At 31.5% G+C, this 70,395-nt stretch overlaps 6 protein-coding genes across 7 annotated transcripts; 3 read left to right on the forward strand and 3 right to left on the reverse strand.

The window, feature by feature from the left end:
* Window positions 1-4,742: 4,742 nt before the first annotated feature.
* Window positions 4,743-8,996, reverse strand: LOC133673448 (malate dehydrogenase, glyoxysomal-like). Its single transcript, XM_062094258.1, has 9 exons — window positions 8,673-8,996; window positions 8,342-8,560; window positions 7,715-8,029; window positions 6,944-7,033; window positions 6,771-6,854; window positions 5,562-5,597; window positions 5,369-5,458; window positions 5,158-5,252; window positions 4,743-5,063 (listed from the first exon to the last, which is right to left on the reverse strand). Exons 1-9 carry the CDS (start codon window positions 8,733-8,735, stop codon window positions 4,991-4,993), a joined length of 1,065 nt encoding a protein of 354 aa, XP_061950242.1. The 5' UTR covers window positions 8,736-8,996; the 3' UTR covers window positions 4,743-4,990.
* Window positions 8,997-16,108: 7,112 nt separating this feature from the next.
* LOC133672268 (uncharacterized) lies at window positions 16,109-17,749 on the forward strand. The gene has a single exon (XM_062092640.1). The coding sequence runs from the start codon at window positions 16,550-16,552 to the stop codon at window positions 17,606-17,608; it is 1,059 nt and encodes a 352-aa protein (XP_061948624.1). The 5' UTR covers window positions 16,109-16,549; the 3' UTR covers window positions 17,609-17,749.
* A 3,280-nt stretch (window positions 17,750-21,029) lies between these two features.
* Window positions 21,030-24,130, forward strand: LOC133672897 (cytochrome c oxidase subunit 6a, mitochondrial). Its single transcript, XM_062093454.1, has 4 exons — window positions 21,030-21,218; window positions 21,309-21,415; window positions 21,516-21,558; window positions 23,874-24,130. Exons 1-4 carry the CDS (start codon window positions 21,104-21,106, stop codon window positions 23,912-23,914), a joined length of 306 nt encoding a protein of 101 aa, XP_061949438.1. The 5' UTR covers window positions 21,030-21,103; the 3' UTR covers window positions 23,915-24,130.
* Window positions 24,131-25,178: 1,048 nt separating this feature from the next.
* Window positions 25,179-28,794, reverse strand: LOC133672896 (uncharacterized). 2 transcript variants are annotated; one of them, XM_062093452.1, is made up of 2 exons: window positions 28,491-28,794; window positions 25,179-27,832 (listed from the first exon to the last, which is right to left on the reverse strand). In XM_062093452.1, exon 2 carries the CDS (start codon window positions 27,786-27,788, stop codon window positions 25,371-25,373), a length of 2,418 nt encoding a protein of 805 aa, XP_061949436.1. In that variant the 5' UTR covers window positions 27,789-27,832; window positions 28,491-28,794; the 3' UTR covers window positions 25,179-25,370. The 2 variants fall into 2 exon arrangements, with proteins under 2 accessions (XP_061949436.1, XP_061949437.1); XM_062093453.1 differs by having other exon boundaries at window positions 25,179-27,835.
* A 13,203-nt stretch (window positions 28,795-41,997) lies between these two features.
* On the forward strand, window positions 41,998-43,662 carry LOC133673130 (probable xyloglucan endotransglucosylase/hydrolase protein 6). The gene is made up of 4 exons (XM_062093786.1): window positions 41,998-42,262; window positions 42,370-42,470; window positions 42,571-42,767; window positions 42,952-43,662. The coding sequence occupies exons 1-4, from the start codon at window positions 42,061-42,063 to the stop codon at window positions 43,340-43,342; spliced, it is 891 nt and encodes a 296-aa protein (XP_061949770.1). The 5' UTR covers window positions 41,998-42,060; the 3' UTR covers window positions 43,343-43,662.
* A 1,035-nt stretch (window positions 43,663-44,697) lies between these two features.
* On the reverse strand, window positions 44,698-52,101 carry LOC133673131 (uncharacterized). Its single transcript, XM_062093788.1, has 11 exons — window positions 51,945-52,101; window positions 51,764-51,835; window positions 51,585-51,655; window positions 51,378-51,456; window positions 51,224-51,298; window positions 50,961-51,075; window positions 50,710-50,767; window positions 50,556-50,627; window positions 50,129-50,259; window positions 49,929-50,052; window positions 44,698-45,035 (listed from the first exon to the last, which is right to left on the reverse strand). Exons 1-11 carry the CDS (start codon window positions 51,945-51,947, stop codon window positions 44,951-44,953), a joined length of 885 nt encoding a protein of 294 aa, XP_061949772.1. The 5' UTR covers window positions 51,948-52,101; the 3' UTR covers window positions 44,698-44,950.
* Between the last annotated feature and the right edge of the window lie 18,294 nt (window positions 52,102-70,395).

Genomic DNA, 70,395 nt, shown 5'->3' on the forward strand with positions numbered 1-70,395 from the left:
GTGCCGGTCATTTTCTCCAATCTTTTAGCCCATTTCCCCTCCTTGAAGATTAAGATCTTGATTCTGCGAGGCTTCCTCTTGCAAAAGCTTGATGAAGATGTGGAATGCAATTCACGATGATCTGTGACAATAAACTAGTGTCAAAATTGAATTAGAAAGCGGGATGGACGCTGGCATAAAGGATCAATCAATTATCTTGCTTTTAAAAGTGATTGATTAAAGCACTATTAACGCAATATGGAGAAGGGGGGCAGTTGAGATGATGTTGGAAAAGCAAAAGGAGACATGACAATGGCTTTCATGTTCATCTCTTTTGAAAATTCAATACAACAAAGTGGTAGGGCACTGGAGAGAAAAGGCTCTGTAAAAGACGGCAAAATTTTTGCACTAAGTTGGACTTTTTGGCCCTTTGTTGTCTGGTAATCTTTGGCATAAAGTAGAGCATGTGTGATGAGAAGAAAAATGTGGGGATAAAGCAATTTTATCTCATACATAAATAATAATTAATTTGGACGCCAACAATCATATTCTATTAAAGCAACCTTTAACCTAATTCCACTCCCACGTCTTAATTTTTGTTTTTATATCATCTGTGTTCCACTCCCATGTATCTCTATAATATATGTATATATCATCTACGTCAATAATTTATGAAAAAGACAAGGGATATCATAAGTTTATTTCTAGAATTCATCCATTCGGGTTACACAAATATCAGGGTTACTAGAAGTTTATATGGTTATTAATTTCAAAACCTGTAAAATTAGTCAAGATGCGTGCAAGCTGGTCCAGACATCCGTGTTAATAAAAAAATAAAAAAAGACAAGAAGTGTTAACTCATAGTAGTTTATGCATGCTGCCCTTTTCTTGTAAGAAGATCATGGTAATGGCATATAAATAATAATTAAAATGATCCTTTACACACCAAAAAGTTTACAGATTTTATTGTTGTGTTGCCAATAAAATCTTATTTTTTTAGTAATTGAAAGTGAACCGTAAGAAAAGACAAATTACTCTTCAGTGGAGCAAGACGTGCTTGCAACGGCAGCTGAACTATGAGCAAATATATAGCAAGGTTTTCTAGCCAGAAGCATAATAAACTACAAGAGTTTATATATAGTAGAGAGTAACTATAGAAAATTAAGAAAATATTAAAGCTGAGAAAAGAAGCAGTAAATAAAGTTATAAATAAAGCATTAAATAAATATGAAATAAAATTGCTAAGAAATCTAGCACAAAAAACTCTGAAATAAGTTAAAACGTTGAGCTCGTGAGAAAATTGTTTTACATTGAAACCTTAGCTGGGCAATTGATGATAGCTAGCTTCTGTTTTTAGAAATATAATTGTTTTGAAAAAAGTAAAAAATAAATTAATATGTTTTTTTTATGATTTTAATATATTAATGTAAAATATAATAATTAAAAAAAATCCTGAAAATCACTTTACGCTGTAACTACAAAAATGCACTCAATCATTCACGAGTCTCCGTGAGTCAGTCCTGGTAAAAGATTCTAAAATAGACTATAACCGAAAGGTAGATTACTAGAGTAGAAACCTCGGACATGCTTGATTTTGCGGTGTTTCATGCTTGTCTAACACCCAATAAAACAGTTGTTGTACCTTATACTTCGAAAAAAAAAAAATCTATTATGGAGCTTCATTGTTTAAATAAACATTGAAGCTCATCTTTTTTTTTTATCTTTTTCTTTTCGAGTCCATCATTTTTTCCATCCATTCTTTTTTTTTATTAATTTTATCCTTAAATTTTTTTAATAATTATTTGAGTTGCTTTTGAATTGGCTAAGTCAACTGGATCACATCAAGACAACTCCTACATGATTTAATTTCAAACCTGCGCTAAGTAAGGAGATGGATCGAGAGGTTTTTTTCCTGTCAATTTAATCCTTTTTCATATGTCAACCAGGTTGTTTTTGAATTGATCATGTCAAGACAACTCTCACACAATCTGATTTTAAACCCTCATCAAACAAGAAGTTGCGCTGAGAGATTTTTTCATGAAAATTTCATTATTTGTTTTTAATTTTATCCTCAGATCTTTTTTACTGGTTGGCCGTGATTTTTTGAACCGGTCAAGTTGACTAAGTCATATCAAGACAATCATTACACGGTTTGATTTTAAATTCTAATTAGTCAAGAAGTCAAATAAAATTTTTTTTAGACTAACTCATTAAATCAGATTTAATAAAAATATCTAACAATTTTATACAGCCTAAATATTTCTTGTTAGATTAAAAAATAACTCAATATGCAGCGCAGCGGTAAGATGTAAATTCGATATTTGCTGGAATAACTTCAACCAATTAGCTTCTCTTGAAGTCGTTCAATGCCTCATGGTCTCCAAAGAAGTCGTTCAATTACATACATACATACATTGATACATACATTGATACATACATACATACATATTAAAAAAATATAGTCGTCTTGCATATAAGCCGTTGGATATTGGACTGTATTTGTAAGATTTCATAGTGAAGGAATTATGTCAAGAACATGAAGGAAACAAACACAGAGCTTGTGGAGCCTCGAGAGAAAGGCAGGCCTGGCCTGGCCTGGAAATGGAAGGATAAGAAAAGAATGCAGCAGCAGCAGCAGCTGCTTCTTTAATTATGAAATGTTTCACAGGCTCTCTCCCTCTTCATCATTGCTCAACCCATTTAACCTTTGCATGCTTGATTCTGTAGTGTTTTTGCCTGTGAACATGATGAGTTGAGAGTAAAAGTAAAACTTTCATTTGTGATTGATAATGTAATTAATTTTTTTTATTCATCTATAGAAATATTAAATTAATACTCTAATATCAAAAGTGAGAATCTTACACCAAAAAAAAATACCATTTCGATCCAAACATAATTTTAAAAAACATTAAAATTGCAATACTTCAAGTATAATAATTGAAATAATAGTTATTAAAGCCAATCCGGGATCAATTTAGTTCAAGGGTCAGGTGGTCGGATAAGTTAACCCGAGTTAATTCAAAAATATTTTTTTAAAAAGTCAAATATACATGAATTTTTATGTTATGATTCATTGAATTTTTTGTATGGTTTTATGCATAGGTTTAGAGTTGATTTATTTTATGCTTTTATGATTCATGTATAGGGATACAATTTCTTTAATATTAAATTTGTTTTTTTATTTAAAAAATAATTTAAAACAACAAAGAATTTAGATCAAGTTGGGTATTTTCTGAGTAAAAAAAAAATCCTCTACTCTACTCGACTCGACGGAATCGAACCGGTCAAAGACAAGTAATAGATTTGGATAGAGATGCAGGTGAAGCAGAGTTTGGCTTAATATGAGATCCCTACTATGATTTGAAATCCATCTATAACTTAATTATTTCGTCCATTCCTTTTCTTTATTTCTTTTTCTCAATGGTATTTTTTAAAATAAAATACTAATCGATTAACCATGATGTCAAATAACTGTTTAATGATTTTTTATACCACGAGAATTGATTAATTTTTTTGAATAAACTAAAGGACTGAGTTATAATTAACTCTTAACATATGAGATTAACATTACTCTTCTGGATAAAGCTGGTAAAGACAATCTCAGACAATAAGATCTCCAAGGATTTAGAAATGTTTGGTATCTATTTGGTATTTCAACGGTAGTGATTTTAAAAAATAAATTTTTAAAAAATATTTTTAGATATGTCTGATTAAAATTATTATGGGAAGAATATTTATAAGAAAAATAGATAAAAAACAAGTTTATAATTTAAAAACAAATTATTGTAGCTCCTATCAAGCAATGTGACTGAGCAAACGAAAGTTTTTCTGTAAGTTGAACAAAAACAAAAAATGTTTCCGAGCAGAATCAATCATTCAGACCCGATTCACAAAGCCAGTGGGAGGAAGGAAGAAACAGTTCAGGTGACCGGCGAAGAATGAATCTCGGAAGCTATCTAGCTGGATGCCACGAAGAGGAACTGACATGGCATCCAAGAGGTTTTTCAATGCAGCACGCTTGTTGGCACATCTGACAGACTATCCTGTTCAGTTCTGTCTTTGTGTATCACTTCTCCTATTTCTATGTTTGTCCCTTCAATTATTTCTGCACTCACTCAGACAGTCACTACTAATAGCGTGACTCTTCATCTTTTTTTTTTTTATAAAAAAAGTATATTAAGTAATATATTTTTTATTTTTTAGATTTTATTTTTAAAATCAATACATAAAAATAATTCAAAAGTATTAAAAAAATTCAATTTATTTTAAAAATACAATTAAATTGTAAAAACAAACACAACCTATATTATTTTTAAAAATAAACTGGATCAATCCAAAACTTAATCTATGTTAGGGTAAAATAAAAACAAATAAAAATTAATTCAATCGAACTAATATGAATCATCAACCCAGTTATATGCCTTCTAAAAAAAAATTAAGACAACATTTAGTTTTAAAAAAACAATTTTTATTGAAGTAAGTCAACCCATTAACCCATTATCCAAAATATTTTTTTAAAAAAATATATATCAAAATAATTTTTTAATTTTTTTTTAATATGAACATGTTAAAACAATATCAAATTACTAAAAAAATTAATTTAAAATAAAAAAATAAAAAAATTTAAATTTTTTAAAATTACTTTTAAAACAGAAAAATAAATAGGCTCTTGAATCAGATCATGGAGTGAGCTGGGCTGGGCTGCGTTTAGCATCTTTAGAATTATGTCCTTGAAAAAGAAATCAAACCTTTGCACTAGCAAGTAGCAAGTATTCTCTGGAATAGTTCAGAGGTTATAATTATTATTATTTTTCTATCTATTCATTACATGAATCTCACCAGAGCCCTGTTTAAGAAACCTCATTTTTATTGTAAGATTCGAACTCTCTTACTCCCAGCTAAAACAAAGAATTAAAACTTATTTCAAGGAACAGGAATCTTGAGGAAACACGGTACTAAAAAGAACCACAAATGGCAGAAAACCATCACCGAAATATATCAATGGCATAACTCATTTCTTTACAAAGGAAACCCCCTTCTGAATGCTTCCTGCTAGCTCTTTCTTTGCTTTCTCCAAACCAGCCCTGTTGATAAACAGATATGATTCTGTTCTCTTAAATTTGTAATGAATTTAACCAGGTTTTTCATCAAGAGAGTATAAAGCAAATAGTTATAGACCTTTCATACTCATTGAGAGGTCCAAGAGGGTAAATTTCCTCTACTCCGTTACGGCCGAGCCGTACCTTGGATGCAAAGAAAGGCAGTTCGGTCACCTATAAAATGTAGCATGTGAGTTTCATACAAGCCCCCTAGACTCGCTAAATGCTCAAATGTAGAAAAACAAATGATTTAAAAGATGGTTCACTAAAAAAGGACATCGGAAGCAAACCTCAGAAGCCACATATGCACAATGAACAACAGCAGGGTCTCCTCTCAAGGCCTGGAGGCAAGCATCTGCAAATTTAACAGCAGCATATGCCTGCAAATATTGTTTTATATCTTTAGTCACATTACTTCGACCAGTCAAATTGACGAGTAGAACAGTAAGGATTAAAATAATTGTAAGAGTAAATGTAACCAACCATTGATAGTGTGGCAGAACCAGCTCCAGCCTTTGCCTGCAAAATGCATCCAAATGCTGACTCAAACATAATTGAAGAACACAACACCATGGCAATAGAATGGCACTACATCTAATGGGAGGTGTCAGCAAAATAATCAATATGTATACTTCAAGCCAACAGTTGCAACAACTTGGCAATTGATATCAAATCCTTGTCAATAATTTCTACAGCTAATGCAGTGGCAGTTGGGTACTACAATAAAGAGGACAATTCCTTCGTCAAAAAGCTGAACTGAAGTTGAACTCGGCCAAAAATCAGAAAATTATAGTAGCAGCAGAACAGAGATCCAGGAATCATACAGGCCTTGTAAAGTCCTTAAGGGTTCAGGAAGCTATCTACTAAAGTAACACATTCCTTCCAAGGAGAAATTGTTTTCTCGAGGTAAGCAATTTTCATTATGTCCCTCCTGCATACTTACTCCCACGCGCACTATATCAGCCAAAGCAGCTTGGTCTTCTGCCATTTGTAACAGTTGTTGGAAAAACTTACACAGCTCTGTTTTTCTCTCTTTCTTTGTTTTTTCTTTCAATCAGTCTACATATATGATTCCAATGTATTTGATTTTTTTAGAAGGAAACAAAGTTGACATCGAAGAAAATTATTCTGATATTTGTATGACAAAAACCATAACTTGACATCATTCTTTCGGGATACATTATATATATGTAGTGGTGACATTCAGGGACTCTTTCTTACAAGACAGAGAATAACAAAAACAATGAAACACATCCCAAGGTTTGAAAAGGTAGATTTATGATATCTTCTATAAGCAACATCATGCAAATAACAAGTATTAAAAATTTTAAAACCTTGTGTCCCTAGATGTTACAAAAAGATTTATCATGATGTATCGTTTGTTATTAATAGCAATCTTTGGATGTGTTATAAACATGCAATTCTGGATGGGCTTTGCAGCATTGAATTGCCAGTCATATCTTTACTACAATGATCCCCGTGCAACAAATTAAGCATATGGACCATCAGAAAACATTTATTAAGAGAGCCAAAAAGAATGACATCAACTTAAGCAAGACTCGAATGGCCATCAGATGAGGCTACAGGATACCGCAAGCATGAAGTTTAACATGATCCCAATTAACCCCTCCAAAAAAACAGTTGTTTTTGTTCGAAAATACAATGAAAAAACATGGCGAAAGTATCTCTTACCTCAACAACTTCTGTTCCGCCATTTTGAATACGATCTGTCAAGTAGTCTATTTCTTTTTGTGTGAATGAGCATGAAGGTTTTACCTAAACAACGGAGAACAGAGGACAGAATAAGTGATACAAGAACTACAATACAACATACATACACTTCCCAAGTTTAAATGAAGTTAAACCTGTGATAGAAGAGGTAATATAGTAACCCCAGCATGACCCCCGACAACTGGAACATCAACCTCCCTAGGATCAAGACCCATAATTTCTGCCTGTGGTGTAAACAGAATTAGGAAAATAACACATACATTAATTCCAGAATGGAAGTGAATGATAGTAAAAACACTAAAATAGAACAAGAAGTTACAAGAAGCAAACAATTGTATAAAACAAGGAGCACTGAGCTAAGCAATTTATATTCTCTATGCCATGGTGGATTAAAAGCAACATAAGCAATTAACAGTCTATAAATACTGGCATCATAGTTTATGTAACATCAATTATTGAATCACATTGCTTGTCTCGAAAATTCATAAAACTAGCAATATCTTCCTTGTAGCAAATAATTTCCAGGCTCAATTTATTGCAAAAGAAGCCATCAGCCTCACAACAGCTTTACTGAATATCGTTTCAGTCAGTAACAAATATGGGATGCATTTGATTTTTCTTTCTATCATGAATGAAAATGAGGGAAACAGGTTCCAACAATTAACAAAGACTCAAACTTCCAACAAGAAGATCATATCCTTCACCTGTACATTGTCACGACCAATGCATTGATCCATCATAATTGACTTCAAAGCATATAATAAAGTGGTAAAGGAGTGGAAAAGATGCAAGCAATTTGGTCATTTAACAGCAGATAGCCAGCCATTAGCAACTCATTGATATATCAGCAGTAGAAAGAAGCAAAGATTATCCCAAATGAGTCAACAGTGGTTCGTAGTTCTTACCACAAAAGTATTGGCTCTGACAACATCAAGCATCGTGACTCCCAAAACTCGTTTTGGATCAAAGACACCAGATTTCTTGAAGACTTCAGCTGCAATTGGAACTGTGGAATTAACAGGATTGCTAATTATGTTGACAATAGCTTTTGGGCAGCATTTAGCAATTGCTTCACAAAGAGTCTTAACAATTCCAGCATTGATGTTGAAGAGATCATCCCTCGTCATTCCTGGTTTTCTAGGAACACCAGCGGGAATGATTACAAGATCCATCCCTATAAGAGCATCCTCTAATTGCTGCTGCCCCAAGAACCCACGAACCTACAAATCACAAAATATCATAAGTTCTTTTGCACAAATTCAGAAAACTGCTTACTTAGTCTCAAAGGATTTGAGCAATCACTAATCTAAAAAAAACCCTTCATCCAATCATCAAATCAGATAAATAGCTCCAGATTTTGAAACCCCAAACGCCACAAAACACATCATAACATAGCCAACCAAACCCAGATTCCAAATTACCATAAAACAGATATTAAACCAAAAGGGAAATAAAATAAAACATCATGAGAAAAAAATTGAACCCCAAAAATAAAAATAGAAAAGAAAAGAGAAAAAGAAAGAGGTAATTACCACAGCAGAAGTGTCCATGTGACTAATATCAGCAGTGACACCAGGAGCATTGACGACATCATACAAGTGAAGAAGAGAAACCAATGGGTTCATCTTCATTAACATAGCCAGTGGCTGCCCTATGCCTCCTGCAGCTCCCAATATAGCAACCTTGAACCCAGATGATGCTCCTTTGGCTCGGCAATTCACCCGCTCCAGACCCAAATCCTCCTCCACCATCTTTGTTTAAAAAAAGAAAAAACATTTTTTATCATTTCTCCCTTGATTCAATTAAATAAAAGAAACAAAGAAAGCAGGCAAACAAATAACTAAATAAAAAAGATAGAGAAACCTGGAGATTTGGAGGATTAATATGGGCTGCAATTCTTGCAATGCGTAGATTGGATTGCAGCATCGTTTCGTTTCGTTTCGTTTCGTTTCTTGAAAGGGAAAAAGAGGAGAGAGAGAGAGAGTTGCGTTGTTTATACCTACTCTACGTTTAGACTTGTTGTGCAAGAGAAGAAGAAGAAGAAGACGCCTTCATACAGGAACATGAGATGTATCATGTATGTTCTGCACTGTACTGATGACGTCAAACGTTGGATTTAGCAAAAACTAAATGCATTGGGAAACGTGGAAAGCATCAAAATTCATCTTATCCGCGTTAAGTGTGCTTTCCATGATACCATTCATTCCGAATTTCTACAGTAAATTATAAATTATTTTTTGAAATATTAAAAATTATACGATTTGTTATTTGAATATTGTTGGGTTCTATTTAACTTAATATTATTTTTATATTAGAAAATGTTTTATTTCTCTTTCAATCTTTCTGAACTATTTACTCTCTTCTCTTCGTTTCGTTTTATAGTTTCTCCCATTTTCAAAAGAATAAAGCAAAGGTTTTCTAATATGATCACAATTTTTTTTTAAAAAAATTAAATTATCTTGATTTCATATATAAATTTTCATTTATATATAATCTTTGAAAAATTATTCGTAAAATTCAACCAAAACCCTGATTTTTTTATTTTTGATGACCAAGTTTGTCTAAAAACGATCTATCATTAAAAAAAAAAAAAAAGTAAAAGAAGAAGAGGAGGAGCATCGTATCCGGATCTCGGTTGTGTCCAAAATCGTGGTCGCTGAATGCTCTCTTTATTTTTGGTGGCATCGGGCGTCAACGATCAATCGATTATAACCTACTATCATTAAATTAATTAGTCCTCTTAGTTTTGAGAATCATACGTTTTTAGTCCCTCCTCAATTGTTTCTTCCTTTCCGATTTTTTTCTTCAAAAATAGACAAAAGAAAATAAGAAATAGGTGATATGAAAAAATTCAATTAGAAAAATAGGCACACACACACATATATATATATATATATACACACACTATATTGATTAAATATTTAATTTTAAATTGGAATGGGCTATTTCATTAAAATACCCAACACATCTTAGGTGACAAAAGTTAAATTTCATTGCACTCAATGAGCATCAATCTTCTACGGAACCTTAAAGCATCATTAGTTAACATGAAATATAGGCGTGGATTTCATTAAAATTTTTTTTTTTTGGTTTTATATAAATGGACTTTACTTTTTAAAATAAATAATATTTATTTTTAAATAATATTTATAATATATTTAGCTTTACGTAATATATTTTTCAGGTGTGAGTTTATCAATTAATTTCAATTGTATTTGTATTTATATTATTTTTTATTAATTTAAATAAATAAGTTCAGCAAACATAACCAAATAAATATATTGAATACCTTAATTCACATTCATTTTTTAATTTTTATATTTTTTTTTAGTTATTGTTTCTATTTATTTATATAGATAATTATCTATTTATTTATTAGATATTGCATAGACATTTTGATTTACATTTTAAATTTTTTTATATAAAAAATATATTGAAATAACTTATATACCCAATTTTTTTTGAAAAAATTATAATATTCTATATTAAAACACGGTTAAATAGTTAGTAAATACTAGGCTTAGGGGCTCAAATTGTCATTATATAGATTCATATATCTTTAATTAGTATTAAATCATTATTTTTGAGAAATATAGCCCTCGTAAGGGTTTTCTTTTCTACTTTTTTCTCTGTGTTGTGTAATTTTTTTTTCCAATTAATAATAACATGCAGCGCAAAGGTTTCCTTATTTTTGTTATACGAAATGTTAGTTCTTTATACGAGAAATGATTCTGTAGATGAAAAAACAAGAAATAAAAATCTTGTTATTTCTTTTTTTTTTATTTGTTTTTTGTTGATTAATCTTGAAACTAGCTTCGAATGTGTAATATGTATATCTGATGATGAGCAGAGCAGTCAACAAAACCAATCCAATTTGGCATTGGCTAGCAGGGATGATAGTCCATTCTGCGACACTGCAACCTTTTGGGATCGGCAATACCATTCAATTCCTCGAAATATTGTGGAACAGCCTTCCTCAAGTTCAAAGCGACATGTACTGGCACAATCACCACTACCTGTTGCCATGAGCCAGTGGGAACAATTGCTGATCCTGCACTTGCTTCACCATCATGTCCAGCAGAGCCATCTACTGTCACAATCAACCATACCCTTTTGTCTCCCCCATCTCTATGGTTACCAGTTACCAGGAGTGAATGCACCTGGTGTTCCTCGACCATTCACTCCCATTGGAACAATTGATGGTAGCTGGCATTTTGCTGTGGTGGGTGGAGGTGGAACCTCTTTGAAAAACCATCCTCAGGTTTCCAGCCTGGGCTACCAATTTGTCTGCCCATATCCATTCTTTCCAGGTAATGTAGGCTACTTATGTAAATCAGGATGCTATGTACTGAAAAATAGAATTTGTGTGTGTGTGTGTGTGTCTTGAACTACTTTAATTGTCGCCTCTATGGATAAAATGTGTACTCAGTTGGCAGGATTAATATTAGTATAATGATGCAACAGGGAACTCTCAAGTGCCTTTTCTTCTGGGCATTATTATGACCTGAAGCTTTTCTTGTTAGCAGGGCCTTGGGATACCTCGTCTTGGTGGCAATTATGCTCTCCTTGCACCTATACTGTTCCAGGATTATGCGGCTATGTCCGTTCACAACCTCCAAATGTGCCTGGTTCCGCAACATCCCTTCTAGAATCTTTTCAAAGAGGCATCATTAGGACACCAGAAAAACTTTCTCAAAAGCACCAACAACTATGGGATGCACGTACTTTCTTTTAACTCTTCTGTTATTGTTTACTGTGATCTTATTATGTTATGGTTGTCAGTCAATATAAAGTGAATTTTTGGTTTACGTTGTTGGTTTTGTGTGAGGATGAAGTCAACAGAGAATGTTCAGCTTTGGTCTGTAATTGGTCTGTTGCAATCAGAAATAACTGATTACAAGAGCCGTATAATGAAGCTTGAAGCAGAAATTCCACCTGTGAATCAAGCAGTGGAAGATCCCATTGCTCATGTTGATGAAAGTGCTGTATCTAGAAAAGCATCAAAGAGAGGAAGACCAAAGAAATTAGCTGCTTCAGTTGATGCTCCACCTTCACTTGACAAGCCTCAACTCCAAGCTCAAGCTAGAAAATCAGAACCATGCAAGGTTCAACCTGAAGCCAGAGCACACATTTTTGAGGAAGTTGTCCTAAACAAGGTAGAAAACAAAGAAGAAGAACAATAAAATCCCATCGTCACTGCCAATCAAGATAGAATAAGAAGAATTCAAAGATGCTCCCAGACAGTAATGTTAGCATGGAAGTTGATGGAGGAGAACTGAATATGCCTTCATTTCACAGTCAAGTTCACCAACAAATGCTGGGAGTACAAATGTGTGCAGTTGGCCATGATTCCTCACTAGACATGAAAAGTAATGATTACATGGCTGGAGATCCAAGCATTTCTATAGAAGTCTTTTCTCAAGAAGCTAACAATATTGACAATAAAGGTGCTTTGGCTACTTGTTTGGGAGAAATGAACAAGAGTAACCTTGCATGGCCTTACACAGTCTCCTCTAAAGACAGTCAAAAACATGTGCTGAATATGAGTTCGGAAACCTCTTACAATAATGGCAGTGTTATCCAACAAGTTGAAAAGTTCATTCCAGGATGGAGTTTTATGAATGGAGAGGATGCCTCCAATGAGTTTGTAGATGGTTTAGCGGCATTATCCAAGGACAAAAATGAGGAAGAAATGAGAGATGATGCCTGCGAGAGAGGTGAAGGTTCACCTCATATCAGTAACTGCTGATGGATTTTTCTTCTGCGGAGCTGCACAGCTGCACTTCACTCTGGAAAGTAAATCAAGTATTTTGCTTTTAGGACCAACAGTAGATGAAGTTGATGATAAGAACTCTGCTGAACTGGGCCAACGTTTTGTGTACGTGATAAAGGTTTGCCCAAAATTTTGAAGGAGAGCAGATTTCACATTCATGGCGACTGCTACTTCTGTCAATATGTACGTGTAAGAATTTGTTCAAAGTGCAGCTGTGTGAATGTGCGCGCGCATGTGCATTGAGCCTAGATGTTGAAAACTTCTGCATGGGCAACCAACTCAATCCAGTCCAAGTGAAAATTTCCAAACCCAGATCCATTGAGCTGCCAAGTTAGGCCACCCTGAAACTTAGGATGGACTGTAAATTTTTTTTTGTTTTTTTTATTAGACTTGTTTGTCTTTGAAATTTAATATTTTTTTTATTTAAAATTAAACTGAACTAAAAGTACTTATATTTATAAAAAAATAATAAAATAAATTGTTAAAAAGTATGTTTTTTTGTATGGTAGTTATTTTTTAAAGTATTTTTTATTTAAAAATATATTGATATATTATTTTTTTTAATTTTTTAAAATTTATTTTTGATATATGCTTACCAACAAAAAGCTTATGATAACGGTTATTTTTTTAAAATATTTTTTATTTAAAAATATATTAAAATAATATTTTTTATTTTTTAAAATTTATTTTTAATGTTTTTAGATTAAAATAATCTAAGAATATATAAAAAAATCAAATTTTCTTAAAATTACTCTAAAAAAAAAAAAAAAAATGACTGAGAGATAATGTATCACAGTATCGCACTGTACTAATACTCTGTAAAACTGAGAAGGCCTAACAATATTAAATGTGATTAAACATTGCTTGGCATGCTAACTTCTCTTCTCTTCTTTCCTTCTATATTTTGAACTAAAAATTAAAAATACATTGAAATAGTATTTTTTAATTTTTTAATTTATTTTTAATGTTTTTAGATTAAAATAATCTAAAAATATATAATAAAAAAATTAAATTTTCTTAAAATTACTCTGAAAAAAAAAAAACATAATGACTCTGAGAGATAATGTATCACAACATCGCACTGTACTAGTACTCTGTAAAACCGAGAAGGCCTAACAATATTAAATGTGATTAAACATTGCTTGGCATGCTAACTTCTCTTCTCTCCTTTTCTTTTTTATTTTCAAGTAAAAATTAAAAATAGATTGAAATAATATTTTTTATTTTTTAAAATTTATTTTTAATGTTTTTAGATTAAAATAATCTAAAAATATATTAAAAAATTTTAAAAATTTAAAATTACTCTGAAACAAAAACAAAAAAACAAACAAAACATACTAACTTTGAGAGATAATATATCACAGCATCGCACTGTATTAGTACTCTGTAAAACCAAGAATGCCTAACAATATTAAATGTGATTAAACATTGCTAGGCATGCTAACTTCTCTTCTCTCCTTTTCTTTTCTACCCAGTTGGCCTCCAAGAGAATTTCTATTTGGTTGGGCCAATAATGGGGATCAACAAGCTGTCTAGCTACCCAGTTTAGCACCTGTTTTACCCCGCAGTCGTGACCGAACAACAACTATCCCGTCTACGGCAAGCCATAGCTCTGATCGGAAAGCAGCCACCGGTTTAGTCCATGCCCAGCAGCTATCCGGTCAAGCAATTCAGATAATTATTCTAAATCAACATCAATCTTAGTTATTTATGCTCCGTCCACCACACATGGCCCCTTGAAACCTTTGTCCGAATCAATAGGAAGTTGTTTTATTTATTTATTAATGTAGGTGTTTGAATCAATTTGTATATATCTTAATTAATTTTATAAATTTTAAAATTAACAGGCTGTAAATATTTAATAATTATCAGATTTATATAACTTAAATGAATGAATTCTAAAAATAATTCTTTATTCTTAGGTCACGATGTTGTCCTTTTGTCTATCTCGACTTGAGCCACGCCAATATTTGGTCAAGATTTTGCACCAATGACACCTTGCACGTTCAAGCTCTGGATTAGGATATTGCATCACGGGAAGCCATTTGACAGTATCAGACGCGAAACCACAAGCAAAATGAAGTCACCCAATTGTCGTCATGATTCCTCACAGCCTAATCAGATTCTAAGACCAGATTTCCATGCCATATGGCGAGTGCATGCTAGAACGTCTCGGCGCAATATATTCCACGACGCTAGAAACCTTACAATATTCATGGAGATCGATATTGATGGTTAATGGGGTCCTATTCTAGCATGATTTCAGGATAATACGATGTGTTCGCTTCCCTATTAAATAGATTGGACGAGTCGGAGCCGAGGCAGGCACGATACAGATTTTTAATACACTATAAATTTAAATTAAACAAGGCAGAGGCTAGCTGCAGGGATCCAAGGTCGTGATTAATTATGTGTTTTTATTAAATGACAAGATATATTTTATAGATAGTTTGTACGTCAATCAATATATTATTATTATTATTATTATTATTATTAATGGTTTTAATTAAAAATGTATTTTCTATGATGTTTTTTTTTAAATAATAAATTCTTATAATCGTTAGTGCTGAGATTTAAATTTAAAATTAAAAAAAGAGCATGGCCCATTAACTACTAGATCAACCTTTTCAGTCAATTGTTATATATCTTAATTGTTATATGATGGGATAATAGACTCACGTGTCTATATTAAAATTTTTGTTATGTCAAGCTGGATCTCATTAATACAACTGCTCTGTAGACTAACCAGGTGTTTGATATAATTTTTGTTTTTATTTAAAAAAAAAATGTTTTTGATTTGAAAAAATAATGAAATTGATATTTTTTTAGTGTTTTGTAAATATTTTAATGTGTTGATATTAAAAAAACTGAAAAAATTTATTTTAAAGTATTTTTAAATAAAAAACTATTTTGAAAGATAAACTACACACTATATATATATATACCCTTAATTAATTAAAAATTAAAGGAAAAACAAAATTGTTCTTCCTCAATTTCATTTTATTAAAATCTTTAACAAAAAAACTTTTTCTTTAACAAAAAAAACTTTTTCTTGGCAATAATTCTTGGTTTTTATTTGTTATTCATCTTTCCCAATATCTCTAATATGAACAAAATATAATTTTTTTCAGCGATATATCCATTTTGTATTTGTTGAAATTATCCAACTCCATGACAACAGTTAATTTTTTTTTCTTATAGTAAATCAAATTACGGAGTAAGGCAATTTGAAGTAAAAAGAATAATTTCTTTTCATGTTTAGTATTAGTAATAATGTAGTAATAAATAATGCATGTTGCACTATAAAATTGATAACCAACCTAATTATAACAAGAGATAATATAAATTAATTTGAATCTTTGATATGCATCCGATCATGCTTAAATCTAATTATTAATTTGGAGTACAATAATAAAGTTTAGGTAAAAGAAATAAAACAAAAAAAAGTCAAGCAATTATTATTTTTAAATTTCTATCATATATTAAATTATATTAATTTAATTATTAAACTCTCTAACGAGTATGGCGGTGATACTTCAGTCCCCTTCAATTTTTTTCCTGCTCAAGGCAACCCGACCCCTCCCAAGGCAACTTCATTCTGGCCGTTGGCAGTCATGAGGTGTTACGTTAGCTTTTCTCCTTCTCCTTCTCCTTCTCCTCGTATACTAATCCAAGTCAAACTCGTGTCTCTCTCATACCCATACGGATCTTAACTCCTTGGAGACTTCTTCGCATCCTGGCTACCTCCACAAACCATACACTCTCCTCCTCCTCCTCCTCCAAACTCGCTCTTCCTCGTAACAGATTAAACCACAATAATATATGATCCGTCCTGCACAAACACAGACCCTAATTTCTTACTATTGTCTTCAATATTTTGTTACTTCTTCTCATCTCATCTCTCTCTCTCTATATATATATATATATATTTCAATATAGTCTTCTTCTTCATCATTCATTTCTATATATGTACGTATATATGGCAGCAACAAGACAGAACACAGTACTAGTATGTTTCTCCTTTGCTGCCTATGCCAAGACCTTATTAGACCACCTCAAATCACTCAACATCCCGATCCTCCCTGGCCTCACAGACTCTGAATTCACCTCTATCGAATCCACCTTCCACTTCACTTTCCCACCTGACCTTCGGTCCATTCTCCAAGAAGGACTCCCCATTGGACCTCACTTCCCTAACTGGCGTTCCTCCTCTTTACAACAACTCCAAATCCTCTTAAACCTTCCTTCTTTGAACCTCTGTAAGAATATCTCTCTAAACAACTTCTGGGTTGATTCTTGGGGTCATAGACCTCAAGATACTAACAAAGCCCTAGATTTTGCAAAACAGTTCTTGGATAAAGCACCCGTTCTTGTGCCTATTTATAGAAACTGTTATATTCCTTCTTCCCCTAACGTGTCCGGTAACCCCGTCTTTCACATTGATGATGAACAAGTGTGTGTTTTGAGCTTTGATGTTACTAGGTTTTTTCAACAAGTTGATTTCTTGCAAGTGGGGTTTCCTATACGTTCGTCAAGAAACGAAAATGTATCCATGAATGTGCCTGCGTGGGCAGCGACAGAGGCCCGGAAGATAGAATTTTGGACGGAGGTGGCGGAGAGAGGGAGGAGAGTGGTGGCGCGTAGAGATACTCCTCGGTGGTGGAAAGATGTTGGTGGGGGTTCAGATCATTTTGAGTTAAGGGAATGTTTGGAAGAGGTGTTTTGGAGGTTGAGGGATGGAGGGTGGAGAGAAGAGGAGGTGAGAGAGATGATGAACGGCTGCGATCAAGGGATCAGAGAGAATGGTGGTGGTTGTGGGACCACAAAGTTTGATAAAGAGGATGTGTTCTGGCACGGTAGGATGTGGTCAATTGTGTTGTTGCGTGCGGGACGGAGCATGGAAGATGTTGTGCACTTGCTTGATCTTGAAGAATTACAACTTCCAAACAGCTGTTCCAGAGAGGATGATGATCATAAAAAAAACAGTATCAAGCAGTTAATGAAGCTGAGGTCTCTTGAAGTTTGATCATGATTTCGAGGGTCCCACGTTCCTGGATGCCTGCAATTTTGATATTTTGTTTTCTATATTTTTAGCTCAGAGTTTCAAGTCCTCCATGTAATTATTAGTTGCTAATTAATACATTCTTGATAGTAAAATTATTTTTTTTTGTATCAAACTTTACTTTTAAATTCGTATAGATGTAAAGATATTTCGATTGGTTTTTTTTTGGATAAAACATAAATTTTATAATTAGACATGAAAATATTATTTTTAGATTAAAATATTATTTGTTTTTGTCGTGAATGAAATTATGATAATTTCTCATATTATTATGATCATTTCTCATATTATTATACTCATTTTCAAGATAATATAATTTTTAGGCATCCAAATTTAGCTATAATTATAAAGAAAATATAAATAATATGATCTTTGTTTTTTATTTATATCACAATTCTTAACAAATATTAAAATTAAAATCTATTTATATTTTATATAAAATACAATAAAAATTAATCTCTTATATTCCTGATGATAGTTAAGGTTTTCTTGTTGTTGTTGTTATGGGTGTGAAACATGGCTCTTCCTTCACACATCGATAATTACTCAGTGATTATGTTTTCTGTCGGTGTAGTGGAATTTTAAACTTTAAACTAGTATTTAGTGAATTTAGGGAGTGTCTGTCACTGGGAAGTGACACTGCTTTTCAAAAAAACATATTGATTTTTATTTTATTTTATTTTAAATGATTTTTTTGTACTTTTTTTATATACTAATATAAAAAATAAATTTTAAAAAATAAAAAATATTATTTCAATATATTCTCAATAAAAAAAATTAAAAAGTAACCATTAATATAATATCAAACACGTACTATCTTAATACATATTTGTATTAAAATGATATTTTTTTAATATATTTTTAATATTAATATATTAAAATTATGACAAAAATTTTAAAAAATTAACCTTTTAATATCTTTTCAAATGAAAAGCAGGGTAAAAAGCAAGTTCAACCAATCTCTCTAGAAGGTGGCACCAAGTAAGATATTTACAATGCCACGTCACCAAGAGAGATATTTACAATGCACGTCTTTAATAGATTGTTGTTGCTAGCGATTGTAGATGAAAAGTCAAGAGGAGGCATCGGTAATATTTGTTTGTTTTTTTGATATTTTAAAAATATATTTAATTTGAAAAATATTAAATTAATTTCTTAAATGTCTTTTAATGAGTTTAATATACCGATAAAAAATATAAAAAAGTTATTTTAATATATTTTAAAATTAAAAATAATTTTAAAAACAAGTTGAATTACCGTACCAAACACATACATAATTTGATTTGAGCAATCGATAAGACAGAGTATGATTAATATAATCACAATATGGTCTCCAATCATAGCAATGCTTCGTCCAAGATTAGAATATTTTTATTTGACAACAATCTCAATCATCAATGACAATATTGCCATCTTTCAGCTCAAGGAAATAAAAATGCCGACCGTTTGTGTGAGCCACGGATCAAGTTCGAGTGCACCTTTTCTTCATGATCCATCCTTTTCGTCGGAGGTTATTATTGGTAATTGGAGTGTTTGAACCAAATGTCCAAGATTAACATCACGAGAGATTAGTGTAGAGATCCAATCTTTCAAAAAGTGCTGCAAGAATTTCAACAAAGAAGACTTTCCTGCGAACATCACCATCCATTTGGTCTCAAATATATTACTTCCAAGAAGATCAAAATTATTGGCGTCTTGACTTGTTCTTTCAAAGCCTGCGTTGTGCCCGGCGTTTGAGTTTGGAGTTTGGACTTGTGGGAACGCAGATAAAAGGCCTGACGACACTGTTATCTCTCAATTTTTCCCAGGGCTAGTTTGTGGCCAAGAATGTGGTTTCTTTGGCTCGTGTGATGGATGGACAAGAACTGCAGGGGAAAAAAGAGAGTAGTATGCCGCTCCATCACGGATCCTAGACCTTTATATAAAAAACATGAGAAAAATACTACATATTTTTGTGGGTATAGATTTTGCATTGTAGACGATACTGTAAAAACATGAGAGTATTTTCTTTGCTATTTTTTAGTTAAAAAGCATTGCTGAGACATTATTTTTTTTATTTTTTTATGTAAAAAACAAATCAGATCCAAGTCGTTTTCAACAGGTGTTGAGTTTGACTTGACAGCCAAACCCACCGCTATTAGATCTGGCTCGCAACTAAACTCGAGGCTACTGGATCTGACTTTCAGCTAGACCCATATATGTTCAATTTTTTTTTTTTTTATCTATTTAGAATTTTTTTCTTTTCTCTTATGTAATTATTTTAAAAATAGTAAAAAAGAAATAAATTGATGAGATTTTTTTTATATTGTACAAAAGTTGGGTGATGATAAATTTTTTTTTTTCATTTGAGGTTGGGTTGGTTGAATTCTTTTCTCCCAATAAAATTGAGTTGTTGCCAGACTCAAGACATTTAATATATTCTCCATATTCTTTATATTTTTTTACTTTTTTAAAAAATTATTATTGACCCATTGCGGAGCGCGAGCTAATATGCTAATTTAATTTATAACCTGTTTAAACGGCTGTTATTTTTTAAAATATTTTTTTATTTTTTAAAGTTTATTTTTAATATTAGCATATTAAAAATAATATAAAAACATAAAAAATTAATTTGAAATAAAAAATATTTTTTTCAAATAATTTTTTTTCCTAACTTAAAAAACAAACAAGACCTTAATCACCAAGAATTATTAGTTCTAATATCAATTTACATAGCTAAAACCATAAAACCATAAAATTTGTTACAAGTCAAAACTTAATCAAAACACCATAATAGAAAATATCCAATTTTTATCTATTAAAAGTTTCACTTATAAAAAAAAAATATAAAACCCTATTACTATAGAATAAGAAAATTAAAAAACTATTCCCTTTAAATAAAAAACCTAGAAAAGTATAGCATAAAAATAAAAATAAAAACAATAAAATTTCTAAACTAAAAAAACAATTAATATTTTTTTTCTTTCAAAAATCTCCTAAATGCCATCTCTTTTATAAAAATTATCATTGAGGTCGCTTTGCCCCATCATTGTTGCTTACAGTCTCTTATTTTTGGAGGAAATTATAAATTTGTCCTTCTAGGTTTGCAAAATAAATTTAAAAACTCCCTTTAGTTTTAAAAACTAATTAATTAGTTCCTATAATCTTAAAATTATCTGTAACTTAATAATTTTCATCCATTTCATTTAAAAAAAATAGAAAAAAAAAGATAATATAAAAATATTGAAGAGAAAATAAAATATTTTCCAGTAAAGTAATATTAAATTAAACGTAATCAAAAGAGTATAATTAATTAATTTTTGAAACTAAAAAAAGTTATTTAATTCATTTTATAAAATTAAAGAAAATAATTCATAATTTACCTTGCCAAAGCCCTACCTGCTGATTATTATAGAGAGCCAGCCAGCCAGGGGTAGGGTTGTTCAAAATTGAAAGCAAGAAAAAGAAAGAGAAGAAGAAATGGCGATTTCTATGATGCGATCTGCTCTACTTCGAAACTCTCTTCGCAGCGCCTCCAAACCCTCTGCTCCTACTAGACGAGGCTTTTCATCCTCTGCCAATCACGACGATGCTTGTATGTATTGTTCTCTGTTTTTCATTCTATTTATCAGAATCAGGATCTTGATTTCGATTTTTTTTCTGGGTTTTTATGGATTCTAATTAGACGAGGCTGCGAAGTGGGAGAAGATAGCGTACTTGGGTGCTGCGACCTGCACTATTTTGGCCATTTATAACTTATCAAAGGGTCATCCTCACTACGAAACCCCTCCTGTGAGCTTTCCTTTTCTTTTGTTTCATCTCTTCAATACATTTTTAGTCTGTCCATCTGATTGATTTATGCTTAAGATTTGTGTTTCAATTCGATGTGCAGGAGTACCCATATTTGCACATTCGCAACAAGGAGTTTCCATGGGGTATGTTTTTTTTTTGTTGTATCTCGAGTTTCCTTAACTGGGAAAATCTTTCTGGTTTGTTATTGAGCTTATATGGTTTGTTTTGGCCAATTATATTGAAATTATCATAGTGGTTTGTTTTTGTGATTTTGCATTTTGTTGATTTTGCGTTTTCTGGTAGACTTGGATTTTGATCTGGGGATGTTTAGATGGTTTGAATCGAGGCTTTTAGCTTGTCCATAGAGAATAGTGGTTTCTGTGTCATTGTGCTCTTGCTATCAGAATTGGCTGGTGAATATATGATGCCCATATCAAATATTGCCCAAAGTTGCACGGTGTTTTTTTTTGTTTTCTTGGTGTTTGTGGAGATTAATAGCCTGAGCCAGTTTCAATACTTCAAACCTGTTCTTGGTTCAGTTCATATGTTTCTTGAAGTCTTTGATGCTTAGTTTCTTCAGTATACATATTTTGTGGATGTTGGGGGCAGTTCCTTTTCATGCATTTCCAAAGGACACTCTTCACAAATTGCATTGAATAGTTGCAAATGTGTAATTCATCGTTCACCTTTGCTCACCACTGCCACTGCCACCACTGCTGCCCCTACCTCGACTATCCTTTCTATTTGTACACACACACACACACACACACACACATACATATTCATACACAGACATGTACACATTTATATGTTGCAGTGGCATGAGAAGCTTTTTGATATGACACGATTAGCAATAAGTCTGTATGATTGGTTGAAAGCTATCAGATCTGGGGACGTTTTTATGTCATAATTTTTAAGGGAACCCATGCCTGCATTATGCCTAAACATTGAGAAATTTGCCACTGATCGCTATATGTGTTTGTAGCTCACACATTTAGTCCAGCCATTATGTGATATTCCTAGAGAATTGTCCATTTCTTAATCAACTTTAAATTGAAGATTTGAGCACTTGGTGCCATAGCCTTTTTCTTTATCCTGCTTATTGCAATACTTTTTTAGTATTTATAGAGGTTTATCTAAGTAAAGGTAGAGTGCATTTTTCAAACCACCAGGTGTTTGACCCAGTGGTACTGTCCTGATGGAGGGGGTAATAGATTGAGTTTTGTTTGTTAGTGTCTTTAAGTTTGGTTGGGTATGAAGGTAGGGGGTGTTAAGGGACTAATGGAGATTGTTTAAAGGGATTGGGGATGAATGTTAAAATGCTAGAGTTGCATTAGGATGGTTTTTTAGGAGTCACACCTAGAAGATAGAAAAACCTAAGTTTCACACCAAGGGTTCATAAGAGTCAATACCTAAGGGAAGATTGGGCCACACAATGAAAAGCATAGTTGTTGAAATTTTACTAGTAAACTGATTCCTTTTCTGTATGGAACAATTACAAAACCTTTATGTAGAGTTTCTAGGACTCATCTTCCAATATAAGAAAATGCTGATAGTTCTATTTAGAATAGGAAAAACCTAATAAAGCTAATTACTTTAGAACTAATACTGAATAGAAAATAAAATCAATACTCAGATGATTTTTCAGATTTTCCAGAAAATCTATAAATTACGGAAATACCCTTGTCTACTTTTGTTGTCTGCATCGTACGGTGCTTCTATTATTATAGGAAATGTTGCCGTAAGTATCCTGGTAGATATCACACAGGGTCCAACTTACTGCCCAGGCTTTGATCCTGCATCACCAAGGCTAAACTACATTGTGACTTGTGCCTGGTGCAATTCATTTTGTATATTGAAGTCTTTGATGGATAGTTTTTCAAATTTTCTGGTACTCATGCTGGTGTGGTTAATACATGGTGTGCCTAATGATTCCATGCACTGAAAGTGCCTAATGTTTCCATGCACTGAAACTTTAATGGCATTTCCAGTGGATGGTTGGTTTGTAGAGGCAATTAACAAACCAGAAATGATGAAAATTATAAGATTATAGTTGCCAATATGTTTATGATATGATGCTAATAGTTTGTATTATATAACGACATGTAGTGTTGAGCTTGTAACAAAGAGCAAGTTAGGGTTGCACTTAGCAGTATGCAGATTGCAATTGTTTTGCTTTTGGATGCAATATCCTACAAGTTTAGTCTCAAGTTCAGCATAATGCAGATTCCAACGTGAAAATGCAGCAATCCATGGGCATTAGTTGGTTGGATTATTTAGTTTGTAATGTTGTATTATATTTGCCACAAACAAGGTTAGCCCGTAACTGTGCCGAAGCAACGCGCCCGTCTTGTGCCAAATTCAGTGAAAGTGCTTTTTCAAGTGTAATATCTATCAGTATTCGTGATTATTTGAATCTGATATGCCTTCTATCTTCTTCTTTTTTTGTGTCATGCAGGACCAAATGGACTCTTTGAGGTCAAGGAGGACCATCACTGAGACTTTTGTATTGGATGGAAGTATCCGAAAGTACTTTTGTTTATGACATTCCTACCATTTTCTCAGAAAGATCGAAGAGACAACCCTTGGATCTTTGAATTTGATGTTAGCACTTCAGTTTTATGGCTTTGCATGTTGGAATTTCTTCTGTCCCATTGTCTGTTACCTGTTAAGTGCTCTCAGCAAAATAAAATAAATGAATGATTTGAAATATTATCCTTCTATCTTTAATAATTTGCAATTTATATAGTTAATCTTTCCCAGTACGGAATGGATAGTGTTTAGGAGGACAGCTTTTGAACTTGAGTGTGAGCTGCACCTACAATGAATGCTGAATGTTTTAGAGTGAACAGGACATGTTTCTGTCATTTTAAAACAGGACATGTCTCTGCCATCTCTGTCTCTTCTACCATCTACCGCTATCTCTGTATTTTCTATCGTAAGACAACAAAAAAGCTACCTTGCTGATTCAGCTACCTTACTGATTCAGCTACCTTACTGATTCACATAATCAAGCACGTGCTGAACGTTTTTCAGGTCTGGTGATCCGATTTAGAGGGCAGGAAATGGATAAGGATGAATGGCGGTGGTTTTTTCGTTCTTTCAATTTTTTAGATGACTAGTAAACTCTACAGAAGCATATAACTAGCTCTAAGCTACAGCGATGGGATATCCCTGAACTCCGCTAGTGGCTCACAAGGATGGGAGAAGGGGTTCTTGCATGTCTATAAGAGGTGGAACTCCACCATAATCTTACAAGTTTTTATCCGACCCCTAAACCAATGAGTCACCCTCGTAGGTTTATCATCAAAAGAGTATGAGCCAGCTTGGGATTTTGGTGGGAAGGCTCTTGACCCGACAACACCAGAAGAAAAAAAATGCTTGCCTAACTAAAGCATCATGCTAGGGGTGGGCATTATAAAAAAAAACCTGAATTATCCAAGTTATCTGAATTGATTCGGATAATTTTTTTTAGAAATATATCAAAAAACAAGTAATTCAGAGAAGGTGATGGGTAAATAATCCGAACTACCCAAATTGTTTGATCAACTAAAAGAAAAAAAATCCAAAGTAATTATCTGAAAGAACAATTTTTTTTATCCGAAAATATCCGAATGCTCATCTCGAAGTCATGAGGGAACTACAAGGAACACTTGCAACTAGGGAAAGTGTTGGCTCCTATGGTGTCTGCACTTTTAATTTTGTTGAAGCACTAATCACAACAAACACAGGGATTCTGCTTTAACCTTATTGAAGCCTCTGATACAACAAATCTTCAATACTCTTGTCAACTTGTTCACGTCGAAAATCAACGTAAAATATTCTTTAGATAGTATAATTGCAATAAAGCACAACCTTGCACATTTCCTGATCATCAAGGGAGAAGGGGAAAAAAATCCAAAATCTTAATGACAAGAATAATGGTTCAAGTAAACACAGTAACCTAATAGAAACTTCACTCCGTAGCTGCATCTCCACCATTGGCTCCTTTGGTTCCAGAACCAGGCAAAGTTCCCAAGTCCGTTCGAGCCTCCTTTTCTTCTTGAGAAATGGAAGAATCAACAGAACCATTCTGCTTCACATCGATGCTGCTACTAGTGTTTGTGGATACATCTCCCTCTTCTCGAGACTTTGAAGAATCAGAAGATTCAACTTGCTCGTTTTGGTTTGCATCTGTGTTTTCATTGGCATTGCCATTGTAGTTTGAGTGGCTGTTCTGGTCAGCATTGCCATTGTTAGGATCAACCTGTTCTTTTTGGCTTGCATCAGTGTAGACATTTTCATTGTTGTTGTTGTTTGCATTGCTGGTAGCAGAACTCTGGTCAGCACCATCATTGTTACTACTGATTGATAACTTATCTTTCTCTTGAGAGCTCCAATTGTTACCTTGTTGCTCTTGGCCAGTATTAGCATCGTTATTTGTGTTTGAGGATGTGTCTTTCTGTTCAGAGTGCAGAGAATCACCATGTCCGGTTTGCCCAGCATCAGCACTTTCATTTGTGTTTGATGGTAGAACAATTTCCGTACTCCCTTCAACACTAGAACTACTGTTGGACTTGTCAATCTGAGCTGCATCACCATTTTGGCTTGTCAACAAAGGTGTAATGGAGTTGGTCTGTCCATTTGACGCAACAGATTCAGAATTGCTAGAGCCCATTGATTCTACATTTGTTGAATCTCCATTATTGGTTGTACTAGAATGTGTTGAGTTTGAATCTGATTGCTGGTTGCTAGCAACTGATTCAGGTTTCTCAGTTTGCTCTAGCACAACATTATTCATGGTTGACTCCTCTTCTTTTGATACTACGTTATCTGCAGTAACTGGAATGGAGTTAGAATCTTCATGCTGCTGTTCATTCACTGTTGCTACTGTGGAAGTATCATGGGAACCTTCCTCCGAGTCTTGCTTATTATTTTCATTAGTACCCTCTTCACTTGTTTTTGCATTTGTGGAATCATCATTTTCTCCCGAGTCAGATTCTTTCACCTTTGGAACTTCATTTTGATTGAAGTCAACCACTTCAGTGTTATTTGTTCTATTTTCAAACTCTAACTGATTCTTCTCTTTGTTTTCCACTGGCTCTCCCTCACCAGATTTCTTCAAATCACCTTGCTCCTCTTCAGGCGTATCATTCTGAATTTGATGGACTACTGCACTGGATGCATCATCCCCCTTGTAATGTTCCTCTCTTGCCTCCTCACTATGTGCATTATTTCCATCATTAACTTGATCCTCCATTGTAACTTTACTCTCTAACTCTTTTTCTTTATTTTCTTCCTCATTGGTTTGTTCCACAACCTCTTTAATTTCCTTCTGCTGACTCTCTTCCACCCTTTCCTTTTCTTCACTTGCATTTTCTTTATTCTCATTTGCAGTCTCTTCGCTCATTTCGTGCTCCTTGCTGTCTTCAGTCTCTCTGTTCTCACTTTCACTTTCTTTTCTCTCTTCTTTCTCTTTGCTGTCTTCACTCTCTCTATGTTCGCTTTCACTTTCTTTGCTCTCTTCATTCTCCTTCCTCTCTTCACTTTCTCTGTGCTCGCTTTCACTTTCTTTGCTCTCGTCATTCTCCTTGCTGTCTTCACTCTCTCTGTGTTCACTTTCACTTTCTTTGCTCTCTTCACTCTCCTTCCTCTCTCTCTCTCTGTGCTCGCTTTCACTTTCTTTGCCCTCTTCATTCTCCTTGCTTTCTTCAGTCTCTCTGTTTATGCTTTCACTTTCTTTGCTCTCTTCAATTTCCATCTCTTTTCCCTCTACATTCTCCTTATCCTCACCATCACTCCTTTTGCTCTCTTCAGTCTCCTTATCCTCACTATAATTCTCCCTGATCTCTCCCTTCTCTCTGTCATCATTAACATTATCCCTTGTACCCTCCCTCTCCATCCCTTCACTGACGTTCTCATTTCTCACTTCCCTTTCCTTCTCTCCATCTACAGAATCCTCTCTGTGCTCAACTCCCTCTTCAGTCTTATCCTCTGCTTCCTTCTCCCCATCTATAGAATCTTCTCTACGCTCAGCTCCTTCTTCTGTCTTATCATGAAAATGATCATGAATCTCATCATCGCCACCCTCTGTTCCTGTGTTATCATCAGGTTTGCTTTCTTCTTCGCTCTTGCTCTCTTCCTCTTCCTCCTCCTTGTGCCTCTCATCTCCAATGAAATTTTCTTTAACTTCAGGCTGGAGGTCCTTTCTCCCTAATTTTACAACATCATTCTCTGTTTTCACACTTTTCTCATATGCTGCTTTCTTATCATGAGAGTGCTTGACTTGGTAAAGTAGCCAGCCACAAACACCGATCAGAAGACATATTTGCAGAGCATGCTTGACCTTAAAACCTTTTGATCTCTGGTTCCTACGAGGTGATAACCGGGACATGTTGAATACGCCTCAACCACAGCAAATACTTCTCCTTTTGAAATCTACTAAAAAGTTAAACTCATATCATTTCCATGCTCCTGCTAAGAGATATCAAACTAATCCAAAATGTATAATAAAACAAAAGGGGCTACAAAAAACGACCTCAGCTATCAAATTTATCAAGCCTAAAGAATTTCAATTACTGAAATGATTGGCAATTAACAAATTTAATTATAATTGCCTCATTGTTACAAATTTTCACTACTGTCAGCACTACCAATTTGTCCAAATCAATCTGCTAACTACGAAATGCAAAACTGAGAATCCAAACTCAAATCCCATCAATACAAGACAAAAGCGACCCCAACATGCATGCCATTGTCATGAAACTGAAATTGTATCACTCTCCATGAAAATACAGGATCTGATCTACAGAGCTTCCGGCCGACACAAACGATCACTCGAATATAACAAAATAAAGAAACGGATCAAAGCTCTAGTGCACACATGATAGTGATCCCAGTGCATCAATTAATGAGAAAAGATCTATAAAACTTCCATATCGGAAACATGAAGCAACCAAGTTCCCTTATAATAGAATCAATCCAAAACCAACCAAATCCATAAAAAAACAAGTACAAAATGTAAAAGCAGAGCATTTTGATGATCTAAAAACAAACCCACTTTCATAAAAAGCGATGAAGGAAAAAGGAAACTTACCCGCAAAAACAAGGCCCTTAGATTCTGTAATGGCGATAAAAAGTGTAGTAGCCTTTTTTGCAACTACCCTTCAGGAGACTGGAGTAATTAAATGCGTTATGTATATGCAAGATTTGGATTTTGTTTTTTGTTCTTGAGTTCGAATGCTTCAAAGACAAAAATTTTACTGGCTATGAGTTTCACTTGGATGATTGGATCTAAATCAAGGACAGGTAAGACTTGACAAGAGAGGGAGAGACAGAAACTTAGGGAACCACGTAAGTCTTCCTTAATCCTTGGTATGATATAGCCTTGGATTTTAGTTTTGAGTACATTTAACCTGCCCAGTTGGGCACCTTAATATTCTACCTTTTTTTACTTGACCACAAAATAATATTGATTTTGTTGATCTAACGCATCTATCTTTCACCAATCACCAATTTTCTGTTCAATTATGCTGCCCATCAATCGTTTTTTGGCTTTTAAGAAGGAAAAATTATAGCTAGCAATTGAATCCGGATAAAAAGATATATAACAACATCATAAAATCAAATAAAATATGAGTATTTCAAGATTTTAAATTTTAAAAAATATATATTTATCTTAGGTAACACTACACACAAAAAAAGAGTAAAGAAGAACAAAAATTAAAAGCAAACAAGGTCAGTAAAACAAGCAAGTAAATAAAAGTTGTAAATAAAAGCAAAACCGTAAAAAAAATAAATTAAATAAATTATAAAAAAAATCATATACACGGTGCTGACCATCTTTTTCAATAATTGAATGACCGTATTTATATTATATAGTGCTTAAGTTATATTTAAACATTTAATTCTAATCCTATACAAGTAACATTTATCATATGGCATAGTAAATTATAATACAAACTAAACTTTTTCTTTACTAATAATCATATTAATCCTAACTAAACTACACCACTTAGTCATTTTAACATGTCAAAGACTCACGTTCTAAGTAGGATTGGACCTTTTGATCATTCATGTAAATTTAAAGTCATGTAATTTATCGCTTTGGTTTGGTTAATGATGATTCCTTATCATTTGTGCAACTAATTTCGTGTTCCCTTGATCAATTTATAATATTTAAACTTGATCAATTCCATTACTTATAATCAATTTCAACTTCTCTATTTTGTTTAAACATGAGCAACTAATGTTCTCATTTGATTGTCATGTTAATGTTTATTTTTTATATAAACCATACCATGTATTCCTTTATTTCTTAAAAGAAAAAAATTATTCCCCCATCATATTTTAACTGAAATTAATCGATCGAATTGATCACCAATGACATGATAAGTGTCACTGTTCATCCAAAAATATTGACCATGTTCTTAAATGTGCTAGCATGTCGATTAATTTATTGTTTTTTAAAAATTATGCATGCTCTGGCCTTAGACACAACATTTAGATTTTTACTAAAATCATCTTCCTCCACAACCCCCCCCCCCCGCGGAATTCTTCTTAGAAACTTTTAAAAAAGAAAAGGATTAAGAACCTTAGACCTTTTTTATTTTTTAAACACTAAAATGGCATCAACAAATTTTATTCCTTGAAATTCCATACTCATCTATCGCTCTATGCATATTGCTTAGCTCATATCAATTGGTCCACAATTAGTTTTGCATAAGGAAACATGAATAAAGAATATATTGACCCATTTTACAAAAAAAATACCATAAGAAGAAGTTTTCCACTTTTTTCTGGATATTGAAAAAGAAAGAATTTCTTTATAAGATAATCATGTAAATCTTAATACATGGAAGAAGTCAATTCTAACATCGCCAATCATCACTCTTGCAAGTTATATTAGATGACTCGGTGCGATGCAACAAAGCTTCAATGAATTATGACCATGAAATGAGCATACTTGTTAAACTTATCCATAACCACAAAGATGACTTTCTTACCAACTGATTTAGGCAAAACCTCTATAAAATCAATGATAATGTTATTGAATGGTGTTTGGAGAATAGGTAGAGGTTGGAATATTTTAGGGGTTAGCACATTCTCTATTTTGTTTTTTTAACAAGTTGGACATTCCCAAACAATTTGCCTTATATATGCTAATACTATTTTTTCCAATAGAAAATACTCTCCACCCCCTTTGTAGTTACTGTAGTGCCATAATATCCTCCTATAACAGAGTTATAATGTATAACTATCAATTTAGCTTACAATATAAGATCACATCCCACCACTATTTCTCTTTTCCTATGTAAATGACTATTCATCCATTTATAGTGGAGGTGAGAATTAAGGCCCTTGAGTAGTTCATGTATAATACTTTACATAATAGCATCCTTCTCTCATTACCTTTTAACTTCATCCATAATATTAGTAGAGATAATTGATACCACCAGTACATATATTTCTTCATTAGAGATTGTTCTTGCCCTTTATATACTCAATTTTATAATAAAAACCTAGTAGTTTAGCTAGCCATAATTGTTTCGAAGGACAAGTTACCTTTTGATCAAGTAGATACTTAAGGCTAATATGATTTATCCTAATCTTGAAGTGTTTGCCTCAGAGGTAGTGCCTCTATTTCACCATAGCTTAAAGGATGACCAACATTTCTCTTTCATAAATAGATGATGCTTGTTGCCTTTGACCAGACAACTTGATAATAAGAGTTATAGGATGCCCTTCTTGCATTAATATTGCTTCTATACCCACAACTAATGCATCACTCCCCACCACAAATAACTTATTCAAATCTAGTAGTACTATAACAAATAGCCTCATCATCTCATTCAAAAACATCTTTTTTTAGTAATTTGTTTAAGGGCTTATATATAGAACCATAACCCTTTATAAACTTTCTATAATACCCTACCTAAAAGAGCCTTTTAACTGATTGATGTTGTTGGGAATAAACCAATCCATCATAGCTTGCATTTTTTATGGATTAATAGTCACCTATGTCTTGAAAATGATATGACTATTTGGGTTTAGAACTTGCACAGATCCACATTACTTTGTGTTTAATTTTTATCAAATAAATAGGAGATGATGAGATTTGAACTCGTGACCGCTTGGTCATTAGGGCTCTAATACTATATTAAAGAGTTATCTTAATTCAAAAGCTTAAGTTATTAGGTGACGTCCCATGATATGATTTATATTATTCTCTAACAAGGATAACCACTTATAAGCTCTCCGAGCTCCTCACACTTGGTTTCATGCGTGGATTTAGTATTTTCTTGTTGCTGACCATGCACCTCTAATATTTTCATAACTTGTTCATACTTCTGTGATTGTTCCTTCTTGCAGGTCCAAAGAATTCTTCCATTTTTTTAAGATTTTAGGATCAAGTGTCAGGAGCCATAGCAAGCATCCAAAAATTAATGACTCTAATGTCACTTGAAAGGAAGTAAGATTTCAAGGGAGCGTCTCTAAAGGTCAATATGGCATTCAACGGAGCAAATAATTCAAGGTATGAGAATGTGTTAATGGTAGAGAGAGAGAGAGAGAGATCATTTTTACTCATTCTTTGGCAATTAAGTTACAGGTTATATAATAGGATATTCCTTGTACAAGACAAGACTCTCTTACAAAGCTATGTGTGACATTTTATTTACTAAGTGAGACGTTGCATATGGACTCAGTGAAACGCTACGTATAATCAACAGCTATATACCAATGGTCATATTTATTCAAAAGATCTAACCTAACTCTCTGCTCTTCACTGGTTTGCTTCACCTCCTCCAGTAATTAATCTCGTGACAAAACACTGCTAAAGTATTGCTTTATCAATATACCCAGATTGATTAATCATCTCTGTATAGGATCTTACAACATTATGATTTATGGAGCAAGGATCTTTTTTCCAATATGACTGTAAATGTATCCCAGCTAGGTCTTCTACTTTTTCTAGAGTTAAAAAGATTAGTATATACAGCATTCTTTTTAGAGTGCTCAAGTTAAGAGAGGAAATTGTGCAAACCAAGAAGCTTGGAAACGACGTTGGAGCTTTTTTGATTCTCAGTAAGATTGATAAGGACCAGCTTGAAGATAAGCTACTGGAGTTTCATCTCATTGATTTACAAGACACTCCCACATTCGTGGACATAATCCCCGGAATCAATGTCAACTTCTTAATTTGGAGTTACTGACTGGATGCCTAGAAGGAGGCTCTAGTGCTCTTTTAATAGCTAACACTTCACGTACCTTACTGAACTCCCTAGTACCTGTTGGAGCTGAGAAAACAGAGAGAAACATCCCCTCTTAGTTTCTGAGCAGGCCTCCAGTCCCCAAGCTACCTGGCTTGCCTATAGAAGAACCATCGAACATCCCATTTAGGACATTGGTGGGAGATATCCATGCTGCAACTGGCCAAATACTAATTACGGCATTGGACCGTTGTTGAATTTTTATAAAACTATTATAGTCGTTGAAGAGAAAGGCTATCAAAGACATGCTTTTCATGTATCTTAAGTAGACATACGCATGATTGAAAAATGAAATATTAGATGAAAGCACAGGAATGACAAGAAGAAAGCTCCAAAGCCTCCTAAGGGCTGCCAAATACATGCTTCTCAAATATAAATCTATATGGACAGTACAAATAAAACGGAGATCTGAGATGAAAGCCACAGTAATGGCCATTTAACAAGTGAAAACTACAAACTAGAATCTATTTTCAAGTTCGTGTTTAGTATTGGTAATTAAGTTGGAAGGATTGATGAAAAAAATATCCAAGGCATCCTAGCCATCGCGAAGAAAAGCCACCATCAAAGACGAGATTTTTGATGTTGCAAGGAAAAACAGAATTTGAAAAGAAGATACAATTAGAATATTTTTTAATAAAGTTTTAACCCTAAATAATAAATAAATTTTATTTTTAATTAGATCTTAAATATGCTTAATAACAACTATGTCTAAATTTTTTTTCCGACAATTATTCCATCTCCCAAAATTGGAGGGGGGCATTTTATTTTTTTTGCACAAAATTAGGGGTTTATTTCAATGAAAATTTCCCATTGGTAAACTATCTAACAATGAAAAAGCCCTGTATACCAACAGATTTTTCTATTAGTAAATAGCCTAATTTTTTTTTTATTAACATGGGTGTCTTGGCCAGCTTGCGCGTACCTCGATTAATTCTACAAGCCTTGAAGTTAACAACCATATAAACTTTTAATGACCCTGAGATTTGTGGGATTCGAACTGGTGACTTCTAGAAAGCAAATTCAGGATCTGACAAATTGAGTTGCACCCCTCAGGATTCTGATTTTTGTATTTATCCTTAGATGGGTTTAATAGTATTTTTAATCCATTAACTATTAGGGTTGTGACACATTGAGAGTTGTGCTATCAATTTGATAATTTTTTCCTTGAATCATCATATTTTAGACAAATTTATATTTATCCACTTGATAAATTTATATCTATCCATTTGATTTGACTGTTAGCATTGATCAAAACCCTTTAAAAAATTGACTTTTTCAATTGAATCTTTGTATAGATGTTAATAAGAATTTAATTCACTTTCACAAATAGTTTCAAGAGTTACTGAAGTCAGAGAGTTTTTTTTTCTAAACAATAAAAATTCAATAAATTGAGAAAAAAATAAGATGGAATTATCTCAATTCTTTTGGAAGTCCCAAAAATGTCATATGAATTTACATAGATAATTTTAGTGTGGCTCTCAAAATTCTTGCATTTGTGGTTCTTAAAATTAACCTATTTTAAGCTTAGTTAGGTGTTCTGATTAATTCAACCATGCAAATATTTTGAGAATCATACTAAAATTAAGCAAACAAATTAATTTATATGATTTTTTTAGAGCCCCCAACAAAATTTCTGATCATTGTAAAGAAAAAACTTCTTGAACTCCAAATTTGCAAGACTACTTACTTTTGAAAGTAGATTCAATTTTTTTAGCATACGTGAAAATTCCCATCCCAAAATACCAATAATTGAAATTCTTTTAGAGGTTTTTTTTTTTAGGTCAATAGTGGTAATAGTCGAATCAAACAGAGAACAACATTTTCTCAAACGTGATAGTGAAGGGATAAATTGACAAAATTAATAGTGTATATATATAGAACTCGATGTTTCACAATCCCAATAGTTTAGAGGTTAAAAGTTGTCATTAAGCCGTTTTAGATGCATAAAGGTTAACATGATGACACTTTTACCACTAAAAAAAAAGTCCAAATTGTAAGATACCATCTGAGCTTAAGCGAAGAAACAAATATCTCTCCGAACTAAAAAAAAATATTTTTCATTTTTTGAATTTGCCTCTTTTGGTAGGTTCTATTAAAAATATTGAAAAAAAAACCTATAGAATCTTTCTAATTCCTCTCTCTTTCTCTAATATATATATATATATATAGGAAAGAAGTATTTAAATCTCTTATGTAATTAATTACTTGAACATCACCAACAACTATTTAATCGATTCAATCTAAATAAAAAAATTAAACTGAAAATTAATCTTTGAAATGTAAATTCATACGTACATAGAATCCTCATTCAAAACACAAAACCAAGAAAGAAGATGGGTTTTTTATGGCTTTTTAGAATTGAATTTTTTTCAAATTGGGGTTTTAATTTAGAGATAAATCTAATTGGGATTTTTAATTTTATGTTTCTTTTAGGGCTTCACGGAACTTTCTTTAATTTTTCTCCTTTATATATATATAGCTTACAAGCTTAGATTCAGGTGTTAGAAGAGAAAAGAAAAAAGAAGATGAATATGAGTTAGTTTTTATTCTGTATTATGAGTTGGCTAAGAAAGAAAAGGGGAATTAAGAGAATTTTTATGGGCTTTTCCATCAATTTTTCTTAATTTTATTGCTTGGAAAATCATAAAATTTAGAATGCAAAAACTAGATATTTTTTTTTATTTAGAAAGATATTTGTTAACAACAACAACAACAACTATTATTATTATTATTATTATTATTATTTGTGCTGCTTACTTGATGAAAATAAGTGAGGTGGTTACTGTGTTCACATCAGTATAATGGCACAGAAGTGATTGACCAGCCAGGTACAGCCTCGGTAATATATTAACGAATATTTGATCGTCTTGCTAATCCATGAGGTGGTGAGCATGTAGGGTGCCTATGCTTAATTATGTCTCTCTAGATGAAGATTAAACAAGATGCATGTTTCCCTAGCTATGAAAAATACTTTTCAATTAAGCTACATAAATTGCAAAATGCCCCCCCCCCCCCACCCCAATTTCCTCCATGTATTGTCGATAAGGTCGTTGAATTATTTCTTCTTCTTCTTCTTCTTTTTCAATTTGGTACACAGCAGAGACATGAAAGGGGAGGAAAACCAAACGAATTAGGTCGATACAATCTCTTCGACTGTGTGCGTCTACATCCATGCATTTAGCACTGCTCAGTGGCCGATGCTGACATGATACCGGATGTTGAATTTACATGGATACTTTTTAATCATCCAAGTTTTGGTTTCTCCTAATGTTATGGCATTGTGGTGCTATAAAAATTCGGTTCAGGCGGTGTGTTATGATTTGCGTTTTGTTTTAACTACATATTTAAAATTGTTTATTTAGTTAACATGAATTTAATTTATTGAAAAATCTCTGTTGAAACTTTAGTTAAAAAAATTACAATTTATAGTTTTTTTTAAATCTTTTTTTTTTCAAACTCTAATAGTAGAAATTATGGCCATTCCCAACTCAAACTTACCAGATGCTGCAATGATTCTTGAAAAGGGAGGATTTGGGGTATTAGCAAAGGTCGAGGGTGATGATGATTGTGGGCTGCTATCCATATCAGTGATGTCCAAAGATAGAATAGACGAGACATACTAAGAAAGTTCAAGGTTAAAATGAAGCTCCTGGGACTATCAAAAAGTCTTCAAATGAAATAATGAATGAGCTATTTATATATTTTAATTGGATTGAAATCATGTTTTCAAGAGAAAACATAGTTTTAGGTTACATTGTTTCCTGTAAAATATTTTATATGTAAAATATTTTTTAATGTTTGGTTTGAAAAATATTTTACATAAAATATATAAATATTTTTCAATGGCAACGATGATGACATGAATATAATGATAGAAAAGGAAATGATGATGGTAAAGAAAATGATGATCATGGTGTGATAGTAGTGGCAAAGAAAGAGGTTATAGTGGTGATGGTGGTGGTGAAAGGGAATATGATAATAAGATGGAGATGACAATTGAAATGGTTAGATGATTTTATAAATAAATTATTATTTATATAATTTTTTAAGCTGAAAATTTTTTCTAGCAAATAAATTAAATTTAAAAATTAATTGTAAAATAAATATTTAAAAATAAGCTAAATTTTCTTGTAAAATATTTTTCAAAAAATAAATATTTTTAAAATATTTTCCAAGTCCAGAAAACATATTCCTTTAAAATATCTAACGGAATCTTATATATATAAAGAAAGGTTAAGGGTAATTTGGATGGATCTTAATGGAGACTACTTCCATCCCATCAAACCAAGTCTTCCATGGCCTGAAAACCTACCACAAGTCCTCCCATTAATGAAGATTACTCCGATCCCCATCAAATCAAGTCTTCGGATGGCCTAGAAACTTATCACGACTTGTCCTTTGATTGGCCTCTGTTCCTACCATTTGTTGACGACCTTTGTCCATATCGCTATCCAGTTCGAGAGTCTCTCAAAATTCATACAAGAGGAGAGTGTTATTGCACATTACTTACAATGACGTGACTGGCAAGCTTCAATATCCATATCATGGTATAGCCAGAAATCTGGAATTAAAACGATTTTCTTAGTTATAAATAAAAGACTTTTAGAAGAAGAACAAATATTTTCAATTGACTTGCAACTTATTGATTGGAACTAATATATATTGGAACTAATATATATATATATATATATATATATATATATATATATATATATATATATTGAGATTTATAAATAAACAAAGTGGCTAATTCTTGTTTATTTTAATTATGTGTAGTTCTATCCAATTTTACATTCGTTCAAGATAACGTCATTAATCTTGAGTTAATAGATAAAAGAAATACAATATATGGACCTTTAATCAACTTTTTGGTATATATATACATGAATCTAGCCTATGAAATATTTCTTCCATAATTGTATCAGTAGATATCTTTTTTATATACCAAATAATGACTGCAAAAATAAGAATAAAGAATATTGAATTATTAGTTTGTTGCTATTTGAAGATATTTATGGAAATAACATTTTTAAAATATGAATAAAATGTTATTTGAAATATTATTTTTTTTTGTAACGTTTGGTTACTGTCTCGTAATAAAAGATACAGAAACAATTTATATAAAAAATATATATTTTCTTATACTTTTTATTTTGAAAGTACAAAATTTACTCAAGAACTATTCCAAGATTATCTTATTTATTTTTTATTTTCAGCTGTCTCTTTAAATAAATATATTTTTATATAATTAGAAAATACCAACAAAACATAATTTTTTAACTAGAATCCTTGTTGAACTAAAAATATGTTTGGTAATACGGTTTAATCTGTTTTTTTTAATGTTTTTCAAGATATATTTTGCTTGAAAAACATTAAATAAATGTTTTATATGTTTTTTTTATAGTTTTTATATACTAATATTAAAAATAAATAAAAATAAAAATATTTTTTTAATTAAAAAATATGATGCGATGATAATAATCTTGGGTGGCCCATCTCTTTCAGTTTATGAGAGGATTATTTTTCTCAGACCAATCACTGTTAAACACGAGTCCATGTAGCTAGCACGTATACATCACTCTTGTTGGTCCGACAAGTACAATAAAAAATCTGGCCTACTGCTTTATGACCACAGTATGATTCTCCTATCCAACTCACCTCTCTTCCAGTAATATTGTGCCACGAGGGATGGAATGTAAGCTCCAGCTCAGTTGTTGGGGCGCTACAATCCAAGCAAAACGTGGGCAAGTTTCCATATGACTACGTGGCTTTCTCTAATTTGTTGCACGGATGAATCTTTCCATTTCAATCATGTAAATAAAAAAGTGATATCTTTGTCGTTTAGCTTGACGTGTATTTGTTATATATTTATGGTGCAACTCAATAACGTTTGATTTGCCTAAAATATTTTTTCTGCAAAACATTGTTCGTAGAAGCTATTTTTATATATAATTTTTAATTATATAAGAAATAGAATGATAATAATATATTTATGAAGATAAAATAATATATTTATGAAGATAATAATTAGAAAGGTATTGTAGTGGTGATAATAAAAAGAAGAGTGGGATGAATAAATAGTTATAATGATTAAAATTTAGTGATGGAAGCCGAAACAATAATAAATGTGGTGGTTGGATCATGATTATTGAAATAATTAGATAAAATTATAAGTGATTTATTATATGTAAAAAAAATTACAGAATTACATTGAATATATTTTTTTATTAAAAAAAATGCTTTCCAAGAAAAATACACAAAAATAAAAAGAATATTTTCTTTTAAAAAAATCTACCCGAAACAAACTATCCTTTATTGATTTCCTAAAAAATTTTATTAAAAAAAATATTAATATTATCATCATTACCGTTATTGTCTCATATTCATTGTCATGACTATATAACTACTTTATCTTTTTATTATCATTCTTCCTTTGTTATTCTCACTGCCGTTATTTTTATATCTATAAGACATCATTTGATCAAAATCGCATTTATTATCTTCACCAATAATATTATTAACAATTTTTTTTCATATTTTTTATTAAGAAATAACTCAATTAAAAGATTATAATGATGCAAATAAAAATTCAATTTAATTCATGTATTGTAAAGAATGCTTCAATAATTTAAGGGACCTATGTCCTAAAAACAAATACACCATGTATATCTTCTCATGAAATATTGAGTATATCGTGACAAAAAACATTCCACACATACATATTCAAGTATATGTATATGCAAATTATATAAGTAGTGGTCCAGTGGTAAAAGTGTAGGACCAAGATGTTTGCTTCCTCTGTGGTCTCAGGTTCGAGCCGTGTAATTGCTCATATGATGGCCACTGGAGACTTACATGGTCGTTAACTTCAGGGTTCATGGGATTAGTCGAGGTGCGAGTAAACTGGCCCGGACACCCACGTTAAACTAAAAAAAAAAAGTATATGTATAAGTAGGGTAATTCAAACACACCACAAACCGTTGCACCGCGTTTCCAAAAAAATTAATTTTTTTTTGTTAAAATTTAATATGGTTTGTATGTTTTGGATCGTTTTAATGTGCTGATATCAAAAATAATTTTTTAAAAAAATAAAAAAACATTATTAGCATATATCTCAACACAAATTTTTTAAAAAAAAACAATCACACGCTGTCAAACATATTACAACTGGCAATTAAAGTCAAGTCCTTCAATCAATATTCAAGCTGGCTAATCTAAACTGGGAGCAAGACCAAGGTCTAATCGTTGCCCCATACACCACTGTATACCCAATTTTCCCCCAATCTCATGACTAAAAACTAAATTATCCTCAAAATTGTATCATTTATCTTTTATATATATATTTGAAAAAAATCCAATTTTTTTAGTAGATATGTAATATCGATGTCTACACAATTTGTCTTATAAAATTAGAGTAAGTTACTAAAATCAAGGACTTAATTGTAATTTTGAAGAAGTTGAGATGGGCCCGAGAAAGTCCAAACCTAGTCGATACAGCCTACTTAATAATGGGCTCCACATTAGAGGTTTCTAGCAATCGGCAGATCAAAATCAATCTCTGTCTATGGGCTGGCCACGGATATAAGAATAAATGAATTGTTATTATTGCAAGAAATGGAAGCACAGCCTTTTAACTTGGGGCTGTTTGACCAGAATTCAGGGCTGTTTGGTATTTTGCTGACTTGTGATTGTGCTCTGTGCCTTGTTTTGTGTTGGATTTTTTTTGTTTTTTTTAAGTGTGTTTTTTACTTAATTCTTTTTATTCGATGATAAATATTATCCTTAGAAATAATATCAACAGCAGGTAATCTTATTTTTATTTTATTTTTTGAAAAATCTCAAGGGCACTCTCCATATTGACCTAGTATATTTATAATTTCTTAATAACCATTGTTGAGTGCTGGTCTCAAATCTCAAATCTAAAAATCTAAGAAATGAAATATATATATATATATATATATATATATATATATATATGATAACTTGACCATAGAGATTTATTTTGGATTTTTTTTTTCTTTCATTTGCAGTGGGATTTGAAGATTTTGTGCAACGGATAAGACACATGATGATTATGGATCCACAGGAGAGATTTTATATAAATTTTTTTTATTAAGAATTGTTAAATTTAACATTGAATCTCATGAAGGGCCATTAAATTTGGAGAATTTATCTGATTGGATCAAACCTATGCTCCATCCTTTTCACAGCGATTGCTATCCAAGACAACTAGCTAGCTATTACAGTTTTGGGGGTATTAGCTGGGAAGCTCCAAGTTTTTCTAGCCTCCACACAATAATATCTTCTTTTTTTTTCCTTTTTTTTTTTTTGATGATTTTAAAGGTGCATTCCGCGTCTCAGTTCGATATATTCGGAGGGATTTAATGAGATTTCTTCGACGCTAACTTTTATATACATATATATATATATATATATATATATATATATATATATAATTGTAGATGTTGGGTTAATTTGAGATTCTAAAATTAATAATCAAATAAGTTTATGATAATCCTGAGATTTATAGCATTCAAACTGGTAACTTTTAAAAAATAAATTCAAAACCTGACGAATTAAGCTACACCCTCAAAATTTCTTCAAATTAACTTCAAAAGTCAAGAAATGGAGTACAAGTCCTTCTAATTTCAGGCAATAATACATAGGAAGATAAAGTGTATCAAAATGTAGACTCGTAGCTCTACGTATTGCGTCTAGGAAAATTAAGAATGAGTTGAAGAAAATTATGAGGTGGAGGATAAGAGGGAATATATATATATATATATATATATATATATATATATATATATATATATATATAATTGTAGATGTTGGGTTAATTTGTGTATATCTTAACTAATTCCTCGAAATTCTAAAATTAATAATCAAATAAGTTTCTGATAACCCTGAGATTTATAGCATTCAAACTGATAACTTTTAAAAAATAAACTCAAAACTTGACGAATTAAGCTACACCTCGAAATTTCTTCAAATTAACTTGAAAAGTCAAGAAATGGAGTACAAGTCCTTCTAATTTCGGGCAATAATACATAGGAAGATAAAGTGTATCAAAATGTAGACTCGTAGCTCTACGTATTGCGTCTGGGAAAATTAAGAATGAGTTGAAGAAAATTATGAGGTGGAGGATAAGAGGGAACGAGGGTCGAAGCAAAATAAGCACACGCGGACACAGTTGGGAGTAGGGCCTATTGACGGCATGCCATTAGCTAGATTTGAAAGCAAAACTGCAGTGTTGTTTTTCACTTGAATGCAGCAGTCAACATCATGTATCTTACAACTGGTGTCTGTGTGTATATATAGCAAGAGCCCTTAACCTCTCTAAATCACACGGCCTAACAATACTCTTAATATCACTTTTTGTAACACAAAACTCTAATGATCATGACCATGTTTCTTCAATCTCTCTCCCTGAGAAAGGCTAGTGTCTTTCTTTTCTTTTCCTTCCTTGCATTTCCTCTCAACGTCTCGGCTCGACCGGCAACTTTTCTTCAAGACTTTAGAGTCACATGGTCCGATTCCCATATCAGGCAAATCGATGGAGGGAGGGCTATCCAACTCGTTCTAGACCAATATTCAGGTCACACTTTTCGTGGGGTCACTAGCTAATTACAATAACTGGAAATCTTGACAAATGATCTAATTACAATAATGTTCGACAAACTAAGACTTGTTACAATATTTCAGGATGTGGGTTTGCATCCAAGGCCAAGTACTTGTTCGGCCGTGTTAGCATGAGGATCAAGCTCATCCCTGGAGACTCTGCTGGGACTGTCACTGCCTTTTATGTGTGTAGTCCATGTTTTGAATTCATGATTTCATATACTACACTTGCATGCTCATTCAAACGTTGAAGTTTCATTATTTCATTTGATTTTTGTTTTGTAGATGAATTCGGACACCGATGCCGTTCGAGATGAGGTTGATTTTGAATTTCTGGGGAATAGGACAGGGCAGCCTTACACGGTTCAAACAAATATCTTTGCTCATGGAAAGGGTGATAGAGAACAGAGAGTTAACCTGTGGTTTGATCCTGCTGCAGACTTCCACCTCTACACAATTTTCTGGAACCATCAACATATTGTGTAAGTTCATTGCAAAATACCCATTATTAACTTTTTATCGGTGACAGAGCAACAGGGCAGCCATTTTTTTATGTTCAACTGTTCAAGTGTTGAAGTTTTCAACCTTCAATCATTAATTTTGTAATTGGGAGACTATACAGAGTAATTGCACTGTTAATGGTATTATTGCTGGTGGGGATTGCAGGTTCTTCGTAGATGATGTGCCTATCAGGGTTTACAAGAACAATGAGGCGAAAGGAATTCCATTTCCAAAGCTCCAGCCTATGGGGGTATATTCAACACTGTGGGAGGCCGACGATTGGGCAACAAGAGGTGGCCTAGAAAAGATTAATTGGAGCAAAGCCCCTTTCTATGCATACTACAAGGACTTCGACATCGAGGGATGTCCGGTTCCAGGACCAGCAAACTGTGCTTCAAATCGTGGAAACTGGTGGGAAGGTGCTACTTACCAAGCCCTCAACGCCATGGAAGCTAGGAAATATAGATGGGTCCGTATGAACCACATGATTTATGATTACTGTGCCGACAAATCCCGTTATCCGACTACACCACCAGAGTGCGTTGCCGGTATCTAGTTTGCGACAATCAACCAATCCATCAAGCAAACCAGTACATAGACATTGATATCGTATACTTGAATGTCTTTCCTACGCCATTTACGTACAAGTCCTTGTCCCGGTACTCTCCTATGTTGTGCGACAAGAGCCATGCATGTAAAAAGGGTAATAAATCATTCCTGTGTGCCTATGTGGACCACCCGTTCTAAGTTTATTCTTGGAGAGGGGCCAAAAATCAAATAAAAAAAAGTCAATATCTACCTTGTAATCAAGCGTGTCTGTATATGATGCACAATATTTTGTGCCTATAAAAAAAGCTTGTCTATTATTGTGCGCAAGGGTTTTGATTTTCAAAGGTGGAGCAAGAAAAATCTTGCCACTGTCTACTTAAAAAAAAAAAAACCAAAGGACATGGTAGGTTCATTAAACCTTCAATCATGATACAAGCCGACAGAGGAAGAAAGAATGGAAAGGAAATGGCCGAAGGTGGAGTACGGCAATCCTTTTGAATTTTTTCTGGCTCTTATTACTCCTACACGAATTGGTCCCCATCTTTTTGAGACCCTCTTGTATGATCTACAACAACATGATTCACATGGCCCATGAGTAACCCAGAGAGTAGATGGGGTGCTTTACTACGTAGCATGAACATTACTCCTCCACTCAAGCATGAAAGCCTGAAATGCTTCCTCTTGAGTGGATTGGATCTTGTCAGAAGAATCGATTCATGGATTGAGGTCTATTGCTTTTGTCCCCTCTAATTTTCTTTCTATCAAGGCCTCAACGCTAAATCCACGTTATTTCGAGGGATTTAAAAATTGGATTCATACGTGAAAATGTGAAATATGTGCCCCTCCATTCAAATGCCTGTAACGTGCATGTTTCTCAACTAGCCTCGATCCCTTTAAATGGTAAGGTGATAGAGAAGGAAGCAAAAGCCAGACAGGTCAATATGAAAGCGATCAGGGGAACCCTTCCCCTCTTCGTGCCCCCCCAAGACACACAAAGCTGGTAGAACTACGGACTATTCTTTGGCCAATTTAATCAAAAGCCAAGTGTAAACTAGTTCACTATGGCGTATCTGCAAACTTTAAGCATTGCTAGGTGCCCATCAACTGTTGTTGTAAGAATGCGGTTCCTTCACTCAATGGTTCAACAAAAACAAAAAACAAAAAAGTCTACCAGTCAGTGCCAATAGACTGCAGCAAGAAGCAAGGCATATATATCCAAAGTGGCAGATCACTCATCGACAAGAAATTAACAAGATGCTAGGTTTAGAGAAGATTGGATCATTTGGCAGCTTTCAATCAAGCAGTGAAAACTTGTGATCAATAATCAACAGGCCAAGAGATAAGGTCAAGGACAGGAAATAATGAATTGAAAGTTGCATATCATTGCTGTATCGCAGGTCACATTAAATGAAATTGTGGAATATATAAATGAGTAACAAAAGTGGTCCCTGAAATCACCATAGTTTCTCACTTTAAGAGTTGATTTTTCAAGAATTGGCAGATTTACTAGGACTTGCGGGAATGGAGTGGTCAGCTGAGGAATTCGTTGTCTTACAAAGCAATGAGATCATGTTTAACAACAATGCTTCCTTTTATCGTACAATGCTTTGAAGACCTAGACATACTTCTTTTTATCATTCAATTTGACTGCAACAGGCTCGGAACAGTACGGGCAATTACCAAACAGGACATCAAACGATCTGCAATGAAAAGATGCAAGAATCCACAAATCATTTAAACCCCAGTATTTAAAACAATCAGAGAAAATAATAGGTCGGTGTGGATCTTCTCTATGCAACTTAATTAAGAGGAACAAAAACAAAAACTAATTATCAATGCTTTTAATGACCCTATCATTTCCTGCGGTGCAGATGCTCTGTTAAATTTCCCCTAGTAGAGCAATTAAAGTTGAGATTTACCTTAAATGAGGCCACCACAAATTGTAAGTAGCAACCATCATCACCAGTGTCGGCAACAAATTATGCTGTATCTTGTCACTGAATCTAATATTTACTCTTAACCATCAACCGTGGTGATAGGTCAATTATTTCATAGTACTTTTTGAAGAACTACCGATAATAAAGTGATGCAGAAACGTCAAGAAGATTACCAATAAGAGAGAGACCCGATATTGAAGAAAGTAACATAAAAAAGATATACTCAATCTTGAAGAAAACTCAATTTATTTTATTCAAAAACTCAACCATTCAATAACTATGTCTAAATGCTTATTTATACATACCAAACAAAAAAAAAATAGAAAAAACCTAATAAATACTAATTCCATATGGAAATTTGAATCCTCATTTAAGGGTTAATTTTATTTTATCCCCTAAAGGATATGGATTCTATCAATTTCTTCTCAAAAGTTTGTTCTTTATCAATTATTCTATGATATTTCATCCATTTATTTATAAGGTCCTTTCATCTATAAGAGTAATTGATTAAACAACTTAGGAGTGTAATCGATTGAGAATATACTTTTGAGAAGAAATTGATATAGCTCATATTTCAGGAAGTAAAATGAAATTGACCCTTAAATTTAACTACTAAATTATAAATACTAATATTTTTAAATAATAATAAAATCTAGAATGATCATTAATATTAAAATTTCTAATAAACACATACCAATTCCATTCGTTACTCACTTGCCCTTCATCCCCATTCATTTTCCCTTGATTGGAAATAAGATAGACTTCTTAACAACAATACAGAAGGAAGAACAAAGTCATTGTGATTAACCTTTTCTTTAAACTCTTCAAGGATAGAATTTTCAATTTGTGGTACTTCCAAACCTTTCTTGTACAAGATCCAATGCATTAAATTCTTCATCCTCCATGTCTTACACATCATGTATCTACATGATCTTAATCTCCTCTAACAATTTTTCTCCGACGCATTTATCTACTTGTTTTACAAATTCTGCTTACTTCATAAAATGCCCAACATCGACTGTGAACTAGTCAAATTTATCGTTCAGGTTCTGCCTTAAATTTACTGTAGTTGGTTTGCATAGTTTAGACTTGAGTAGCAAGAAAAAAATAACTTCAATAATTTTGGAGATCTAAGTGTTTACAATCAAAAGAGCTTATTAACCGAATGTTGTGACAATTAAACTTTTCGTTTTGAATGATAGATGATATTTAAGGCTCCCATTATCGTAATACATTGGTAACTTTTCTATATCTGTGAATAGGATATCCACCTTACAACAATTTTCATAAAAACAAATGTCATTAACCTTAAATAAATCTGGAATAGCATGTCTCATTTATTGAAATTGAACGAAAGCCAACTCCTCAAACATAAATATATTCTCCAAATAACCAAAGTCATAAAATATTTCATGTGATACAATCACTTTGATACGATTAAAAATATATGAAAATCTAACCAAAAACATTAAACTTGGCTTACTTTGTTCCTGAAGTCTACTTCTCCGATCATAATTCCATTGGTTATGAGGATGGCACTTGGAAGGTTGATCCGCCATAATCAAATTGATTATTAACCAAAAAAAGAAGAAAAGAAAAAAAGAAAGGGATTTTATTGTGCCTCTCTTGTTTTTCATTCTACCTCTTCTCAAACAACACTGGTTTACTCAGTTTAACACTAGTTTACTCTACCTCTTCTCAAACAACACTAGTTTCCTAGAATAGTATTGTTTTTCATTCTTTTGGCTTTTTTATATATATAATTTTTTTTCTTCAATTTCATCCTTTAATATTAGATTTACTAAAAATTGAACTTCATAAATTTCTCACAATTTACTTTTTATGAGGTTATTCTAGTCTCATAACCCGGACCGCAAGTTTTAGGGTTAACTTGATTTTTTTTTCCCTTTTTCTCATTGACTTTTTTCTCAATTTCATTCTTCAATCAGATTGATTGGTAATTAGGCTTTATGATTTATTTCGGTTTACTTTCTATGAGGTTATCCCATCTTATAACTCGCATCACGAGTTTAGTAAGTTAACTCGAGTTGGTTTTTTTGTGTTTTTTTAATCCATTTTTCAATATCAATTTCACCCTTAACATTAAGTTTATTGAGATTGAATTTCATAATTTTTTTCAATTTACTTTTTAAAAGATTATTTCAATTTCATGACCCAAGCCACGAGTTTAAGTTAACCTAGTTAACTCGAGTTTTTTTTTTCTAATTCATTTTTTTCTCAATTTTATTAATATTAGGTTAATTGAAAATTAAGCTTCGAAATTTATTTCAGTTTACTTTCTATGAGGTTGTTCTCGTCTCATGACTCGGGTTAGGGTTTGGCGGATTAACCCGGATTGACTCGAGTTGTTTTTTTTCCTTTTTTTAATCATTTTTTTTTTCAATTTTATCTTTCAACGTTTGATTGATTAAGAATTGAGCTTCATAATTTGTTTTCTAATAGGTTATCCCGGTCTCATAACCTAGGTCGAGGGTTTGGAAGGTTATTTTGGCTTGACTCAAGTCATTTTTTTGTTGCTTTTTTAATTGATGTTTTTTTTTTCAATTTTATCCTTCAATATTGAATTTATTGAAAATTGAATTTCATAATTTATTTTAATTTATTTTATATAGAGTTATCATAGTTTCACGATCCGACATATGGATTAGCAGGTTAACCCGGGTTGACCTGAATCGATCTAATATGTTGTCGTTTTGATATTTATAAAAAAAATATCATCTTGAATATTTATTTTGAGTCGAAATATATTTTTACTAGTAATTCGTGCTATTTTTGAACCTGTCAAAATAACCAGTCATATTAAATTAATCCCCACACAATTTAAATTTTTTTTCTACTATAAAAGTTTTTTTAGCAAATTGTATCCGCAAAAGTGGACTATGAAGATTGCTATTAATTGTTTTCGATCAAATAAAAATGACCGTGATGACTCTTATGATGACAACATTAAAAAAATAAAAATTGATTGAAAACGAGAAACAAAGTAAAAGAATTGATAATGAAAATTACATGTAAATTTGATTTTCTATTAATTTCATTTGTACTTTTCTTCAATCTAAAACATTCTGCATGGTTAGCATGTTGAACTTCTGTTTTTATTTTTCTAAAAAAAAATTTAATGAGCTATATGTATACATTTTTCTTATCGACTTTTAAGTGAATTTAGCTTTGTATTTTATTTTATTTTTATATTTTTTTCTGAATTTATTGTATTTTTTTATATCTATTCGAAGCGAATTTCATTTCAAAGTTAAATTATATATAAATATTTCGAATGAATCAAGTGAACTTTTTTCATAGAATTAATTGATAAACTAACTGCACTTTTGAAGGAAAATTGAAGTTTATAAAATATAAAGGCATTTTCTATAATTCTTAGATGGATGAAAGAATCTTCTTGATAAAAGAATGATATGTCACCGGAGAAATTTGATAAAGAACACACTTTTAAAAAGAAACTGATAGAACCCATATATTTTAAGGAGATAAAATGAAATTATGATAGAACTAGAAAAAAGCAATTGTAGGAAGAAAATATATGAAGAAAATATTTCAAGATCAAGGAAGACAAAATTATAGTGGAATAGTTATAATACCAAATCGATGTGGAATCACCAAGAAGATCACCACAAAGAGATACACTCAATCTTGTAGAAATCAAAACAAGAAAGATACTCGATCCTGAAGAACAAAACACAAGAGAGACACCCGATCTTGAAGAAAGCTCAATTTAATGTATTCAATAATCCAACCATTTCGTAACAGATGTTTAGATGCTTGTTTATATGCACCAAACCAAATAAAATATGAAAACCTAATAAGTTTTAATTCCATAAGAAAACTAAAATCTTAATTTAACTACTAAACAATAAATAATAACATTTATAAATAATAATAAAATATAGAATAATCATATGATTTTGAAATTTCTAAATAAACAGATATCAGTTCTTGTCGTTATCCTTCATTCCTCATCATAAAGTACAAGAAAATTGGAGGATCTATTATTGAAAGGACTCTAAAATAGACCTCTAAAACTTCTCGCTGGATCTTGTGGCATCGTCATATTTTAAAAGTTGTTTTAATTGTGTAATTTCAAAGGTTCGTAAACCTGGATAGCTGGTCCTACCAATTTACCTACCCATTTACATGTGCAAAAATGAACTAGAAAAGGTACCGAAGGATTTGGAAACAATCCATGATAGAGTGAGCCAACGCAGAAAGTTTCTTTTTTCTTTTAAAAATCAAAGTAGATGGTTAAGATATGAACATTTGGTGAAGTATTAGCTATGGAAAAAGGGCAAAAAGTGCAGCAAAGCAATCTCAACTTAAAATCACTCTTCAAAATGCAGTGAATGGGGACTAAAACCATGCTTATCTTATGTGAGACAAATAAAAGCCAGAGATACTAAAAAGTCAACGTATTGCCTAGTTGTTGTGATAGAGCGCAACCAGTTGAGACATGAACATTTAGTGGAGAAGTGTTAGATATGGAAAATGAGCAGAAAATGCAGCAAAGCAATCTCAACTTAGACCACTCTTCAAAATGCAGTGAATGAGAACTAAAACCATACTTATCTTATCTTATCTTATGTGAGCCAAATAAAAGCCAGAGTTACTAAAAAGTCAACGTACTGCCTAGTTGTGGTGATAGAGCGCAGCCAGTCCACCAGACAAACAGTATGGAAAGCCCTGCCACAACTGGTATTATCACATGTATGGTCAGTTCCAGCACCACTCCTAGATCCAAGCTCCTCATCTACATGAACATTTACAGGTCAATGATAAATGAACTAATTCAAAAATATAAACACTTCTACTTAGTATAGCATTACCGATGGGAAGGTATTGGGAATAACAGATTCCACATTCAACTTGCTGATCATTCTCCAGGACATGTGATGGTCTTGGTAGTTCAGTCTCCAAAATAAATGCAAGATTTTCAGGAAGTGTTTTATCCTTCATCCTGTAAAAATTAATCCAAGTGCATATGTATGGAGTATTCACTGATTGGTACAGTTGACAATGAAGTCACTCTTTTTCCAAAATGAATGATAATACTATCACTACTTCAAACAATGGATGGAAAATTTAGGGAAAATAGCGAACAGGCTACCCCTCCTTCCCTTTTCCCTATTGGAATGCATTTTACTTATTTGAAAAACACAAAAGAAAATCTCAACAATTGTACCCTGGTTATAATACTAACAGGTAATTGAAATCAAAATGCTAATCATAAACTGAGCAGACTCAAGATCGTACCATCGTTTTTTATTTCTTAGCCATAACTTTCTCACAGGGTTCACCACTGGACCAGAGCCCATAAAGCGACACCTATTCAAACTTAAGAAATTCATTAGAGAATGGAAAGCCAAGACTGGCTAGACAATAACATTGATTTGACAAGAAAACTTACTCTGGCAAAGATCTAGGATCTCTGGCATTTATAGACAACATTATCGAACAATCATTTCCTGGGGAAAGGTCAGGAAAAGGGGAGGAGGTTTTAATTACAACAAACAGGATTCTGTGTTACACTATTCACAAATTGTTCGATAGATACTGAATGGGCAAAAAATATAATCATATAGCTAACTTCAGATAGCAAAGCACGTGTATTTCAGTTGATCAACAACAGAAGACAAAAATGCGTGAACAAATAAATACCTATATCAATTTGGCGACAAGTTGTGGCGCGAGACAACTTTTTCTTGTTAGTGACACAAAGAGAATGATCAATATCCTCCAAGGTAGACCAAAACTCCTGAAGCTTTTCCAAATGCTGTTATATTCAGAAAGAACAATCTCGGTTGACACCCTTTTTAGATGTAACATTACAGAGTTATTACAAAGATCATGTCCCCAGAAGTCACATGAAAACTAAAATTTTCGTAATTGAAAACACAAGAAAAGAACCTGAGAAAGCATACCTCTCGGAACTGTTGCACCAAATCTTTTAATCTTGATTTTACTGACCATTTAACATTGAATATATATGGTACCTCCTGCAATAGTTTAAAAATGAAGAAAGTTTCAGCCTTGAAATGAAAGAATTCAAATAGCAAACAGATTATTAGGACCAACCGCAGAAACTGAAGGTGGCTCTTGCGGATAGGTTTTATCCAACTGAATTTCCATGATATGCACTCTTCCCTTCTTATCTCTGATACTCAAATACACAACAGGTTAGTCCACTACATGTTTAAGTAAACTTGAAGGAGAACCAAAATACATTATAATGCAAAACGAGATAGATAGTAATTGGATATTAAGAACTTATTCTATCCTTACGTAATGCGAAAACTAAGGAACTCTAAATCTCCACCGAAACGAACCAGACGCTCCCATCCAACTTCTTCTATCTGTCATATAAGAACAACGAAAACATTATCAACTCAACGCAACCTGAAAGCAAAGTGAAGAAAAGAAAAAACACAATCAGGAAATAATTCATTGACGTTAAAGTCAACCTCTGAGTAGACCAAGCGGTAAAATGAAGATGGATTGGCCAGCTCTTTGTGTCTTTTCTGCTCAATAAAATCCTGTAAGCCAAAACAAAATATTCGTTAGGGAATTTTATCAAACAGCTGGTGGGCTGACTTTATTTTGTGTACGGTAATAGAAACTGATCACTGGAAGAAATGGACGAACCATTCTAAAAGGGTTGATAGAGAACTCTACAACATCAAATTATCAGACAGCTGGTGGGCTAGCTGATTTATGGGGAGCAATAACCAGTCCTCGAATCCTCTATAAATCTCACGATTCGATCCCTTAAAGCGATACGGGTGCTTCTATCATTTCTGTGAACGAACTATTATCTAGTCCTTATAGTTTAACGAGACTAATTAAGTAGTCCTTGTAGTGTCAAAAACTATATATTTAAAATACAAATTATAACTTAGTCCTTCCAACAAAAAATTAAGTATTACTCTAAAAGGCATGGGTTTTTCACTATGCAAGACTCTACTGTTCATCATCTCATGTATCATTATGGATGATGGGCTATGCAAAATTTTATGTTTTTTTTTTAATTTAAGCCTCAAACTTTTTTTCCTGACAATTTAGTCCTAATTGAAGACCAATTAATTTTGATTTCTTATGAAAATATGTCATTGAAAGAAAAGGGACCAGAATGAAAAAGATATCAAACATGGTTGGCTTGCCATAAGTCTCGCAAAAGATGCACTTTCATTATTAAACTTTAAAAATCACACTAATTATATAATTCTAGTGCCTCAATATTTTTCCAACTTAATTTTGGTACAAAAACTCATTTTTGTTATTTTTTAGTCTCTGGTTGAAAGAGGAGAGGGAGAGGTCGCCAGATTCCAGCAGTAGAGAAAGAAAAGTGTTGTTGACCCCGATTTAAACCACTAAAACAGATGATATTTGTGTCAAATAGTTACATTTTATGAGAGAATTTCATATTAAATATGTTTTTACCTTTAAAGTTCATGAAAAACAAATATGAACTTGGGTTAATTTTTTTATTCGAGTTAATTTTGGTTTTTATGGTGGTTTATTAGTTTTTTTGAGCTCATAAATATGTTTTTTTTTTCATAGTTCCTAAAGTGTTTTATAGGTGTTTTGGGTAATAAAGAGGTTGAAAAATAGGCTTTTGAGTAAAAAACCTTAACCCTTGATTTTTCGGCCACCACAATGAACGGATCAAAGCAAATCAAACAATGCGTCATTTAATTATTTTTCAAAAATATTTAGGGTGGCAGTTGCAAACAAAAAAATAGTAAGCGGAAATCACGCGAGCCCTGATAAAATGGTTCAGGTGGGTTAGTTGTCTTGCTAGGCCCAACAACACCTAGTATTTGCTCTCTTTTTTTCTAATTATTTTTCTAAATTAATGATTTTTTATGGTTTTTTTTCTAAATTTTTTAATTAATATTTAAGTTAGTTTTTTTTAAGAGTTTCTTTTAAATAATAATAATTTTTTTAGTTATGTATTTAAAAACATTTCTGCTAGCAAGAAAGAATGAAGTGTAAGCTGCGGGGGTAGCATCCTTTATTAATAAAAAGCTTGTTTAGGCACTTGAGGGCCTAGCTGCTGTGGTCAACCGTGTGACTTGTTCCGTCCCCGTCCCGGGTTCGACCCTCTATGTGAACGTTTGTCACCCCCGCGGTGCCTAACCTGCCCCTGGGCTTCCAGGATGTCCAGTGGGCCGTGGGGAATAGTCGTGGTGCGCGCAAGCTGGCCCGGACACCCCACGTAAATAAATAAAAAAAAGCTTGTTTAGTAATATAATATTAATTATTTTTTAAAATACATTTTATTTAAAAATATATTAATTTTTTTAAAAAAAATTAATTTTAAAATCATCGTAATTTTACACCGCAAAAACAAACATCGGTAAACCAATTTAAAATGAGAACATGATCAGTCCTATACTACCAATCCATTCACAGAAAACTGTGAATATACACAATTAGAGTAAGATGTGATTGCAAGAATCAAAGTTGTATGTGATTAATTGGTGGAAATACTATTCATAAAAATAATATTATTTTCCTGCCTTTTATTTTTACTATTTTTTTTAATTCAAATTTTTTAATTAATATTAAATTTATTTGTGATTGAATTTTATAATTTATTTTTTATAAAATTATTTCAATATCACGACTCCAACCATGAATTTAACGAGTTAACTCGATTAATTTGATTTTTATTTTATTTTTTTAATTAATTTTTTTCTCTTTTAATTTTATCTTTTAACATTGGGTTGATTAAAAATTAGGTTTTACAATTTGTTTTAACTTGTATTATATGAGGTTATCCTTATCTCATGACTTATGCCATGAGTTTTATAGATTAACTTGGATTGACTCAAGTTATTTTTTGTATCTTTTTTAATTTTAATTTTATAATTCAACATAAGATTTATTAGAGATTGAACTTCATATTTATTTTTTTAAAAATTATGTTTTATGAGGTTATCTCATTCTCATGACCTGTACTACGAGTTTAATAATTTAATTCGGTTGACTCTATTGAGAGTTAACCCGAGTTGACTCAGGTAATTTATTTTTATTTTTATTTCATAATGTTATCATAATTTCATGACATAACATGCAAATTAGTAGGTCAATCTAAATAGACCTGAATTTATCTAATATATTATCATTTTAAAATTTATAATATAAAATATATCATTTTAAATATTTATTTTAAATTAAATTATTTTGTTATTAATTATTCAAATTATTTTTAAACTTTTTAAGTTAATCATGTGACATTAAAACAATGATTTAAGAAAAAGTTTTGGAGGAAAAAATAATAGTGATTCCTAAATATTTTTTATATATTAAAAGAAATTAACTAGACTAGCATTAGATTCTAGACCTACGTGTTGGTGATTTGACTTGCAGGTATTGCCAGGCCTTCTGTCCACCTTTTTCTTGGGGGGTGGAAGAAGGGGCCAAACGGCCCAAGAAAAACAGGTTACTTTATGTCAACATAAAATCTGTACAAATGATACTGAAAATTGCATTATAGATTTCCCTGGTGGGCGATGTCGCCCATGTCTTCCATGTGCTTCCTCATGTTGTGTGTCAAAGTACAGACTTGATAGTTATTACAACACCTGTGACCCACTTTACATCACGGGCTTATCAAAAATAAAATTTAATATTCAATATAAATACTCAGATAATGATTGTATTTTTTTTAAAAAAAATTAATGTTCAAATCATTAACTTGAACACAATAATATTGAGTAATATAGTAGTTTGATTTAAATTATAAATAATGATAGCAAACAAAACGTACAAAAAAGATTTTTAATAATTAGCTAAAACAAATAAGCTGTCAACATCATACTAGAAAGGAAAAAAAAATCAAGACTATTCTAGACTCGTCGTCATTTCACTATGAACATTATCCATCACTAAAAGACTTTGTTAAGACAGTTTAAACCTCACTACAAAAAAATACATGATGATATTAAAAGAAACCTGGGAGTGATCGTCTGTCTATATTCAACAAATCAATTATATTTAACTTAAGAATAAAATTTATCTATAAAAAAAACTTAAGAAATTATAATAAATAAAAAGATCCGAGAGAACCCAATCAAATAAAAAAAATGATAAAACAAAGGACACTGAAAGTTGGAAAAAAATAGAGCTCAATTCCCAATTAAATCAATACCAAATGATGAAACTAAAAAAATATTGACTTCAAAAAATATAAAATAAAACAAATAAATCTCGAGCAAACCCTCTAAAGTTGTGTTAATTTTCAAAACTTGCAACCTATGAAATTCTAAACACGGGCTTAACCAATAAACTAAAATCCAAATAAATTAAAAGTTGAAGGATGAAATCGAGTAAAAAAATAATAATCAAAATAATGAGGATAAAATCTAATAGGAAAAGAAATAATAAAGGGTGAAATCATTAAAAAAATCAAATAAAAAGTTTTCTCAGATTCTATAAATAGCAATTAAAAAATAGAAACTAAATTTGAAAAAATAAGAACTTGAATGAGGATGAAATTAAAATTAAAATAAGATTTTAATTTCATAAATTATTTAAAATAAAGTAAACAATAACAAAAGAACATGAACTAAAAAAAAAGAAGTTTAATAGCTTATCTTAAAAATTACAGGGTAGGAACAAAGATCAAGGAAGGGAGAGGTAAGAAAAAAGAAGAAAAAAAAAATTATCTTCGGAGACAAACCAACAAACTTATTTATACACTTGTTTTTTCATAGTTCATATGCAACAGAAGTAGCCCCATAACAACAATTTTGGTCTCATGAAGCAAACCCGGGTAAATAGGTAATTACATTACTGTGTATTTTTTCTATAAAAATATGAAAGTAGAAGCTAACAATTTATTTTTTCTAAGAGTAGCGATGTAAATTTACTGTACAATTTAAACACAAAATATCCGTTTTGCCCCCAATCAATTTTAGAACTTAGAAATTGTTCTAATGCAAAGACTATTTTACCCATAAACAATTGGCTAAGAGTTTTTTTAAAAGGCTTTGAAGGAGAAAATACTATTCCTATGTCTAGGTTAATAGTGTCTTCTCCTTCTCTTTTAGTTTTATTTTTAATAACTATCGTCACTTTGAATTTTTCCAGTATTACAAGTTTCCCAAATTTGTATGCTTAACTATGTCGGTTAGTAGCTCACTGCTTCTTGATTATGAGAAGGCAATTCTAATAAATGGTGATTAGTGGTATTAGCCTCATGTAAATGGGTTTCCCACGTATTATAATTTCGTTTTTCATGTATTCTTCTTCCATGCCATCTCATTTCATTCCCGCACAAGTGCTATTTCATCATATATTTCTCAGCAACATGTTGATTAAATAATCCATCCATTTGTATAAATCGTTTGCTCCTCGAAAAATAAATACATGAACGAGGATCCAAAGCACCAAAAGAAGAGAGGAGTTGTGCATTATCCGGCCTACAAGGATGGACAGGCGCCAACCCCGCCCTCCATAGGAGCAGGATCGCACCCACGCCAGTCTTCATGGTGGCAAATGGCAACTGCGCAACAAGTCTCTTCAAGTTGTCTTCATGCATTTGCACACAAGACACAACGACCTAATATTATTATCATATCTATCTTGTGACTTGCAAGTATCACCAATAAACCCAAAGCAGGTGTGAAGGTTTGTTTGTGAATTACTTAAAAGAACTTCACTAGCTAAATGAAGAATGCTACACTATTCGCAAAGGAGAAATGATGGCTCGAGGGCATTTACTTCAGTGGGGTTAGCGCTGGTAATAAAGCTGAGGCAGAGAACGCTCAATCTGAAAGGGATTTAATGAGGAAAACTTGGCATAAAACTAGGTGCGTTGAAGAGAGTTCATGTTCGGCAACAAGGTAACGAGGAAAACAAGTGACATTTGAAAATAAGAACCTAACCTAGTCTTAATTATCTCAAAGAAAATAACCAATGCTAGTCTAGGTTTTCTCCTTTCCGGACCTCCTCACCAAATTTTACGTTGTTTTCACTTCATTATTTTGCCATGTTTTTCAAGTTTTCCATAATTAGTCTAAACATAGTCAAAGAAGGTTTTGCACCAAAACAAATAGTAATAAAAGAAGTGGTCCAGAAGCTACCTTCATAGTAACCAGTATTGGCTTTTCATAGATGCCCAATGGGACAATTTGAATTCAAAAATGGCTTAATTATAAAAAAGAAATTCGGTCTTAATTATGATGTGCAAGAAGTTGCCAAAAATAAATTATGATGTACAAGAAATAAGTTAAGCAATTCCCCCACATACGCATTTAGGCAAAAGAATATCATTGATGACACTCATTTGATCCTTGACTATAAGAGACCAAGTTGGATTTTTAAGTTACAATCTTTACTAAGATACAAGAACTAGCAACTATAACCAAGTATATCCGGAATTTGTACATAGTTATAATGATTATCAATATTTAGGCAATCAATCTACATCACATTAAATTGAGAAAAAAATAAAAATACAAAATTATATTCAGTCTTATCAAATATAATAACAATATTTTCATTTACATTTAAAGATTCTCTCTTATTTTACTCTTTACACTAATTTTTTTTGAAAAATGCCGACATAATATTATGTCGATGTACAAGGAAGATTTTGTTAGTGTTTTACATGGAGACAAAATACTATAATTGAAAACTAACTTGTCGTGTTTTTTATTCTATTAACAATTTTCAATACCGACAGAATCGTCGATTGAATATCCACACCTAGAATTAGCTTTTACCGCTAATTTTTCATCAAAAAATCCATCGAAATTGGAAATTGTTGATGAAATAAAAAGTTTTAAAAAAATTGGAAACCCAAAGTTTCTACAATTCTATAAGTTTTGTCCAAAGTTACAGAATATATAAAAACATTCTGGTGGAACTTCTTATAGAAATACCAACGAAATGTTCTTTTCGTCGGAGATTTCATTTTTTTTTCTTTTGTTTGTTTTATAAGCCAATCATGATTTTAACACAAAATGTCATTACAACACAAGTTATTGCACTATAAAACATAGTTCTTAAACAGCAAGACACTGATGTTGTAGTGTCTTCAACAACTATCCAAGATAAACATTTCTTTCAAACATTTCATTCACCTTAACATCTTAATACTTTAGGTGCCTCTTCATAATCCTTTCATGGATTCACAACATGATCATCAACACTACTACTTGATGAAGTAGGAGCGTTTTTATTGAACTTGGACTTGAACTTCCTTTTTCTTAAAAATATAGTAATTGAAAGGAAATAATGAATACAAATTAGAAAAACATACAGTAAAATTATCGATGATGATGATGTTGAAGTTGCCCATACGATGATGATGTTGGAGTTGCTCCGATAAAGCCTCGAAAGTGAGTAACTCAGTCATCGATGACCACATTTCTCTCAAGATTAAAAGGCCATAAATAAGCTCCGTGGTCTCTAAGTTTGGAAAAACCATCAAAATCTCTAAAACCAAATTTGTTGCAAAACCACCATTGTAAAACCAGTATAGATACAGAGATCACAACTATAAATGTACCTAAAACTCTCTCATTTTGATCAGAAGGCTAAGCTTTGAGGGAGGATCAATGTTTGATTAAATCCATAAAAATCCTAGTTTGAAACATTATAAATACCCCCTGAAAAATCAAAGCAGAGGAGAAAGAAAGGATATAAAGGAACTCTAAATTGTAAAGGTTTAAGAGCCTAGCACAAGGATTTTCTTAACTTTGAGAGCAAGTAACAAACTTTAAAAAGAAAAAACTAATGGGTAGCAACCATTCTTTGAGCTTGGAATTACATTATATTGCTTTTAACTTTGATTTTGATCAAAACACAGAATGTTAATTTTTTTTTGTTTGATCTTGTTTGGAGTTGTATGTTGATGTTGCTGGATGTTTAGATTAAATGAAATAAAGTGATTTAAAATTTGGTAGTAGGGTTATTGATGCTTTTTGTTTGTTTGTTTGTTAGTGTGTGTTCTTGGTTTTTAAGCATGGTTTGGGTTCTAAGTGCTTAAAAAGTCAATTTTGAGTTGAAATCTTATATTTTTATAAACTGTTTTAAGTTAGTTGTTTTGAAGTTTCGAACCACTAGCATTAAACCATCCAGACAACTTAATTAGTCAATAATCTAGGGTTTATTTGCATCAATAACAAGTTTTGAAGGGTTTTAATCCTCCAGCTCTGGTTTTGAATCGAAACCCATTTTTGACAAAATTGTGTTGATTATTTGATAATCAAAGTGAATGGATGCTAGATTATTGATCGCTTCATGATTTCCAACATGTTTGTGCCTTTGATTTGACTGTATCAAGTCTGATTTGGAACCCATATTGTTGGGTTTATGATGAATGTTTTTCGTGTTCTTCAATTTATCTTTTGCATTTTGATCTGTTTTGTTCATGTTTTGTGTTTTTTTGGTGTTTAATTTATTTTTAACTTTGGTTTTGTTTTTGGTTGTTTTCGGGTCAAACTATAGTATTTGGTTCAATTTATGATCAGACCAAAGATTTCAGGTAAACCCAATCAAGTCAACCCGGTCGAGTCATAGGTTAAGACCTTGTTTGGCTTGCAATCTTTTTGTTAAAGGATTTTTTTGGTTTAAAGATGTCTTTGGCAAACACCTCGTAGCCCTCTTTTGATAGTTTTATTATATATATAAAAATAAGTTTTTGTCAAACAAAGCCTAAAAAACAAGAAATTTTTTTTTCTTGCATATTGCCAAAAATTCTTAAAATTATTTAAGCATTTTTTAAAAAATATATAAAATACTTTGTCATGTTTTAAAAAAGAATATTGCATGGATTTTACAATAAGTTTGTAAAACTCCTAAGGATTTTGACCTATATTTCAAAAATATTAAAAATTTATTTTTAGAAAGAAAATATTATTGACTTTTAATATAAGGATGAAAAACTTAAAAGGGCTTACAATCTTTTTGCTAAAGGATTTTTTGGTTTTAAATTTTTTTTGGCAAACACCTTGTAGCCCTGTTTTGATAGTTTTATTATATATAAAAAATAAATTTTTGTCAAACAAAGCCTAAAAAACAAGAAAAAAATATTTTCTTTCTTGCATATTGCCAAAAATTCTTAAAATTATTTAAGTATTTTTTAAAAAATATATAAAATACTTTGTCATGTTTTAAAAAAGGATATTACATGGATTTTACAATAAGTTTGTAAAACTCCTAAGGATTTTGACCTATATTTCAAAAATATTAAAAATTTATTTTCAGAAAGAAAATACTATTCACTTTTAATATACGGATAAAAAACTTATTAGGGGTTAATATAAAATATATTATTAGGAAGAATAATTTATTATTACTCATTTTAATATAAGGATAAATAAACTTGTATAAAGTTAATATTCTAAATATTATTAGGAATAATACAATTTATTCACTCATAATATAAGGATAAAAAAACTCCAAGAAATTTTATCTGAAATATTATTTAGAATGACGCGATAGCTAAAAATTTCAAGTTCACCCTAAAAGAAGCCTCAATGATGATTGAGGATATTTCATCTTTCATACCAAGTTCTTGACTTAGAAAACCAGGGTTTGTTCATCATAGCAAACCTGTCATAGTAGGCTGATAGAAATAGAAATATCATCAGACCATAACAAACAAAGAAAAAAAAAACAATGCAGCATATCTAAGATAGGGCGTATTAAGGGTGTTAATACCTTCTCTTTACGCAACTATTCTCTTATCTAGAATCTTTAAAGGACCATTTAGGGTTTCTAGTAATCATAATACTAAGTCTCGACTCTCTTATCAAACCAAAGACTAATACAAGACACCTTCTGAAAAGTGTCGTCGCGCCCCCATGAGGAGGGCACGACATGTATAATACACATGTTGGCATTTTTAGCAAAAATAAAAACATCATTGATGTTGCAAAGTCTACCATTTTTATTTATTTGTACCAAATCATGGTGAGGATCAACTTTAATTCCTCTATTGATATCACATTAATAGCTTTTGAATAAAAACATTATATCTTCTGACCTATGATATCTCAATTCAATCACCCCTTCAAGAAAATCTTGTTTATACAATTCATCTCTTGGCTCTTGATACATCCAAAAACGATAATCTTATATTTATAAAACCTAAATAATATATTGATATCAATATGTTCTTTAGATTAACAAACATTATCACCTTAATATAATTAACCAAACAAATTGGAGAGGTCAAATAGCAAACCATTATGTAAAGTGAAATTTGAAACTAGTAACTTACAACTACCAAAATGATAATAAAGCATTCCAATAACAAATTCAACCATTTATTAAAAATAAATCATAATTAAACTACACAAACCACCTAATTATTCACAATAACAACTTACTAACCCATCATTTCTTAAATTTTAAAGTAACTCAATTCCCTCAATATAGAAGAATGTAATTCATAATTTAATAATTATCAATCACTTTATAAATTGAAACATACTTAACTCTAATCATTATCAATTCCATAAAAAAAAATTAAATTCTAAACGAAACCATAAAGTTGGGAAAAAAATAATGATACCCAATTACATATATCCATTTGCTATTCAATCTAGTAATAAATAACAACAATTAATACCCTGATTATTATCAATTACACATTAATTTAATTTTGCCTAAATTTTCAAAAAAAAAACTTAAATTGACTAAAATTTATTGGGATTCAATTAATTATCCATCATTTCTTTAACTCAAACTTATTCAACCCATATTAATACCTTTAATTATTATCAATTCCATACAAATTCAAGTTTCTTCAAATTTTCAAATTAACCATAAAATTGACAAAAAAATAATTGGTACTCATTAAATCACTATCAGAAAATCGATAAATACAAACGGAAATACTAAGAGAATACTTTCGTTGGTAAATTGACGACGGATTTTACCGACAGAAATATTCGTTCAGTATTTACCGAGAGAATTACAGTGGGAAAAAAATAATTAAAACAAAGCAAAAAAATAATGATGTGTTATTTTTACCAACGGAATTACCGACAAAATCTATTCCATTGGTAAACTGTGAACATTGTTCATCATGTCAATTATAAAGGGAATCACCAACAGAAAATTTCGTCGGTATTTTCGAAAGAGCTCTAGAACTGTTCACTTCTCAAATGCACTGTTAATTACTGTTCTTTACAGACAAAATCATCGACGGATTGAAAATTCATCGGTGTTATTTGACAGTTTTTTGAAATATTTTGATTCAATTAAAATTTTAAATTAAATATTACAGATAGAATCACCAACGGATTAAAAAGTCATCGGTGATATTTGGCGGTTTCTAAAAATTTTTGATTAAATTGAAATTTTAAATTAAATATTACAGACGAAATCACTGACGAAATGATTAAAAATATTAATATTTAATTATTCATCGGTAAAACGCCCAATAAAAAGCCTAGAATCCCTAATTTCACAACAAACGCGGCTCCTTTCTTCTTCTTCTTCTTCTTCTTCTTCTTCTTCTTCTTCTTCTTCTTCTTCTTCTTCTTCTTCTTCTTCTTCTTCTTCTTATGTAAAAAAACATCAATATCCATTTTACTCAAATCCCAAACAAACTCTTAAATACAAATCCTACATTAATAACTAAAGTTTGAATTATACAACAAATAAAACACTTAAATTTACAAGCAAATTATAAATACTACAAACAAAATATTTTTGGCCGGTTATTTCTCTTACATTATATGTTTTCTTTTCTTTTGATTTTCCGATAGTGTTGATCTTGATCATGATTTTCCCACCTAAAAAAAAAGGATTCTACTCTTTTTGGCCGGTTATTTCTCTTACATTATTTAATTATTTTTTTAATTTTCATCATGTTTCTTGAGCTGGTGTGGCAATTGATGATTGATGCTTTTCGAGACATTTATCTACGATGTAAATGATGTATAAAATCAACAAATCAAATGTTATAATATTCGGAAGATTTTTCTCACCGAATTTCTAAATGTATAGTCTACTCAATTATATATATACATATTGCGTACTCTCAGCTACAAATTTGGTGATAAAGTTCGCCGACAACCTGTCTACTTTATCAAATATGGTGATAAAGAAAACTTATCGTGTCTAAAGGAAATCCTCCATGATCACGTGCTTGTAATACCTTTTCCTCTAGCCATCATGTATATTTGATTTGTAGGCGTTATGGTTGAAGCAACATGGACCTTCCTTCTTCTACCCTTGCTATTTACTTTCGGCAAGACTCTTTTTTTTTTGTTTTGTTTTTGTAATAGTTAAATAGATGCATTTTATAATTATAATTATTGCTTCTTAATCATAAATATAATTATTGCACTCTTCAATAGTAAAGGGGGGAATTGTAATTCGTCTGGCTTGAAATTGGAGGGTAGTTGAAAGAAACTTATATGTTTAAAATGAAGGGATTAGTTTGATTCTCAAGGAGTTTTGTTTTGTTTTTTAAATTCAAGCAAATATATTAAAAACATACATGATGTTTGATTAAAAAAAACATAGATAAATGCATAATATAAATTTGTTTAAAAAATAGTTTTAAGATGGATTTTTTATATTTTTTAAATAAAAAACATAGAGAAATATAATCGTTATATTTTCACTATTTCTATTTTTCCCATTTGAAAGTAATAATCAAACGTTATCTAAAATTAACATATAAATACTGAATTTTAATTTACGTGTAATTAAGCAATACTATAATATATACTTTTATTATATAAAAAACCTTATCTGTTGGAAGTACTGAATAGTGTGCGTACAATCCAAATCCATGATTATCATGGTACAAGACTCGACAGGCCGACAATTTAGCCAACAGAAGACATATGTTCTTCTTTTATTTCAATATTATTACGTGAGTGCACACGTAAACTAATTCTGTGATATTTTAAGAGGAGATTTTTGTCCTAAGCTTATACGTGACTTTTGAACAGAATGTTGCTTTTTTCCTTGAAGAATTCAGAGCACCTTGTTGACTTTCTACCCCTAGTTTTGCTCGTTTCATTACGAATTATTAATAACATGTTTTTTTTTTAATTTTGTTTTCTCTTGGTAAGATTTTCAATTTCCGCCATGAGCAAAGAAACGATTAGTCCATTCAGCCTCTCAGTAAATATATAAATAGATTATAAGATGAATCATCTTACTTGACTCTTGATTAACAAGATTTTCTGTTCATTCAATTAGAAAAATAAAACAATAGAATTACTTTCATATTTTACCGTTATAATATATATGTAATTTTGCATGCGTGAATACACACACAAAAAAGAGAAAATTAAGTGGTTTGACAAGTTTATTATATCGGTTAAATTATTATTTTTTTTATAAAAAATGTGATATTTTGTGACCAATAGTCAATATATTTTCTATTTCTTTAATTAAATTGCGATGGACTTTACAATGATTTTGTCGGTTACCTACCGTAATGAATCATAGAACGTGTAGGATCATGGCACAAATTTGTAAGGAAGTTTGTGGCAAAACTAATTAAAATTGTTTTTGTAATATATTTTTTTAATTTGCAGTTGCATGCAAAATTGTTAGCAAGTGATGTGATCCCCAACTTTTTTTTTAAGAAATTTTTTTAGATTAAAATAGATATTAAAAAATAAGTTAATATGAAGTATTTTTTGACCACTTCTGCTCAATTTTAAAAAATATTTTTTAACCTGACCAGGATTTTTTTTTTCTTCTTTCTATAAACTCATCAATCAAAATTAACAATATAATCACTATCACACGGTAACAACCAATATCAGCTTTTATTGTAACTATCATCTTATTATTAATATAACTTTTATTTTATCATCATCTCATCGTAACTCTTTAACATTATTATTACCTCTCCAATAACAACCAATACTTTACACTAACACCATCATCATTAATATATCATTAGTTTATATCAGTGTACCAATCACTTTATCATTGTTTTTGTTATTTTTATTGTCAATACCATAATAATAATTACCGTTATTAACAGTTATCGTCATTATTGATGTTTTTATCACTATCATCACAATAACCATCATCTTTAAATTTCATCATTGTTTTTATTATCTTTGTAGTCAATACCATAATAATAATCACCGTCATTAACCATTACCATCATTATTAATATTCTTATCACTATGATCACAATAACTATCATCCCTGGACTATAACTATGTTAACATTGTCATAGATATTATTATCATAACCATCATCAATATATTATTATCATTATTTTTATCACAAATGTTATAATTTTTTTTTATTTTTTCTTATTATTATTTAAAAACCCAACAAAAACTTTTCATGACAAACATCACAACTTATTCAAGGATTTGAATATGGATATTAAACTTGGTTATATACTGAAACAATCATGTACAGTGCATTTAAACTTTTTTTTTTTTTACTCAAATGGACTTTTTTTTATTGACTTAAACGGGTATTCTCATCGATTTATATTGAAAATAATGTACGTTGTCCATGTGACGATTAATTTTAACATAAATAATTGATCGGTGGATATATTAGGGAATTGAAATAAATTTAAGGTTACGACTGACATTGATTATTTTTTCTGTAAAAGGGTAGCATTGATAAATGGTAGGATATATATAGGTATATTGAGTCGGATAAAAAAATAAGCTCTTTTAGATAAAACTACTTAAACTTGCTAGAAAATACTATAGGACGTAACAATTAGTCTTGTTTTAGTAAATTATATTCATCCTTGTACACCAAATTAATTAAAAGAAATTAAAAGAGATGTTGTTTTATTGTTTAATTTTTATTGTAGCTATAAACTTATTAATATTATGGATTGAAACAATAAAATGATATTTTTACTCCTATTAACACTACACAAATAACCTTTAAAGTGGGGGTATAGTATTTTTTTTGTTGTTGTTTATTGAATAGTAAAATAACTAATATATTTTCACAGGTGGATAGGGTTAGATAAGAATTTTTATTTTATTTGCATTGTAAAATTACTACAAGGCCCTTGAATGAAAATTGTCTTTGCCTTGGGTTAGGGGGTGTTTTTGTCATTTTATTTTGTCTTTTTTTTTGTAGTCATTGAACATGGTTAGGGGTAGTTTAGTATTTTGGCATAAATAAAATATTGTTTAATTTGAAAAAGGTGGTTATTCGTAGGGCCGACATGAGCATGCGCAAGTTTTCTTGTGGTTTTTGTCTAGCGACCAAACTCTAACTTTTACAACAATGTATTAATGCCTACAGTGTCACCTCCATTCCTGGGTAGTGCATGTGGCACAAATATGTCAGGTTTGTGACGATGGCTATTTTTTTTCCTTTTTTTTTTTCTTCTTTTTTCTCGGTTTCAAAGCTAACCATTACAAATTTTCAAAGTTGACCTTCAATTTATTTTTCTTTTAAAATTGATCATTGTTCTTTTTTATTGCTATTTGTTTTATTTTATATCATCCATAGAATTAAAATTTTCTTTCAATTTAATCCTCTGGTTTTTTAACTTTCAAATCCGGTCCCATTCTTTTGATTTTATTTTTTAAAAAAATATTATCTTAGTAGAATTATCTTTTCAATTGCTTCCCTCGATATTTTATTATATCATTCTTTTAATTAGATATATTTTTTAAATTACATCATTTAATATTTTATATCATTTTCTTAATTGAATTATTTTTTCAATTGTATCCTTCAATATTTTATTTTATTTTGTTTTATGTTAAATATGGTCTATATTATTTTGATTGTTATTTATTTTATTTTTAATTTTTTTATTAATTTTTTTTTAATCTCTTCCCTCATCATTTTATTAATAGGAATTGAATCATATGTTTGAAAAATTGCACAGTTTTTTATTATCAGGTCCATTTTAACAACAATAACATGGATAAGTATATAAAATTAATTAAAATAATGAATTAGTTTTAAGATAAAAATAAGCAAATTAACTAATATACTAAACCGTGTGGGGGATTTACTATTCCCCCCACACAAAACACTGTGGATTACAACAGTAATCCACAGTGATTCTTCTCTTTTTTTTTTAGCTTTTCCCTTTTTTGCTTTTTTTTTCAAATTTTTCAAATTTTTTTTTCAACTTTCTTATTTTTTCTTTTTTGTCATTTATTTTTTTTTTCAAAATTATTTTTGTTGATTTTACTTTTTAAAATTTTTGCTTTGTAATTTTTTTCTTTAAAATACTATGGATTGCTATGATGTTTTTTCACTTAATTTTTCTATTTTATTTCTTTATTTTTCAAAATTATATTTGTCGGTTTTTTTTATTTGTTGATTTTTTTTAATATTGAGCTGATTCAAAATTTAGCTTTATAATTTTTTTCTTTAAAATACTGTGAATTGTTGCAGTGTTTTTCCATGTGATTTTTTTATGATTTTTTTTCAAAATTATCTTTGTCGATTTTTTTTAAAATATTGAGTTGGTTAAGAATTATAATTACAATAAAACTAAATCATATGAGGAAAGCGTTGTAATTTTTCTCACAAAACACTGTGGATTGCTACAATATTTCTCTAAATGGTTTTTTATTTTATTTTATTTGGGAAAAGCGTTATAGTTTTCCTCACAAAACATTGTCAATTGCTGCAACGTTTTTTCTCATGGGTTTTTTTTCTTCCAAAATTATCTTTGTTGGTTTTTTTTTAATATTAAGTTGGTAGAGAATTTAGCTTTGTAATTTTTTTTTCTTTTTATTAACTGAAAAGCTAAATCATGTGGCAAAAGCACTGTATCTTTTCTCACAAAACATTGTAAATTACTACAATTCATTTTGTTCAGTCTCTAAGTTTTGGATCACCAACACAATTTTTTTTTTCGTCATGAAATATTTGCTCCATCGTACCTTTAATTTCTATTACTTATCTAGCGCTGGTTCACAATTATAACACTATCAAATACATTTATTTTATAAGTCTGCGGCAACGCGCGGGCATGTCATCTTGTACTCTCTAGAGCGCGAGTTGGGATTCGAAGAGTTCATAGAAATACAGAATCCAATGGAATGAATTTTTCTACAAATGCCACCAGTCATTAGTTACTATTGTTAAAGAAAAAGGGAGCCGAACTTAATACTCGTCCAATTAAAGGATTAATCTGGTTAATGTAGCAAGGAAGAGGACAACTTTATAATCTTTTGCACGTGTCGTAATCAAGTAACTAAATGCTAAAAACTAAACCCTTATTATCTTGACAGATATCATTACCAATAATCTCATTGGTTAGGTTTGGTAATCAAGGGAGAGAGTTATTTAATTAAAAAAATGGACTCTTAAGATTGCTTAGAGAGAGAAATTGAGAGTTAATTAAAGAGTAAATTAATGCTGTCCATAGATACCTTAAGTGTCAAGCGTGGGGAGAGGGGGGAATGACGTCACTACTGATGCGCCAAATGGCGGTCGGTGATTCAATGATAGTGAAACAGATGGGTGGTGAGAGTGACGAGGGGGGAGTGAGTTTCCTGGAAAGGCCCCTCTTCGACGGGAAAGTCACCTCGTCATTCATTGGTCCGCGCCACACCATGATTTCAGGCATCTAATTATCGAAGAGAACCCTCTCGTCAATTCAATGGGCAATGTCCCACACCAATCATGATATTTTTTTCTGTCAAGAACCCCGTTAATCTGGACCGTCCAGATAGTAAGCCCTGGCCTCAGATCAAGTGGAGTATCTAACTTTTTGGATGGGGTTTGGGATTTGAACCGACCCTACATAATAGAAGAGTCTAATAACACGAGATTCATTGCAGAATCCCATGATGAAAATGGTAGATAAAAGGAGCAAGGTGCCACGGGTACATCACGTGCTATGTGGCCCCACTGGTACCCTCGAAGATGTAGCATCCTCAAGATGACGACGACGATGACGACGGCGAGATCGAGTTCGGAGACGAGGTGCAGTAGCTTTTGTTTGTTTATGCTATTTAAACGAATGTTTATCTTCAACATATATCAAATTAATATTATTTTAATATTTTTAAATAATTTAATTTTGATGTCCAAGTTAAAAAAAATAAAATTTAAACTATTTTTAAATAAAATAAATATTTGAAAAACATCATCCATACTTTGTTACTAGGCTCAGCCCGGCACAACGAGTTAACCCGCGACCTGAGGTCTTAGCCATATATTAAATACAAAGAATTCAGCTTGTAATTAGTTGGGTCAAACTTGTAATTTAAACTGGACTTGATTTTTTTAAAATTTTTTAATAAACTAAAAAAATATAAAATTAATTTATGAATATTTAGCTGCACGTATCTTTTTATAACCTACATTTAAATTTTTGATGTGAAATAGCTTTATATATATTCTGTATCCACATTGAATATTTAGATGTTGGATAATTATATTCATAGCTTACCCAAATTCATATTAAATATTTTTTTTTAGCTTTTATTTAAATGTTTCTTAACTTTTTTATATTGGATGTTAAACCTCGTATTTGTATTTTTATTTTTATATTTTTAGGTTGATATGGGTCAACCCATGTGACTCGGAATCCAATCATGCAATCGGGTCAACCCGTGGGTGGTATAATAATCGTGCATAATACCAAACACGGACATCAAGAACGTACGAGGACCTTTGATGCTTTTAAAAAAAATGTTATGTTATCTTGAATTTCTTGGAATGAATCATCCATTCCTTTCTTTGTCTACACGCCTCTCGCCACCACCCATTCTCTCGACGACTCCTTTTTCTCGCTTTCGAACACAACTGAATATATTAGAGACAGGTACACGTGAGCTAACCGCCCATATCCCCACCTCTCTTATCTTCCTGTTGCTCCCACACACATGACCACTAATGTCTAATCCTAATCATCAAATGATTTATCATTATCCTCATTTAATATTTCTTTCTTCTTGCTTTGAGACACCACACCACAGATTGCCCAGCAAACTGCCGAAACCAGAGGGGTTTTTTTATATATATAGAAAGAAGAAGCAAGGTTGTGGGGCATGCATGACAGCTCATTACTGTGGCATGACTCTTTGCTCTCTTCCTTGGTAATTTATTGTCGTTGTTGCTGGGCCATTCAATTATTAGATTGCTTGAAAGGGATTGATATGGAATTAATTTGTCTACTTGTATAATT

Source organism: Populus nigra, chromosome 14, assembly GCF_951802175.1.
Source record: "Populus nigra chromosome 14, ddPopNigr1.1, whole genome shotgun sequence".
NCBI lineage: Eukaryota > Viridiplantae > Streptophyta > Magnoliopsida > Malpighiales > Salicaceae > Populus > Populus nigra.

What these genes read in the sequence shown, in the direction of transcription:
- LOC133673448 (XM_062094258.1), bottom strand. Translation starts at nt 8,735, where the DNA reads ATGCTGCAATCCAATCTACGCATTGCAAGAATTGCAGCCCATATTAAT. An exon ending in ACATGGACACTTCTGCTGTG is followed by an intron (nt 8,030 to 8,341) that starts GTAATTACCTCT and finishes TGTGATTTGTAG; the next exon opens with GTTCGTGGGTTCTTGGGGCA. An exon ending in GTGCATATGTGGCTTCTGAG is followed by an intron (nt 5,253 to 5,368) that starts GTTTGCTTCCGA and finishes TACATTTTATAG; the next exon opens with GTGACCGAACTGCCTTTCTT.
- LOC133672268 (XM_062092640.1), top strand. Translation starts at nt 16,550, where the DNA reads ATGTACGTATATATGGCAGCAACAAGACAGAACACAGTACTAGTATGT.
- LOC133672897 (XM_062093454.1), top strand. Translation starts at nt 21,104, where the DNA reads ATGGCGATTTCTATGATGCGATCTGCTCTACTTCGAAACTCTCTTCGC. An exon ending in TGCCAATCACGACGATGCTT is followed by an intron (nt 21,219 to 21,308) that starts GTATGTATTGTT and finishes GATTCTAATTAG; the next exon opens with ACGAGGCTGCGAAGTGGGAG. An exon ending in CAACAAGGAGTTTCCATGGG is followed by an intron (nt 21,559 to 23,873) that starts GTATGTTTTTTT and finishes TGTGTCATGCAG; the next exon opens with GACCAAATGGACTCTTTGAG.
- LOC133672896 (XM_062093452.1), bottom strand. Translation starts at nt 27,788, where the DNA reads ATGTCCCGGTTATCACCTCGTAGGAACCAGAGATCAAAAGGTTTTAAG.
- LOC133673130 (XM_062093786.1), top strand. Translation starts at nt 42,061, where the DNA reads ATGATCATGACCATGTTTCTTCAATCTCTCTCCCTGAGAAAGGCTAGT. An exon ending in CGTTCTAGACCAATATTCAG is followed by an intron (nt 42,263 to 42,369) that starts GTCACACTTTTC and finishes ACAATATTTCAG; the next exon opens with GATGTGGGTTTGCATCCAAG. An exon ending in TGGAACCATCAACATATTGT is followed by an intron (nt 42,768 to 42,951) that starts GTAAGTTCATTG and finishes TGGGGATTGCAG; the next exon opens with GTTCTTCGTAGATGATGTGC.
- LOC133673131 (XM_062093788.1), bottom strand. An exon ending in GATCCTAGATCTTTGCCAGA is followed by an intron (nt 50,628 to 50,709) that starts GTAAGTTTTCTT and finishes AAGTTTGAATAG; the next exon opens with GTGTCGCTTTATGGGCTCTG. An exon ending in CTAAGAAATAAAAAACGATG is followed by an intron (nt 50,260 to 50,555) that starts GTACGATCTTGA and finishes TAATTTTTACAG; the next exon opens with GATGAAGGATAAAACACTTC.